Source organism: Diadema antillarum, unplaced genomic scaffold, assembly GCF_040938485.1.
Source record: "Diadema antillarum isolate AM-2024a unplaced genomic scaffold, OU_Dant_1.0 scf00000129, whole genome shotgun sequence".
In the NCBI taxonomy this organism is placed as follows: Eukaryota; Metazoa; Echinodermata; class Echinoidea; order Diadematoida; family Diadematidae; genus Diadema; species Diadema antillarum.
The window spans coordinates 1,617,501-1,679,081 of NW_027271018.1; the positions used below are offsets into that span (position 1 = coordinate 1,617,501).

The 61,581-nt window shown below is 37.9% G+C and overlaps 1 protein-coding gene and 1 pseudogene across 1 annotated transcript in view; both read right to left on the reverse strand.

Moving 5' to 3' along the window:
* Positions 1-2,583, reverse strand: part of LOC139720593 (glutathione S-transferase 1-like) — an 18,441-nt gene extending 15,858 nt beyond the window's left edge. Inside the window, exon 1 of the mRNA XM_071631947.1 lies at positions 2,266-2,583. Coding sequence (XP_071488048.1) covers positions 2,266-2,413 — 148 coding nt within the window. The 5' untranslated portion in view covers positions 2,414-2,583. The remainder of the gene's footprint in view (positions 1-2,265) is intronic.
* Positions 2,584-11,963: 9,380 nt separating this feature from the next.
* On the reverse strand, positions 11,964-40,808 carry LOC139720567 (broad substrate specificity ATP-binding cassette transporter ABCG2-like; annotated as a pseudogene).
* Positions 40,809-61,581: the final 20,773 nt, after the last annotated feature.

The following is a 61,581-nucleotide window of genomic DNA, read 5'->3' on the forward strand; positions in this document are numbered from 1 at the left end:
AATATCTTTTGAATGCCTAATGTAAGTTACATTAAACGTATCCGTTCATCTTTGTTATTTTGGTTCTGTTTGTCTTATTTGTATAATGTAGTAGTATATGTTTCATATTTCATTTTATTTGTGTATGTAATCTGTAGTTGTCATTAAGTACTCTGAATTTCACTCCGAATCTGTATTTGTATATTACATTGCAACTCTGTAAAGGGGATCACGTTATTTTGTTACAATCCCTTGGCTTTCTTTCGTGAACTCCCCGACACATTTAACACTGTATATATTTCTGTTTTTTAATGATTATCAATAAAATGAATAAAAAAAAAAATCAAAAATAGAATGGTATTCCAATCTTTCTCTCTCTCTGTCTGTCTGTCAGCCTGCCTGTCTGTCTGTCTCTCTATTGTTTCATATATCTTTCCTCCTCCCTGATCATAAAAGCATACATGCATACATTATCAGCTATACATATAATTATTATGAAATACAGTATATCTAAAACAAAATATGATCAGACATACGATGTCTGGGGATTATACAAGGAAAACAAAGAGATGGAGTAATATACTCATAGACAAGATATCAAATAGTTGTACAATGAAATACGAGAAATACGAAGCCTAACAGGAAGCAGATGCTATATAATATATATATATATATATATATATATATATATATATATATACATTTTTTGGTAACATACTTTCCGGGTTCTTTTTGTCTTCGCTTTCCTTTTTTTTTTTTAAAATCATACTCATATCTATTCATAGAAATTCTTCAATATTCCGAGATTATGTCCTGCTCAGTTACAGGCTACAAAGCCAGACTGTCATTGTCCATAGTGAGAAGAGAATGAACAGGGCCGTGGAGGGAGGGGTGAGATTTTTTTTAAGGTATGATAGGGAGGAAAATATGAAAAATAGACCTATAAAGCGTCTATATTGATATTAGCAAGTTTGACAATAGTATTGCTGGTAGTCTTAGTTAAGAAAACGTTTCCACGAGATTTGGCTATGGGAAATCACCGTAACCTTGGACTTTGAGCGACAGCTATGCAGTCAAATTGATTTGCATTGGCAGAAAAAAAAAAGATAAAGGCGCAATCGTACGCTATTTTTTGAATCTTGATACGTTCGAGCCATTCTTCACGTCCGGGAGACAATAGTCCAGGATTGAGGGTTCGAGCTCGTACAATTTAGGAATACATACACACGCCCTACACACATACATGCATACAACATACATGTACGTAGGTTCACAACAGTATAGTATAGGCCTAATTAAGGAAACTCCGTGAAAGACGTAAAGTAATTTCGCCCATAGGGCGTTGTCACGTTGACGGCCCTATGGGCAAAATTCATTAAAACAACGTCTGTTTATGGAGTTTCCTTCACTGCTGTAAATGGGGAACCAACATGTTGTGAACCAACGCAGGGCCTACACACCCACATACGGACATACACACACATACATACACTAAACACGCAAGTATTTCATACATGAAGTGATTGTTGATTATCAATCTCTTTGAACAAGATGTAAATACATGCAGCTGTGTGTCTGTGTCGAGGACCTCGTGCAAAGCAAAGAAATATTGGCAAATGGCATTGTGAGCCAATAAAATCAAGGTCTATAATCACTCATTATTCTTCGCGGGAAAGGCATATGCTTCCTCATAATTGATAGGTTGTGCCCCATTTCGATCCGTGCTCTTATCTACCATACACCTGGAGATGGAAGGGGTTATGAGAAAAAGCATAATTAGAAAGAAGGAACAGTTCCAAGCTAACATTGATTAAAAAAAAAAAAAACATAATAGAGTAGTGCCTAATCAAATCTCATTGATAAAAATCCGCCAGGTACAAATGTTGCTGCTGGAACATAGAGTCGACTTATCTTCTCGGCATATTTCATGGCAATATCCTACATGAGCAGTAGTGTTGCTTCTGAAGATCCAGAGAGCTCCCTTTTACCATTCATTTCATGCGTCAAGACTAAAATTGAACTGTTAATCTCCATGAGACCAACTTTCACCTCTCTTTTCAAAGCGTAATTGATAAGGTATCGTGTAAGCAATGATTAGAAGAATTCACTGCGTAGCTTGAAAGTGCTGTTTGGATTTACGTTGAAATATAGTCGGGTAGCGCTCAACGTCTTTATATCACACACACAAAAGCATTTTACTTCACATTATTTCTTATGACCATCACATTATTGATTTCAGAGTGCTACAAATACAATGTTATCACAAGATCGATATAATATGCTCACGCGACTTGTCGTTCTTAATCTTGGGCCATTCCTCGCCTCCATATTTGAAGCGGATATCCTCGTACTTTTGTCCTTTCAGCGCAAAGAGCATTCGTGCAGGCTCTCCACGCGAGCGAGCGTCGAAATAATACAACTTGTAAGTCGCCATTTTCTTCTTGTCCCAGTCGAAGTTCTTATGATATTCTCTTCACCAAGAATGAGAGACCCCAATACAATCTGCCTATAACTGAGCCTGCTAGCAGTCAGCGACTGAACTTTGTAGGCGCTTTCGTGAAAAGCGTGGCCCTTCCAGTTCGAGACTGCCTTTTGAGGGAACAATGGGTCTGCAAATACTAGAAAAAAATATTCACCATTTCGTTTGTTATCTTTTTAGTGGCACCAAACAAACTGCGAGGGCTAGGCCCCACATAGTCTGCGGTCCAGATATGAATTTTCTTTTGATGTTTCCCGTCCTTTTCTGAATAAAATCAAAAACTATGACGTGTCTGAAGGAGAGTTGTTGTAAACTTAAGTCATGTGCTAAAAGTTATGTTCTTGTGGGGGCACATTAATTTCCTACGTAACTCACACGCAATCAAGAACTATCAAGAATCAGAGTTTTTACAAACTATAGAGTCATAATTATGTGCTAAATATTACCGGTATTTAATAAAGTTCACTTCAAAGAATCCGCTATCATTGATTAAGTATACAGTAGTTCAAGACCTAATGTCGACCTAATGGCATTGATATAGGGACTTACGTTGGTGTTTGCACAAACCATGGCAACTCGCAATTTCACGCGAAATTGCCAGTAGATGACCTACACATTTTCGTCTGTCAAAGAAAACACAAATGCGATAACACTTTCTTAAATAATATTCTTTCTTTGAATTTCGTTCTATATCAGGCTCATTTTCACAATGAAATTAATAGGAACAAAATAAGCAGCTGTATGCTTCTCGCTGGTGCTGCTTAATCAACATTCTTTTTTTTTTGTCACATATACAGTAGGACCTACAAGATAGATTTTTCTTTTGCAAGTCACACCCTGTAATACAAAATTGATATAAAATGTTGCATTAATCTCAGATACACACACGCACACACATACACATCCCGCGAACGATACTAGTACAGTGCAGCACGTACAGAGTAGAACTACTCTTCTATCATCGATATATTATAATGAGGGGACTGCGTCATCCTTTTTTTTTTTCTTGTGGAACCAGAAAGAAAAGAAAAGAGTACCCTGCAAGTCCCTCATTGGTGAATAATTTGAGCTGTCGGACCAGTACGTGACGACATACAGAGCATGTTTGCTCTTCCTACGACCTTCAACACTTAAGTCTATGATAGTATCCTCCTTCTGCCCCCTCTTAATCTTGTCGCGAAAAGAATAGTGTATTTAAATAATTCTTATTCCACGATTAAGAAAATATATCTACCAAGAACCCAATCGACCGATGAAAACAAAGGGACAATAACACTCAATATATATATATATATATATATGACTATCAAAGACAGACAGAGAGAGAACGAGTGACAGAGAGAGATAGTCAATAGAAACCAATGCTCTGTCTCATGTTCATAAGTTTAGTTTGTTTAAAGTGTTTGTTGTTTTTCACTTCAATCAGCACAACTTTGACAATAATTTCTGGTTTTATATTGTCAGAAGGAGAAAGCATGGAGTATATAAAAAAAAAAATGAAATCTGAAATCGAACAAAGGGTCGGAGGCTGAACTCATTATAAAGCAACAACCAGATGTTCGCAAGTGCGAAGCAACATGTGTGCGTGATCAATTGGATTATGTTTCTAATTATGTTTAATTCGTACGTTCAGAACAAAAAGCAAACAAAGACAAAAAAAAAAAAAAATAGCGGAACGGGGAGAATCACAGAAGAGCCCGAGTCCGTTATTAATTTATCCAGCAATGATTTATGTCATATAATAATGGTTCATTATGATTAATCATGATTTAGTCTAGTAGAGAGACTAGCAAGGAAGGACATGTTATCGGGTGATTTACCCATTCGTCAATGTCAAGCGATCTTGACCCCGACCTTTCTCGGTGCTTGGTTGGTGACGTCCATTCCTGACTTACCACTGCAAACACGTTTCTCTGTTTGAAGCAGGTTGGTGTGTCTCCATGGTGTGTCGGTATATATAATTTGTGTGTATGTGGGCGTGTGTGGCAAATTCTTGATAAATGCTATTTATTAATGTGTCGTTGGAAAGGCGACTCTTCATACTATATATTCTCACACTGCAGGGGGATGCTAAATACTGATTATTACATGCGTATCTAGGTGACGACGCCCTGACGACGCTCGACTGTGATGAACGCCAGCACTACGTCCTATACTACCCAACAGTAAATGTTATAATAGACAAACGACAGAGTCTATCCGGGATTTGCTACGAAATAACCCTTCCGATTAGGAAATGAAATCATTTTGATTGTCTTTAAGGATTTGCTTATCATCTTTAGACATTGATGATGGACAATGGGTGTTTTAGCCATAATATGTCGCAATAAAGCCTTTTATGATTCCGATTAGGAGGTGAAAATGACACATAAAAGATTTGTTGAATATTTGTTGTTTGTTGAACTTTGAGGGGATGTTCGTTATTCCGAATTATCCGAAAAAGAAAAACGGTTCGGAAATCTCAGGGGCCGCGGAAGGTTTTTCAGTGTGGGGCCGATTGGGTGTTATGATTTTTTTTCCCGACTTTTTTTCCATTTTTTTTAAAAAGACGTGCCAAACGTGTGTGTGTGGGGGGGGGGGGGGGGGGGGGGGGGCGCAGCCCCCAGCCCCCCTCGTTCCGCGGCCCCTGAATATGAACATAAAATAAGATTAAATAGATTTGAAAACACACATCATGCATAGATGTTCGTAAAATGAAATAGGATTTATTCATCCGAACATTTGAGGCGTTATTCGGAAGGTTTGTTGATCCGAAAATGAAACAAGATTACTTTGTCCGAAAATTCGTCAATCCGAAAATGAAATAAGACTCGTTATTCCGAATACAAAAAAGGGGCGTTCTAACGAACTTTCGAAAGAACAAACTGTAAGCGAAGTTTATCGCACTTAATCGGAGTTCCCGATTCCCGATTATCTGGTGAGCACCGTAAGAGGTGCGATTTTCTCTTCATGGTGTCTCGTTTATAGAATACTGTCATCACAAATAATGACATTATTCTTTCTTTGTCTATTTTTCCTCTCTCTGCATATACACACTCAAACACACCAATACCCCTACATACATACATACACACACATAAGATGTATATCTACGTTACCTGTGTGTAGGTCTTCATAGTATGATTTAATGTGAATGAATGAATTCACATTCGTAGCGGAAGTCAATGTCTTTCGCATGTTTCATTGAATCACAGAAATATCAGGTGTTTGTGTTTTCGACTATCCCGACACACACTTCACACATATAACAAGCACTCATGAAAAGTATAGTTCGCAGCCCCTTTCAGTCTCAGTACAACACAACTGCTAATTGTCGAGCATTTTTGTAAAGAGTCAACATAAAAAGAGCATAAATAAATCTGCACATATTCAAATCATATGCAATCAGATTCTTCAGGAGCATACACAACAAAACGTACACACAATCTTGACAAAACTGAATCCAGCATGAATTACAAAATAAACAAAATATGTTAATGCTTTTATTACAGAAAAACCATCAACCTACAAAAGTGGGACTGTAATTGCAGCAGTCATGAAAGTCTGTTTACAAATGATCAACAATCTGATAATCTGAAAAAAAATACAGGTGATAGAGTTTGTACATGAGACTTTCTTGCCAAAAGACAGCAAAAGCAAAACCTTTGGTCCACTTAAATGACAATAAATGATGATAATTGCTAATTCATCATGTACGACTTTTTTTTCTTCAAATAACAACACAAATATACTGAAGCATGCTAGATTTAAAAAGAATAACATAATATAATACACTGACTGCTATTGCAAGCATTTATTCAGCCAAAAGTCATATATATTGCTAATGAAACACATAACAACAACAACAAAACATTTTTGTTTACATCACTCAAGATTTGTGCGGCAAAACCTCTCCCGTTACAGGAAAATACACATGAAAGGTAAAACATAAAGTTAACATAAATTCAAAAGGCACAGCCATGTGGCAGATGACACGAAAAAAAAATTTCACAAACAGTACATTCTCTGAAGCTTTGAGCTGTATGCATGGGGTTAGATATTCATACATTTATGTATAACTTATCCAGATATACATATAACCTAAAATAAACTTTCATGGAATGTACAGTCCTACTACCACTCTTTCCATATATTTTCTTTAGTCAAACACACCAAGGTTTACATAAATGCAGCAAAAAAAGTTGCTTGTCAGCATTGAATACAAGGTTTTAAAAGCACAGCCCACAAATAGTCATTTTGTTTGATATCTATATAGTGAGAACATTATACCAGGACTATCTGAAACACAACAATGCAAAAACACACAAGGCATAGATACCAATGCACCATCAGAGTAGTGGGAGTACCCTACATTCATATGCACATCTTTTCCAAATTCTCCTTATGTGTCCGCTCTGATTCCTGAGCCCTCCGCACTAAAATTCTTTGGTCATTATCAACATGAACCTTCCGTTGTCTACCAGAAATGATATATATATATATATATATATATATATATATAGGGGGGAAAATGGGATAGGAAGCATGTGTAGATGGATCACAATCATTTAGGAGCTGCCTGTAACTGCAGACGGTACATAGCTGGGGAAGCCAGTGCAGGGGCGATTCCCAGTTCTATCTAGCACGTGCAACCCTAGCCTTTAAAGGGATGGTACAGTTTCAGTTGAGATGGGGCTTTAGGTTTCCAACATTTTTTTTTTTTTTTTTGATGATGATTTTTTGAGATACTGGGAAACCTATCATGAAGTGTGAAAAAGTGTACAATTCTAGGAGGAATTCAAAATTTATTTGACGAAAACTAGTTTCGAAATGGCTGATATATCCAAAACAGAGCGATCCTAATAAAAGGTGGGTACAATAGCTTTGTTCCACTTTGTTCTTGGATATCTTAGCCATTTCAAAACAGATTGTCATTGAAGTAACCTTGAATTCCTCTAGTCTTAGAATTGTATGCTCTTAACATTTAAGAAAGTGGTTTCCAAGTATCTCACAAACATTTAAAACTGAATATTCACCTTAACCATTACTATAGTTACACCATCCCTTTTACTAATGCTGTCTGGGCTTTAATATCCCCACACGTGTCTGAATCAAGACTAATCGCAATACAACAAAGATCCACATCGGAAAGTTTCAAGAAGTTCATATTTCTGGTTTTACAGTAATCAAATTAATTTTGTTGGTGCTATTTTGTCATTATCAATGCCAACCCATTGAGGACAAGCTGATTTTAATAATCATAACACACATTTCCCGTAAACACCTGTCCTAGGTAACACAGAACTAATCCTCAAGGGGTTAACCACTCTCACTATTATAACCATTTTAATCATTTCTATTATCATCATAATTTCTATTACTTTTATTTCTATTTTGATTATCACTATTATCATTACTATTCAAATCAATGACATTCATGCATTGAGTTGTTTTCATTGCAGTTGATTTACCAGTTGCCCTTCACTGATGTAAATACACAACAAATTTGTTTTTGTAGTAGCCATGATAAAAAAACAAAAACAAATCATGGGCATACATACTTGGGCTAGATTCGAAGCAACAACCTCCTAACAGACAGCTAGTCTAGTCCCTCTTGAGAGCTAGTGCTGGTTCGTTTTTTTAAATCACCAATCAATGAATTTGTCAATTACTTGCATTATTATTATTATTATCATTACCTCCGCCAAGGAAGGAGGAGGTTAAGTGATCATCGGCGTTGGTTTGTCTGTTTGCAAAATAACTCAAAAAGTTGTGTACAGATTAGAATGAAACTTGCATAAATTGTCGATATTGACACAAGGAACACCTCATTCACTTTTGGTAGTGATCCAGTAATTTTTAGGGATTTTTGAAGGATTTTTCATCTTTTGGCATATAAGGTGAATGAACTTGGGGTTCAAGCTGCGTGTAATGGATGTTTAGATACGCTCACTTAAGAGCGCGCTCTGCTCGGGCAAGGCTCCGTGCAATGACGTAACAGAAGGCTTCTATTTTGGGAAATTGCATGCATGTTAGGGTGGAAATGAGTTGCTGGCTTGCAGAGGTCTGTGCTCTCCAAGTGATTTTCTAGTTATCATTATTATTATCATTATCATTGTTATTATTATTATCATTATTATTATTATCATTATTATTATCATTATCATTATCATTATTACATTGTATCATTATTATCATCATTATCATCGTGTGTATTATCATTTTCAGCTTTATGGGCATTGCACATTCTCTGATACATGTACTCACATGCTACTTGAACAGACATGAACCACATATCACAACTTTCAAATTCAGTCAAGTGACCAGCTATCAAAGACACAGAATACATGAACATACAGTAAGTACCTAATCTAATACACAAGAGTGACGACTGCATAATACACACACACAGACATGCACTGAAACACAAACATCCTCAAATCTACACAGCTAGGAATGAGTTATGATTATATGGCAGACAATTAGGTACTTGATGTCACGGTACTACTCAAGACTGAGTATTGCTTCTAATATCAGTTGCTGAAACTATATCCTGTCAATTATATTATATATATTATATTATCATATAGATATATTTATCGCACAAATTTCATAAGTTGAAAGTGTGCATTGCACAGAGATGTACAGCACTGAGTAGAAATGCAGTTCATGTAGTGACATACATGCATTCTTTTTTTTTCTTCATAGTTTTGCGTCAATTTTGACTATTCGTCACAAACCACAAAAAATTTGGTCACAGCTATGGTCACTTCGAATTTGATTTCCCAAGCTATCATCAGCAACATTCGATCTCATCCTGAGTGAATGTATAGTTTGATGTCTCTACCATACGCGTGCCGTAAAGTGAACTCTAATCAACCGAAGTCATCAGCAGCATTGGTCAATCAATCCTACAGGGCTGCCAAAATTCATCCATCAAAATCACAGACTCCAAAGAGTAATCAAGGCATAGATGTGTGTGACATGCAATCATACATCTCAATTGGCATATTTAGAGTAAGTCTAGACTGATAAATCTGCCTCTTGTTAACTATATGGTCGGTAATACGGTCAGCACCTCATTACAGACAAATATCTTCCATTTACTCTTCTGTGCAGATTAGGAAACGAGGTAAAAATTTCCCCTTTTCCATTCTAAGATACCATATAACTTGGCATATACCTTCATATCATACTCGAACAAGTCAAACTCACCAATTTCATGATGGATTCTTCTTACACACCATTTTGCGTGGTTTATCGGGTAGAACAGCCTTCAAAGTGTGCTTGCTGTAGCCGCGTTCAAACCACTGAAATCAGATGCATGCAAATAGATCGCACTGTCCGCACAGCAGATAGAGCGAATGAAAGCTATCTGTCTGTTGTGAGGGGCCAAACATATTACCGACTGCACGGTTAACAAGAGGCCACCAAACATGAGGCAGATTTATCGTTCAAATATGAGTCCTGAATCAGGGACATTTTTATAATTTGTTACCTGGACATAAAGAGACATCAAAGTTTTAAGGAACCCACTGGTAGAATCAGGGAGTCTTGGTGGTTTTGATTCTATATAAACATGATCAACTAATGCAAGCTACACCAAGGCTCACAGACGGATTCTGGAAGAGGAGATGAACGTCCCCAAGTTAGGCTTATTCATATACCCCTGTGAAGAAGAGACAAGAACTATCTAGTAAGCTCCACATAACAAGAAGTTGGCAACGACTACATCAAAGATAATTTTCTTTGGAAACCAAAATAACGTCATATGATACCTTCAGAAGAATAGGGAGGAGAAAAATAATGTTTAATCATTGCATAGACTGGGTCTGCTGTTAAAGCTGCACTACAGTCCACAGTGCCCAAAGCATGTCTCATAGGAGTTGATGATAAACAGGTAAGAAGATAGCGTACCTTTACAAACATCTTCTGAGTACAGTGCACCCCCGTTACAACGAACACGGTTATAACGAAATTTCGTTATAACGAAGTAAAACTTCTGGTCCCAAAATTATCGCCATTAAAGTCTATGGTACAAAATTTGCTTTATAACGAACACGGTAATAGCGAAATTTTCGTTATAACGAAGTCTTTTCTGAGCACCACTGACAAAGAAAAACAAAAGAAATGTGCTCCGTTATAACGAAATGCAGATCGCTTTCGAAAATACGTAGCGGAACAAGGCATTTACCGCGTCTCTGCATGGGCGAACGCGTCACATCACTGTGTGTTTGCTTGGTGTGTCACGCACAGTTTTCGAGGGGAACTTGCGTTATTGTAATACAGCTGTACAATAATCTGAAATTGATTAACTATTTGTTTTATTGTTCACATAGCTTTCCAGTGTATGAAGAGTATTCAACAAACAGAATATCATATATGCGTGGCTTCCTTGTTTTCGTTATATATTGTATTTGTTTCGGTTACAACGAAATTTCGTTATAACGAAAGAAAACCGCCGGTCCCGAGCATTTTGTTATAACGGGAGTGCACTGTATTTCAATGTGATTAAAAAAAAAAAATAAGTCTGATATTTTCCCAAATATAATGTTCCAAAACTTCAATGCCAAGTGTTTTTAAATGTTGCACAAAAACATAAAACTGAAGTCAGACTTCTGTCTTATATCTAAAGTTAGGAATAAGCATGTACTGTCTGGTTAGAAGATTGACAGAATGATGAAAGTGTTTCACAGCAGCCAGCTGCTATTCAAGGTCACACAGCACTGAAACAGGAAATCCTGTTTTTGTTTTTTGTTTTTTCTGCAAACACAGAGTCATATATCAACTAAACTAATGTCAAGTCATGCATGGCATGGCATGCAAGTCCTTGATGGTGGCAGATATGATAAATTTGTCTGAGACTTTAAACAAGAAAGCTCAGTACATACATCCTTTTTTATTTGCCAACACCAGCTGAGCCTTATCTTGATGTAAAACGGAGCATCTGAATAAATACACCACATTAAATGAAAAACAAGAACAGCATTGTACAAATCAGAAACTGTACAGGAAAGAAATTCTGTCACTTCATCTAATTCAATTTAGACTGCCAACAGACATCACTTGTGAACTTTTGAGGGAACTGTATGCCTTTTTATGTAATCCCAAGAGAAACAAGCCATCGCAATTAGCAGTGAGCAAAATCCATCAACCCACATCCATGAACCCATCTAAGTCTGAGCGCTCTCCTAAAGGGTACCGTACTGTGCCATGCAAAAAGAGGTCCACTTACCGATGTGCTGCAAAAGCGTACCATAGCAGCCGTAGACATGAGAAAAATGTGAGTAATTCGGACTACATCATAATACAAAGAGTTTGTTCGCTTGTCAAGGACATCTCCATGTAAAGCGTAAGTGTGCTACGTGTAACAACCCTGTGTTGCTGTATAGTGTGACCCCAAGTCCAAAATTAGCTCACGAGGTACACTATCTTCACAGAGTGCTTGAACCCTCCTGATCTGGCATAGTATGGTACCATACTGAATAGTTGGTTTGGGTTTGCCTTATGAGCGCTCGAACACGGCCTATGTGTGGCGGGGTACGCGCAGCAGCTGTATGTAGCAGAGAAAGAAGAGCCCAACGATGAAACATGCCATGGCAACGTGATTCTGCCATAAATCCCATTCCGTGTGGCCAATGTCCAAATCTGAGAGATAGTCTTCTCCTGTGATGCTGAAAGATGAAAGAGAAAAAGAATCAAATTCGAGAATCTTATTTTTGTCATCTAGTTTATAGGTTTCCATGGAGTTGTAATAGTAAGTCTGCTTTTTATGTACAATAACATATCAATCATGCAATTTGCATTACTAAATTGTGGGGAATGCACGCTAAAAGCAATGCTTTTTTTTTTTAGCATTCCGCCCCATTTAAATTTTTATATACTCAAAATATTTTGCTGACTTATAAATTGTGTTTACTGTACATTCTAAGGCCATGCACTCAATTGCTGTAAAAATGTATTATGTTTCTGTAGGAAAGAGGATGTATGAATAAATTTAGTGGCTATATTTCGATTGATTCTTAGTATCACTTATACACCATGGTAAAAATTGTTTCAAATGGCATAGTGTACGTGTGTGTGTGTGTATATATATATATATATATATATATATATATATATATATATATATATATATATATATATATATATATAATATATATATGTACACACAATTTCTTCTTCTTTTTTAAAGAGCTGGAGGGCACTTCCAGAGGTTATAATTGAACAAAATATGAACTAATTACAGCATTTTCTGCATCAAAATATTACTCTTAGCATCTGAAAATGACTGGATGGTCCATGGCTATTGATATACTGACATGGCTTCCCAACCCTGCCAAAACAAACAAACAAACAAACAAACAAACACAAACAAAAACAAACAAACAAACAAACAAACAAACAAACAAACAAACAAACAAACAAACAAACAAACAGGAACCCACAAGAAATGAATGCCAAAGATTTGGTTTAATCCTCAGTACCTTCTCCCTTCATAGCCTTTAGCAATACCTCATGAAATCCTGCGCTGAAAAGCAACTCATTTTTACTGTGTGTTGCACTCATCATAAAGTGATATGAATATGTGGAATACCAGCTAGTGGTTAAGAAAAAAAGCTGATGGATATCAGGCAAATATAAAGGGCACAAGGGATAAGGTAAGGATACGGGATGAGTTGAAGACCATGAAAGAATGTGTATTTCCAACCACCTGCAGGTCTCCTTCCACAAATCAGAGTGTGGGGATACACAATCATCTCCTTCCCTACTCATGCATATTTTTGTTGATACAATCAGCTGGCTATATACAGGTGACCTCATCCATCTCATGATCCCCAATTTCTTTTCCTACATAGACCAGGGAGGTGTTACGGAGATGGAGTGGCAACTCTTCGTAATTCATGCAAACACATTTTTGGGTTCAAGGCGTTACAATGGGATGTCTAGCATTCCACTACGCTTTGAAGTCATGCTCGGCACCTCTCTAGTTGCAAGACGAAGTTCGGAGACGAAGAACGCATTTCACCTTTCGTTGAATTACAAGCTTTAATTCACCGTAAAATTTTAAATGAAATACTTGAACTGATTTAGAATAGTTTAGGAAAGAATTCAATATTATCAACATGTATTTCTAGTTTCTTCGTAATGCACAAATTGAAATGAAATGAAAATTAGGCCCTTTTAAAAACCTAATAATTTTCTATAATGCGCACATTTCCACATGTACGTTTTCTATCTCTTAATCTGGGATATTTTGATCTTTCAAATAAAGTACTCTGCTAAAGAGTGTTCCAGCGTGCTTTTAAACTATTTGCTGTTAAAATTATCAGTTTTACACTGCATTTTGATTTGCTGCTCCAATTCAAGGTACACAAATTCATTGTTGTCATCACATTGAAAGAGAGAGCGAATTGCAGCAGGGGCAAGTACTTGTAGATGTGAGAGCGCTAGTCCCGATTATTGATGCTCTCTTTTGTCAAAGCACATGGGTAACTTCTCGGCGGTGCCGCGCATGACTGCAAAGGAGAGCAGTAGTTGTCTCTCCTTCTCTAGCACCTCCCTGCATAGACTGAGGACACTGAAATATATTGTGCATTCTTCATAGCTACAAACTCACCAGAATGTGGAATTTGCTCGGCAGAATGTCAGTCCCCTGAATTCATTAATACTCAGAGCCTGTGAGGGGAAAAAAGAATTGTGGCAAGAATGTTAAGAATCCTAAAATAATGAATAAAAATGAATACACTCTGTGATTGCATATTTGCCAAGAAGACAACAGTTTGTACGTTTTCAATGGGATTATTACTGTCATTCCTGAAGAACGTAATTCGAATATTGTACGACATGACGTAAAAAAAAAGCCACAAAACAGGATTCATTCTGTGAGAGCTACTAGATGTAGACTGATTATACATTTGCATCTGTATCTTTTTTTTTACATGACCTGCCGTTCCGCTTAATTTTTCACCTTAATCATTCAACTTGAACAGTGCAACCAGTCCCGGTATAATCAAACCTTTTACAAGCTACCACATACTTCTTTGGTCTACACTGACAAACACTGGACAGATTTAGTATGTCCGGAATGCTGGTATGCAGTAATGTACCAGAGACTCCAACTCTCCCGTTTTCGACGGGAGATCTCCCGCCGAAAACCCGTTTTTGCAAAATCTCCCGTTCTCCCGTTTGAGATTTAATTTCTCCCGTCCTGGATCAATGTCTCCCGTTTGAGAGGATTTCTTACTTATTGCTATCGTATGTTGCAAAAATAAGCCTTTAGATAGCACCAGAGAGCATATATAACCCTAGGAACTTCGCCCTTCGCACACATAAACTTGGGTCTCCCGTTTGCTAGGGGTTTCAGGCGGGAGAATCTCCAGATCAGAAGGTGCTTGGGGTTGGAGTCTCTGCTGTACAGCGCTGCAGTGGTGAAGCAGACAAAATTTTCCTATATGAGACACACACATTATCTTCCTATAGCTTTCCCCTTCTTATATTTCACAACTACTAATTTTCCATCTGACACACAATGCAACATACTTTTTTATTTTATGGCCCAGACTGTACAAAAGGTCTAAAATACATGATATGTCCATGTCAAAAAGGTGGTAGCGCATATATTTCACATGTGACTTACATTGAAAGCATATCTGATGACACTGAAGTACTTCAGCCACTCAATCCAGTCACCGACGGATGCAGTGTTGACCAATACGCCTCCAAACACCTTGGTGAACAAACACGGGATATGAGTATGGAACATTATATGTTACTAAGTGGAAATTCTTAGCAATGTCAGTCAAATTCTATGTGATTATCCAACACACACATTCATTTATTTTCTTGAAAGGCAGTTCATGGTAGTGTCAGAAAGATCAAAACCCTACTATATGCACACAATTCTGTTTAAAAAACAAAACAAAAAAGAGAAACAACATTTTGCACGAATTTGAATTTTTGTACTGCAATAGCAATTAGGAGTTGACTCACAAACATGATGATGTTGATGGCTGTTACAAAGACGGTGGCGATGCTGATGATTCCGATGGTGATTGCCAACAGGAACACCAGTCCAGTGCCACAAAATGTGGCCATCAGGAGGGTCAGGAGGAAAGTGAAGAAGGCAGCAGCATCGTGACGTAATCCTGTAAAAGGGGCAGAATAGGAGAAAGGTTAAAAAATATCTGCATAGATTCTCCTTTATTAAAATACAGTACAAAAACAAGAGATCAGGGGGTCTCACATTCAACTGAGTATAGTAAGTTCACCTTCCATGCATTCTTGCAGACTCTTAGCTAAGAACATTGGAAACTTGGGATGGGGGCAGCTTTGAGAGCTGGGGGCATGGTGTCCATTTGCATATTCCATCACACCGGTAAAAATATCTGTCAAGTACATTGTACTTTATAGAAGGTTGGACTCTGCAGTTTGGAAAAAAAGACTTAAAGCTCTATCACTTCTGATTCTAGAGAAGAATATCACTGAATATTCCTTAATTTAGGAGGTTTGGGCCCCCTGGGGCCCCAAGGAAAGTATGGTACCCATTCAAACACTTTGAGATCCTACCCCCCCTAGAAATGTTACTTGCCAAGTTTGGTGAACATTCATCAGGGGGTTTCAAGAAGAATATGAACATGTACAATTTAAGTCCCCATACTGACTCATTGTATTCACTCAGCTCAATCACTTCTGGTTCTAGAGGAAATCTTTAAAGATTCCTTACTGGGGGGTGGGGTATGGTGCCCATTTAAAGGAATTGGGATTCTATCCCCCAAGGGATGCTACCTGCTAAGTTTGGTGAAAATTCACACTGGAGTTTTCAAGATGAAGATGAAAATGTACAATTTAGGTCCCATTAGGACCCCTCTCCACCCCAAAGGGGGCACCCCTGATTCCGCCATGAACAAACTTGAAACTACAGTCATCAATGTACTAACTCATAGTATTAACTGAACTCAATCACTTCTGGTTCTAGAGAAGAAGATTTTTTAAGATTCCTTACTTTGGGGGGGGGGGGGGGGGGGGGGGGTTAGGCCCCACTGGGGGCCCCAGGCAGGGCATGGTGCCCATTTGAACAAATTGAGATCCTATTCCCCAAGGGATGCTACCTGCCAAGTTTGGTTAAAAATTGGTTATGGCGATCTCAAAAAGAAGATGAAAATGTCAAAGCTCACCAATCATGAAGTAGTAGATGACAGAGAAGAGAACCGTGGGCACAATTCTCATCGGCACAAGGTCGCATGTCACCTTGGCAATGAAGTATGCGATGGTTCGGTAAAAGCCACTGTTTGTTTCGTGTCTGTGGTAAACGAGTGAATAAATGAGGCACGCTTTAAAAGCAAAAAGACTTGCTATGATTGCAACGTTTAACATTTCATGGGATGAAAATGCTTAAATGTTCTGAGTAACTCAGGCACATGTTGATGTGCCACTTTATAAAAATAATAAGGACTCAAAAAATGATCACACAATGAAAAATGTGTTTTGGAATACCTATAATCAACAAAAACTTAATTATCGTAACATATGTATCTGATCACTGTCACTGGCTAGGCAGCAACATTATGATATCTGAATGCCTCGAATTGTATTGCAACATGCATATCATAGGCCTTTTTATTAACGATGTGACATGTCTTTACTGCTAAAGTCCCATGCGAAGCTCAGAGTGGCCAGTTCTCAAGTATTAGATGATATATGCACTTGTTGGACAAATGGGTTTCAGACGTTTCTGATTGTAACTATGTTACTGTAGCAAGAACAGAATCTCAGAGTTGCCATGACCTGCCATTCAACTACTTCAATAGTATACCTTGCATTTTGGGGAGGGCAAGACCACACTCTGCCCCTGTAAAAAGCAAGTTTTTCTTGTTTTTCTCTCTGCTTCTCATGAGTATGATATTTTGTTAATGTGTACAACTCAAAACTGGCTCTTGTCAGATGATCATGTATTTCAATGAAAATATCAGAGCAATAATCTCGCCCACCAACTGAAAATGAATACTTATATTAGATATTATTGCATGGCAATGGATGAGTACCAAAGAGTATTGCACGAGTTAGGGCTAATATTGCAGGAATCGACCATGAGTGCAATATTCGCCCTAACGAGTGCAATATTCTCTGGTATTCCATGAATTAAAGCCATCCAATGTATTATCATTACCTATAATCATTCGCTGAGTTTGCACACTTAGTACAGTCATTTGTGCACTCAGTACACACTTGCGCAACAGACAAGACAAAATATGGTGCATTATTGCACGTCTACTAACAATGGTAGCCTATGGGAAATTAATACATTGGCCTATGCGTTTTGTTCAATACCCTCTTGCATTGCGTGGAGAAAATCAAGCAGAAAAAAAAAATCAATGCTGAAATACATTGTGAACAGGCAAGTGCCTCTATCTACAGTTTCATAAACTGCCAGGATAAATTGGAAGACTCACATGAATATTCTGCGTTCTTCAATGAACAGCTCCATTGCGGCCATGTTGCTGAAAATCATGAAAATGCAGCTGAAGAACATGGCCCCGGTCCTGAATTCATGTGTAGGGAAGGAGAAGATAGCGGGATAGATTGAAAAGAGCGATGGAAGTGAGAGAAAGAAATGGAGAGGAAGGGAGCAAGACACACAACAAAAAAAGAGATTGAGTGAAAATAAAATAAAGGGCAAAAGATTAGTCCTGGGCCCCGTTTTATCAAAAGATATAATCGATTATAAATTTCATTACCACACAGGCTTACCCTAGAAATTACCTATATAATTAATTCCGGGCCCTGATATTTGTGAGTGAAAGTGTGCGCGACTACAGTAAAAGCTAATATTTTTGCGAGGATTTAATTTTTGCAAATCACGGTTGGACCACAAATCTAACAACCCACTAAAATAGCGTGAACAGATTGGCAAACGTGCACTTGTGATCGCCTCCTCAATAGCGAAAATATCTGTGTGCAAAAAGAACAGCTTTCAAAGTATCTATCAATGGGTATATCAAATGTCAAATATCAGCACTCAATTCACACAGAGTTAATCTATCTATCTAGCTGCTTTGAGTATTAATGGAGTGAACATATACCTCAACAGTATATGTTTTAAAACAATTGCAAATTCTTTCCAGTGATGACTTTGAGGTATGATTAACACTACAGCCTGCCTGCTTCCACCCACCCCCCCCCCCCCCCACCACCACCCCCATGTTAAGTGCAGCCTGTCATCTTGGTCACTGAAGCTTAATTGCTTTACAGAAAAAAAAAATGAATTCGCTGCGGTAAAGGACATGTGCAGTTAAATGGCTCGACACTGGAATGCATTTCTGATCAATATGATATACGCCTAATGTTATCCGGCTACTGAAGTGCACACATAATATATTATTAGACTCTCTTTTTGCTCTCACCCTCTCCTATGCATGTTCTTAGTCCTTGAAGTTTATTTTAATTGTGTGTAGTGAGTCTTGTTTTGTTGTTCAATGTATTTTTCTGATGTAGTCAACCATTGCCAGTTTTCTCATGTGAACTCTAAACTTAAAAAACTACATGAATATATTTCTCCTGCTAGCGATAATGAATATGTCTCTGATCAGTATTACTATTTTACCAAAGATTTCAACAGCGTTTTACATTCCAAATGATTGCAACAGAAAATGAATCTCCCCTTTTCTGTATTCATTTTAATTGTAGAGGCATGTCTCGTAATTTTGATAACTTAAACTCATTTTTAACTTCAACTGATATTGCACCAACTATAATGGGAATTTCTGAAACATGGCTGAATGCTAACTCACCTCTCGAAATGTACAGGCTTGACAACTATTCTTTCTTTGCAAATAGTCATAAATTTAAGAGAGGTGGTGGAGTTGGTTTGTATATTAAAGATGATGTTAAATTTGAACGAAGGACTGATTTGGATGTAAACAATAATTATATTGAAAGTATATTTTCTGAGATTGAAATTAATCATCGAAAAATTTTATTTGGAGTTGTGTAGAAACCACCTAATCAATGTGTTGAAGATTTTATGAAAGCTTTAAGTGAATTATTACAAATTGTGCAAAATGAGAAAAAAGTGTTTCATTTGATGGGTGACTTTAATATTAACCTTTTAAGAATAGACAAAGAGCAATACGTAAATGAGTTTTTTGATATGTTGCTTGTTCATAATATGTTTCCTCTTTTATTACTAAATATCCTACAAGGGTTACTCCAGACTCGGTTTCGTTAATTGACGATATATTTATAGATGATGATTGTATGAATGTATCTTCATCGGGGCTTCTTTTATGTGATATGAGCGATCATTTTCCCATATATTGTATTTGTAATAAGATTGGTTGTGCTGCAAAAATATGTTTAGACAGACTTTTTAAACTACAGAAACATGCAATAAGGGTTATTAACCATTCAACTTATTTAGCTCACACTTCACCAATTTTTAATTCCCAAAAGATTTTAACGTTGTATGATAGATATAAGTATATTTTAGGTAATCTTATGTTTTTATGGCATAGAAAGCTTTTACCCAATTCTCTAATGCATTATTTCATCTTGAATTGCAATATTCATTCATATCATACCAGAAACGCTGAGAAATTTCACATGCCAAAAGTAAGAATATCGTTATTTCAGAAATCTGTGTTTTATCAAGGTCCGCTTATATGGAATTCAATACCAGATGATATTCGTAAAGTTACTTCTTTTAATGTATTCAAACGTAAACTTAAGGAGAATTTTATACAAAATTATCATTCCTAAGTTCTTGACATGCTTGGCTGGCAATACATGTATTCTATCTAATGATTGTAACTCACTTTGTTCGTATTGTCTTTGTAATTGTAAATGTAGTGTTTTGTGTATCATGCTGTATTGCTTTTTCTTTTGTTCTTGCAACTGTATATTTGTTCATGTCGTTTTTCATAAATATGAAATAATTTTCCGATGCATTTTTTACTTGATTATCTGGGTCGGCCAGATTTTAAGGAAATTTTTAATTCCTCGTCGGCTGCTTCCCTTCTGCTTTATGTATTCCAAAGTTTTGTTTTTACTCTGTCTGTCATGATTGTTCATCAATGTCTTTCTCTGTCGTTTTTTATGCTGAACAAATAAAATTCAATTCAATTCAATTCAATATGGACTGGCCTTGAGGAGGATATGACATATATTGCCTGAATCAAATTGCCACAGTCAAAGACTCGGGCAATATATTTCTAGTGAGGGCAATTAATGTTGCATCCCCAAAAAGAAGCTTGTTCATATCATCATCAACAAGGCAAGACATCTAGACTGAATTTGGAAATATCCCACAATTTATGTAATAACATCTTTATATCAACACTATCCTCATTAAACCATCATCAAGAGAAGACACAGAAAGCTGTAAAGAGCAGATACTAGAATTTTGAAGAAGACTCTGCATTAAGTTGTGACTAGCAAGAGTTTGTGCACGTAGTAAGAGTACGCAAGTTATTTCCGAGTGAGTAATTTGCGAAAAACAACTACTCGACTCTACTCTATTGCCCTCTATTCTACACGGAAAATCTCACTGACTTATGTGAGCAGGTGATACATGATTTTTCGGCCTGTAATTTCGTTTAAAGCGGGGCAACAAAATTAATCTAGAAATGTCGCTATGGCGACTGGTATGCCTCCGCCATAATGCATGATTCTCCTAATAGGTCTATAGTACATGTGGACAATGTGTGATTACATTTTCACAAAATTGGCAAAATATTAAAATGACATGTTTGTCACAAATGTATCGAATGTTCACCTTCCTTGACCTATGTTTAATTGGATGAATAGGAGAGCATGTATTTGGGGATTTAAGAACTTTAACTTTGACCCTTTCACAAGTTTACGCACTTGAGTAATTTTCAAGGTATGGAGAAAAAGTGCAATTTCTGTATTGAACAGTAAATTGTTATCATTTTCATCTGGCCTTTGATTCATAAGAGAATCACTGTCAGGCAGAACATACATAAATATGTACTAAGTTTAAAGATAACTTGAGCCACTTCCGAGATATGGAGAAAGAAGTAAGTTCAGCACTTTCGCTTGATCTTTGACCTTTTGACCTTTGACCTTCTTGGCAAAAAAAAAAAATCCCAGAGAATCTCTAGTGGGTTATACATGTATACATCAAGTTTTAAAAAAATAATCCTGCTGGCATTGCATAAATATAAGGAAAATAGAAAAATTTTGAAGTATTGCCCTTGACCTTTGACCCCATGAACCCCAAATTCCCTAGCTAACCACTGCCAATCAGTACATGCATATATACTTTGTTCCATAAAGATAGCTTGAACAATTTCTAAGATGCAGAGAAAAAAGTGAAATTTTAACATTTTACTTGACCTTTTGACCTTTGACCTTTTGACCTCATGACCCCAAACTTTCACCAGAGAATCTTAATTGGGTAATACATGTATACACTAAGTTTCAAGAAAATATCTTCAGGCATTGCATAGATATGGGGGAAATAGTGAAATTTGAAGCATTTGACCTTGACCTTTTGACCTTTGACCTTGGGCATGTGCACCCAAAACTTGATAGGCACAACTTCACCCCCTAATACACATACATGCCAAGTTTCATTAGGATATCTCAAAAGGTTTTGATAGTTACCCTGTCCACAAAATTCATTACGGACGGACGAAAGGACGGACGGACGGACGGACGGACAACCCGAAAACATAATGCCTCCGGCACCACTTCGTGGCAGAGGCATAAAAATTACATTGCTCAGATCTGTTTGCTATGGTTAATAATCTTGATTATTACCTGTTCTGGGTTCCACTGGGGAAGTCGTCACCAACATCTAGATACACGAGACCCATGATGGTTGCAAAGAAGACTGCCATAATGGGCTATGGGAGAAGGGAGTGCAGAGAAGCATACAAGTGCACAGCAAACACTGAGTGATTTGATATAATTTCATGTTTTGTTGAAAAACATTATATTGATTTGGGTGTTTGTTTGTTTGTTTGTTTGTTTGGTTTTTGTCAAAACCATTTCTTACTAACCATACATTTTCTGTTTTGTCTTAACTCTTTTTAAAAGTGATTTGTATATCATATTTGTGTGAATTGATATGCATATTGAAAGGTTTGTATCCTTCAGTGTCACCTGAATGGTATCATCATTTTGACTTGGATCTACCTACAGAGCATTAAGTGCACACACCCCTTACCAACTGCAGGTGGGGAAAATCTATGTATACATGTGTTGATTTACTTCACACAAACAGATGCCAAATGATTGAAACAGTATGATTGGATGGAAAAACAAACAAACCAAGAAGTAAAAAAGACAATACATTCCTCTCAAATAGGCAGTGCTGTCTGAAAAAAAAAGAGGAAATATTTAAAGAAATGTGTATATCTACAGCATTACAACTCAATGAACTTCATGAGCTCAAAACATCCCTACTGATGTATATGGGGTCCAACAGTAATACAGGGAAAGGGAAACTGAAAAAGATGCATACTGTAGTAATTGACATGACACAGTGAATTATCTGTACACCACAAATTGAAACTATCTTTAATAGTTCATACTTTGCAAGGAAACCCTTTACAGGTTCTGTCATAAGTTTCCGTAAAAATAATTAATGTTTTGCTTTGATATCGCATCTGGTCGTAACAATCAGGTAGTAACAGAGTGGTTTAAGTTAAAACTCCTGTTATGCAATGTGAAATAAATTTTAGTTCATTGAGGTTTTTCCCGTCTCAACACTGCCTTCGTGTATAATGGAAAAGCTACTTCTACAGCCCTGGGGATCACACCACTGATCCTCACCTGGACAATAGAAACTTGAATATTCCGTTTGTAGTTCAGAAGAGCTCTTCGAGCAATCACAGCAACCTGAAATATGAGAGAAAAAAAAGGAGAAAGAGTCAAAGTGACATAAGAAAGTGAAGGTAGCAATGTCAATTCTTAAAGAGGCTTTGCCATCTAAAGGTAGCATCGTCTTTTTCCAGGTCCCACAACTTTCCTATACTACCGCAAACTTTTGATAAAATGTCTACCGTTATATTCAGTTGACTCTTTTGGAGACTTTGATTTGATACAATACAGTCTCACATGGGGTCATGCCCCACTGCACTTTTGGAAAGTCAATCGTACAATGATATTGACCTGGGTGAAAAATCCGGTGGGGTATCCTGGGTTCGCCACTGACGTGGAATCTGCATTCTCACTCTCGTGGAGCTTCAGGATGTTGGCGGATTTTTCCTCCAGGTCGCGGTGGAGCTGTGACCGTCTGAACTTGTCGGCGAAGCTGCTCGCAGTCGGCTTGACGTCTGCCATGATGACGCTCTTGCCCTCTTCTGTAAGGTTATTAAAACAGAATTCTGTGAAGCCCGGGATAGGGTTAACCAATGCTGCACAAAGGTTGCACATATGATTCGGCACGCCGTACACCGGGGTACCGTTGTAACCCGGGGTACCGCGTTGTATAGCGCCATCTCATGCCCATTATTTATAATGCGTATCCGAATTCAGATACGCCTATTCCGAATTCGGATACGGCAAAGTCGTCGCAATGAACTAGCACCATAGGTGTTTTTCGAAGTAATTTCTAGCACCATACCGTTTTGTAAACATCATCTACCGTAACTTTTATTTTCAGAAAAAAAAAAAAATCACAGAAAGCCCAGAAAATTCACCCCAAAATCAACTGTATTTCTTCAAAATTTGATCATGGGGGCTGCCATCTTTATAATCGTCTATGCGTGCGTGAATGGTCGATAATAAGAGATGAAATGCGAAAGAAAAAGGTTCAAATTAAATAATTGGAATTTATTTCTTAGATTAATAAAACATTTACGTGGATTTCTAATGTTATCATTAAAAATATTTCATTTAAATGATTTTCTTATTTCATTTTGTATACATTAATTTACGGGGTAGTAGACTGGCAACTTCATCTGCACTTGATTATTACACGTACACTGCGCTACGTAATCATAAGCACGAATGCTAGCATTACGCCAGCGCAACGGCCATAGTCATGGCGTCTGCGTGCAGTGATGGCCGTGCTAGCAGTGGATACAAGGACCTACTCAAATCTCACAAAAAACACAAGAAACTCAATAGAAGAGGTAAACTAGAGAATGCCAGTACTAACAATAATATGTACAATAATATCAAACAGTTAAGATTATAACAGAGCAGAAAATAATTATCAGTTGCATGTATGAATTGTTGCATAATCACAAATAAGAAAACATTTTTGGGCATAATAATACTAAAAAATATTTTGACACATTTTTTGGTAAGCCAGGGTACAGCGCTGAAAAAAAAAAAATTAATTCAACAAAATGGCAAATTTTCATTTGGTACCCCAGGGTACCAAATATTGCAGTGGTCCAGTGGCCTAGGGCCACTAAAAATTGATGTCCGGCCACCAAATGTCCAAAAAGGTTATCTTTTGGTGGTGCAATTTGACAACAAAGATTCAAAATTGATTGTTATGTTACCTTTTACTTCTGGCCAATTCATTTTTATTTTTCAGGCCACCAGGGAAAAAAAGTTAGTGTTGAACCCTGTTTAAAAATACAGAAATTTGTATGAGTACACCTATATCTACAATTGCATATCAATCTATCTATCTATCTATCTATCTGATCTATCTATCTGATCTATCTGATCTATCTATCTATCTATCTAGTTATCTATCTATCTATCTATCTATCTATCTATCTATCTATCATCTAGAGAGAAAGACAGACGGACAGAGAGAGAGAGAGAGAGAGCATGAGATGTATGTATGAGTGTGTAGATACATTATTTCTTTATTTGATACAATGAAGAAACAAACAAAAAAGAAATGTTAGGAAAACTAGGTCAACGAATATGATAAAAATTTGTTTCTGAAAAAAACTGTGCACATTGGCCAAATTTGCAAACCTCTGCTTTACCTGCTTGCAGAGCTCCATCGGAAAGCTCAGCCTGGTCATCAGAAGCATCAGCACTGCCAGCACTGTTGAGCACATCCAGGAAAAAGTCTGGGGGATTGTTGTGGGCCTCACATTCGTATCCTAGGGTGATCAATAAGCAAATGTTTATCAAACAGCATTGCTACAAATTTCCATCCGTCTGTGTCTTTGGCACCGCTATCCAAACCCCCATCCAAAACAAAACAAAAGAAACCAAACCAAACAAAAACAAACCAAAACAATTAAAGTAAAACTGCCTAATGCCCATTGAAGAACAAGTTGATTGAATACTGCAATTTTCATATTGATTACATTTTCCAGATAAAAACATTTTTGTTTCTGTGAAAATTGCTACAAACACACATAGAAATTCAAAAAGCATTAATGTGGTAAATAACTGCCTGTTGCAAAGCTTGTGTAAACAGCATACTCCCTGAGAGTCAACTTTTCTATGATACATATTAAACATGCCTATATCAGGAGAAATTAAATGTAGGCTGTCAATATTTGACCCTGTATCACAGAATGACCCGACAAATTTTTCAATTACCGTCAGATCACAAAATAGACAATTTTCAGTTCTCAAATTACGTGTAACTCATCAATTTGATTGATTCAAAAATATATACAGAATGCATTATAGGAAGGCCATTTCCTATATGCATTCCATAAAAGGGACTTTGCCGTCAAAGGTCTATTCAAGTGCACCGAGTCACTTATTGCAAATGTAAATCATCAAAAGGGGATTTATATCTCCAAGGCAACCACTGTAAAGGATCATCAGTTTGACCCCAAACCTAGTACATTCAGCAACAACCATCTGTTCATTATTATGTCACAATAGCAAGTCTACTGCAAACTGTTTTCGAAAAGACTCTTTAAGCCTTATAAGCATGCATGCCTTCAGATATATCATAGGGGCAAAATGAAAGAAAAGGATTAAATACTTACAGAATAAAAACAAATAGGGGTACAAAAACTGGTTAAAACACTATTTTATACACAATTTTATGTTCTACACAATGAATTGAGACAGACAAATGTGCATTCTAGTAAATAGGACAAAAAGAAAAAAGAAAAAATCTGCATGCCAAATTCAGCTCAATGGAAACTAACTGCACTTTTTTTTGGCTTTCTGGACTATGAACCTGTGCAATTTGATTTGCTTATGTGTGTGCCTTGAAGCAGGGTCTCCTATTACATCCTACACATCTTTGTCAGAGGACTAGGGCAATCTTTAAAGAGACATCTGAGCTATGATGAACTTGCCGATGGATGCGAAGTAATCGAGGGAGTCTTGGGAAGGTCCGTGGTACACCGTCTCCCCCTTGGCAAGCAGGTGCAGAGTGTCAAAGAGTTTGAAGATGGAAAAGCGAGGCTGATGGATGGATAAGATCACTGTCCTACCCTTTTTGGCCAGTCTGAAAATCAAAACATATTGCAGAACCTATATAGCATCTTAATATTTACCATGTTTTTCTGAAACAGAGCTGAATTAACCTGTTGAAGACGAGTCTCGGTGTACTCGGGCAAGGGTCTCTTGTAGCAAAATCAGGTCTTCCTCAAAGGTTTTACATGACAAACATGATAATTTTTGACAGTAATTTAGTGATTTTAAACACATAATGAGAAAGCTGATTGGTGACTGAGAGAGGATAAAAAGGTGGAATTGATCACCACATGGCATTATTTTTCTATTTTCTTCAGTAGATTAAACCAGTTTTCTCTGAAACCTTGCTGGAAATCAGATCAATCTAGGGAAATGTTTATGAAGTACTGCTTTTCTAACATCAGAGGCACTTTTTCAAACATCACTGAAACTTTAAATCCTGCTGAAGTGTCTATATGTTAGGGGCAACCAAACACTGTTCTTGAAAAGCAAACTGTGGAACGAAAAGAACAACAAAATTGTATTCACCAAACTGAGTAAAACCATTTGACGAAAACCTGTACGTGCATTATGAGTGCTGCTTTAATGCCTACATTGAGCCCACACCATGGTCCAGCGCTTCATAATAAGACAGGCATTAATGCTATAGCTAGACAGCAATAGAATGGGCAGTATTTTTGACACCGTCTGTTGCCCGCGTGTGCTGGCACCAGTATATATTTCCCAAGGATTCTCACTAATTCCCTAATCCTTGCTATAAAAGGAGAGAGAGTTTCCAGTCCAGCTCAAATGGGCTATTAGAGAAGAGCATTATCAGCTTCACTATAGACTGACTCATGCAGCTATCTGGTGGGATAATCCATATGCTTGAGGAGACATTGTTGGGGAAAGCAAGAATGCTCAGTGCGATGGCCAAACACCACAATATTTTGGTTGTGGAGTGTGCGTGCCCAATCCAAGGTTATTCCACGAGAGCTCTCAATCATAATGTTACATGCCATGCGGTCAAATTTTTACTGTGTTCTAGTTCATGATACAGGACAACCTTGAGTATCATGAATGGTGTACATAATGAGTGCATGAAAGTTTGTGGCTCTTTCCATTATACACTGATATATAAACATACCAGTCTTTTCTCAGCAATATTTCCTGGTATGAGAGCATGCACATGAATATACACACTGCCTCTCTGCCCTTTAATGAATAGAATATCAAAATCAGGGCTGGTCCTGTGATGCATGACAATTAACTACTACCTGTAGTCTTATCAAGAATATTTTATTAGTCTTATGAATAGAATATCAAAATCAGGGCTGGTCCTGTGATGCATGACAATTAACTACTACCTGTAGTCTTATCAAGAATATTTTATTGTTCTTATGAATAGAATATCAAAATCAGGGTTAGTCCTGTGATAATGATTAAACAACAACGTTTACCACAGAATGCAAGTTGACTTTCCTTCCATAATAGCTCATATCAGAATGGACAGGCCCTCAAAATGGACTAGGATCTTGCTACAATCACACCAAAAGTACATAGCAAATGAAAGAGGAGGGTGAAGTGGGAATTAGGGGAAACTTCAAGGAATACTGGGCTTGTGTGCAATTAAGCGATCACTAATAGAGCCAACAAACCCAGTATTAGAGAGTTTTGATGTTATCATACTGTAGCATCTTTTGGAATAAAAGAAATCAAGACAAGTTACATAGCACTTTTAACTGTAAATACATTTTTGATTTTTAATTTATCTATTCATCTCTTATATCTATTATTATCATTTATTATTATTATTATTATTACTATTATTATTACTATTATTATTATTATTATTATATATATATATATATATATATTATTTTTTTATATATATTTTTTTTTTTTTTTTTTGGGGGGGGGGGGACACTTTTTAGTCAACATTGGCACTGTCTAATCTGATTCCAGCAGCCATTTCTGAGCAGAAAGTTTCAGGTAAAAAAAAATTGGTCAGTTCAGCATAAAAGAAGGATTATTCTACTGTCTCTTCAGGTGAGCGCTAGCTGCTGGAACCTTGTACCTGTGCCACTGGAATTCTTTACAGACAGTTCAATAGGATGCTCCTATAAAGTGAATGGGCAGAAAACTCCTCAGCACAGTGGCGAGTTTGTGACTGAAAACGACAGCTCTCGGTAATAAGAATGTTTATGCATGCCCGAGTGCTCTTAGCTTGTGAATGTGAAAGGGTCTCTGGGAAAGGAGAGTTGGAAGTACTTACGCAGCGAGTCTGCTGACCACTGTGAAGGCCGTATTGGCATCCAGTCCTGTGGTCGGCTCGTCCAGGAACAAGACAGACGGTCTGATTATGAGCTCCATGCCTATGTTTGTGCGCTTGCGTTCACCACCGAGACTCCCCTGAGAAACTCTGTCCCTACCTGCTCACGCACAAGAGGTATTGAAACAAGTTTGCCGCGGAGAATGGTACAAATCACACCAATTAAAAAAAAAAGTTTGGTACCAACTCATGCTGAAAACACAGTTTCAATTATCCATCTGTAGCAGGGACTTATTTGTAGGCCTACACTCTGTACATGTATGTGAGAAGCCTGTATACACATGCCAAGGCATTATGCATCAGGAATTATTTTCAATGTGTAGCATTACAACTATGATGCAAAATACTTCAACAATTTCATAAAGGCATATATGAGAAGTACACAGCATGAATGCAACTCAAATGAAATTAATTAAGATCATGGAAGTCACAATTTTCTCTCGTGAACAAGAAGGTAACTGGAATCAAAGCATCGCTATTACCCTGTCATCTTTGTGCATATACCTTTGTATCTTTGCAGTCATCGAGACCAAGCTCGGTTATAATCTCGTCTACTCTAGCCCGCTTCTCTTCACTGGAGATGTTGCCAGGCAACCGCAGGGCAGCCGAGAAGGCCAGATTCTCCCTCACAGTCAGAGTTCCCATTATGACATCATCCTGAAATACAACAATAAAATAAAATATCAAATACAACACACTGCTTCCTTGCTTGCTAAAACTATCCCTGTATATTTACTGTATATTCAATGCCATATATCTATCAAGTCCATTTTTTTGTTGACTCATGACAATATTGTGAATGGTTTAAATCGCGACTGCTGAGTAAAGTTATGAGAGAGAAATGTGCACGCTCACATCACATTTATGTTAGGATGAGCGTTAATATTTTTCATGTGTTTTTACATTTGCAAACATGCAGCACCTACCTGGCTGGCGATAGTTGCTAAAAATAACAAACCAGTGAATTATATGTAATGGCCTTAAACAGAGTAGATGGTCATCGTATTTCTAGCTAAGAATTTATACATTTCAATCTTGAAGCACACTAAAATACCCACACAGGAGTTCATTACACACAACTTACCCCGTTTTCACAAACATGCATATCATTGTCAATATTTCTGAATTGTATTTGTTTCATATCAAATGGAGGTCTACAAACAGCCATACTGGAAAAACAAACAAACAAACCTTTGTAATCTAGAGTTAGCATTGATTTATAGATTCTATTAAACACAACTTGAGGGAAAAACTTTACAGAGGATAAAATGCAGGGACAATTAGTACTCTTCACCATATCAGCTTCTCCAGGAAGTATTAGGAAGTATGAGTTGTATACATAGTTGATACGTACATTTCCTCTTGAGTCTCAGCACTAGTAGATCAACACTTGAGGGAAAGTACACATACATAGCACATGCTCATCAGTGTTATCATATTTCATCAATATGATCAATTCGTTGTTAAGCTCCTGGTCAGAACCCCACCCCCCCCCCCCCCCCCCACAGCCATCAACAAACTTTTTACTGCCATAATTGCTGTGAGCAACTGATCGATGCACAATTTAGATCCCACTGATTTGCACATCAATCTCACCTGGACAACGTAGCCAGAGCTGAGCTTGAAGTTGCTTGGGAGCTTGTTGCCATTGATGAGGACCTTCCCCCTGATTCCTCTTTTATCTTTCCTTCCTGCAAGGATGTCAAGCAGACTGAGAAAAAACAAACAAACAAACAAACAAGAACCAATTAAAGTAGAAAAGAAATGTATGCCAATGACATCATCCTTCATTAATGAAATCTTGTTCGTTGATTGGTCTACACAGCACATCATGTGACCAAACATACAATGCAGCATTGCTACACTGAAGACAAAATGTTGATTGGGAAATATGTGCCATACGTCATGATGTCATATTCATGGTATATAATTCATAGATAGCATGCCTACGAGAATTGAAACATGTAGTGGCAGGATCTGCAGACCACAGTGTATAATCACATCCACTGTACTGTGCCATACACTGAATGATTGCCTGTGTTCTTAAAATGTGAACAAACAACAAATGTAGAGGAATGCTTATTGTATTACAAATATGTAAGTGACAGTGTTCTGTGATGTAAAAAATAGAAAAATGTGTTCGAGGACGTCAAACAAATATCACACACAATTTCAAGCCTCTGGTAATATTATGGAATCCTCGTTCACAGAAAATGTGGTATTTTCTTCGGGGCTATAACCCTCTAAAAAAAAGAAGAAAGAAAGAAATAGTATAACTATTTCTGTCACCTAGGAATCCACAGTTTCAAACAGCATCTCAGTGCATTAGTACATCTGTTCATAATTCACGACATTTTGAAGTCACACTTTTCTGGTGAATCCAACATGCTGAAGTAATCCTACATTTATGTGAATGTTTTGAAGAGCATGATATATCATTTTAGTTCAGAGTGAGATATTAGGAGGAAAAAAGGAGATTGAATATCATCAGGCCTTGTGAGTTGCCTAGATTCATGTCACTAAATAGATCTACACATATTTTTTCAAAACTGTATAGATCTAGAAAAGGAAATGGAAATCATGTATTAAGGAAAATTTAATATCATGCAGTATGTATTTTATATGTCAATGCAATTTTCTTGAAAGTTTGCCCTATAACAAATCAGTTGATTTTGACTTTTTTTTTTCATAAGCACAACAACATTCTGTAATCATGTGCCCAATATTTTGCAATGGAGACATCAGAATATTATTGTTTGCTTTTCATTCTTTTCTTTTTTTTTCATTAACAGAGATACATGGCTAATGTATCAACACTTTTTGCTAAATGTGTCAAATATTGCTGGTAGTGGATTGAGAGTGAATGAAAGCATATCATATTTCATATCAAGCAATAAATTGTATACTATACTGATTATTCTGACAATCAACTACATGTAGGCAGGGATTATTCTGTCCCTGTTTGTTATTGCTTGTGTATGTGTGTGTGTCTTTTATTGCAACCTACAAATGTACATAGCATACTGTTCACGTAGGGAAGTGTATGGCAGAGCTGAACAATAGAATTCTGCAGTCTAATCACTGCACACACACTAACATGTGAAAACAATGATATTGCATGACTGTCTGTCACAAGCGTACTTGAACCACTTTAGCAGCCGTGCCGTCAAGATATGCCAGAACCCCAGATAACTGTGCTCATGAAATTATGGGTCATTGAACATAATTGATGGACACTGTTCAGTGTCAGAAGACCTTTCGCAGGATACAAACTCTTTGTTAGATGGTGAATAGACTCCTACACAATTGGCTTGTCTATGATGCAAAAACCTTTCATATGGTTCTCACAGGTTTCTTCTCTGAATATGTTGACAATTGGCATCCCACATCAAAGGCCACAGTTATTTGTTGCATCAGGATCTATTGTACATCAGATATTCCCTTATTGCACACAAAGACTGCGAACCAATGACACCGTTGTGCAATCGTGCGTATCACTGTCACGCAGAAAATTGTAGTTATATCACTGGGTTTTTTTTAATTTTTTTTATTCAGCCATAACTTATACAACATACGACACACAAGGCACTGACTCTTAAAGTCACTACCATGCATTCCTGTGTAAATGGAATGGTGATGAAATTGAATAATTACGCACTCATGATCTATTAATCTAACAATTAATGTATCAATATTTGTATACATACATATATATATATATATATACTTAGATAGAGAGAGAGAGAGAGAGAGAGAGAGAGAGATATGTCAAATTGTAGCCTTCCCTCTCGCTTGTGTATATGTGCTGTGCCACTCCCGGCGACTAGATGGAGAAGGGTCAGGATGGTCCAAGCTAGGTTAGGGTCCGTTTGGTTGAAATATACAACCAGGCGTGGGGAATGGCATTAGATACCAATTTGCTGGGTTACTACCAATCTATACCAGTTACTCGCTTACTACCGGAATTATACCAGTTGCAATTCATCTAAGTCCAGATACCAGTACCAGACCAATCTATACCAGTTACTCGCTTACTACCAGAATCATACCAGTTGCAATTCATCTAAATCCAGATACCAGTACCAGTGCAGCTCATCCAACGCAGATACCAGTACCAGTGCAGCTCATCCAACGCAGATACCAGTACCAGTGCAGCTCATCCAACGCAGATACCAATACCAGATACCGCCAGTGCTCACGCATGTATACTATTCAAGCATCACCGTAATTGCATTGCACTACTCACCGATACTTATGCTGTGCTGCAACAGACTCAAAGGAAACGATCCAGGCAGCAGTATCCAATTCAATCAATGCTTTATTAACACTTAACAGCACCGATCATCCACACTTTGGCCCGTGCCTGGGCCCACCCAGCCGAAATGTTACAATTTGGAACCCTATTTACACTCTGGCCGCTATATTTCCAAAACAGTTACACATTTTACTTGCAAACCTTTCCCCAAATACACTTATTTACTCTCAACATCATACAAAAAAGATTAGATAGCGAAGTAAATGATTATATGAGAGATTATTACTGAAAGTAATTGCATTTCCAATCCTTATTACCCCTCTAAAACTTCTAAATTGAAATAATCACGCCATAATCGTTATTTTCCCTCCAAATGATCGATTCATGATAGATTGTTAAAACAATTGATCATACGATCGATTATGCAATCGATCATGCAACTTTCACAATTTGGCTAGTTTTTAACCCGTTTTCTTGCTAATTTATGCCAATAATAATTCCAAAATGTCCTTAAAAGATTCCTCATAATCAACTCTGTCTGAATAATCACTAGAAAGCTTAACTGATATAGTCCTAATTTGGTATGTAATTAGCCCAACTAGATGATCTCAACCGATGACCATTTATCTTCATTGGTTACACGATATAATATGTGACCCTGCACCTCAAAACAAACAAAAAGTCGCCAGACATGAATTTTTAGTTAAGACCATATTCTGAAAGAGCAGACTTTAAGCTTTAAAATGATGTATAACTCAAATCAAGTGGACTCTCCTAACCTATCTAAATATTGGAAAGAAAGCACAAACTCAGGAAAAGTGTGAACTGAGAAAAGAGGCTCTAAAGTACAGTGTCTATTCAAGCGCTTATCTTTACAAAAAACCGTGCTGGCTGTGCAATGAATGGGACAAAAAACAGGAAGTAAACCACCAGAGTAACAACAATGAAGAGATTATCGGATTAAACTGAAATTAAGCATGCGTCATTAACAAATTCTGCCCATAATTAATGCCAACTTTCAAAGCAGTAGCACTATCCTTTCAAAATTTATTAGAGTTGAAAGTGAAGAGTGTGGACAAGGTTTTTCAGAAATGAAAAAGGGATTCTAAAGACACACCTAATCACACTATTCTACCAAAAATGTTAGAGATAAACTGCTAAAAAAACACACTTTCCTTCCCGTTTTATGATACCAAATTTTACCATAACGTAAAAGAAGACCCGCTCTTTCAGAAAATATGAAAAAGTCAAGTTCGGCTAGGTTGACCCATTTCACGTATTTTCAGTCCTCACGCAAAATCAGTGTGTGCGACTTTATGTTCGTTTTGAGGTGCACGGTCACATATATACAATGTATCACCATGTGTGTGTGTGTGTGTGTGTGTGTGTGTGTGTGTGTGTATGTGTGAGTGTGTCTGTGTGCATTTGTATTACAAAAAAATGTGTTTTATATACATGAAGAGATAGAGGGGGATAGCTGGTGTACAAAATGTAGTTTTATCTAGTGACCTTACAACATACACTTCACACTTTCAAAATCATGGGCCTATTTGAGGGCAAACTAAAAGTTTCCAGAATAAATAGTTCAGCTACTTGTACCTGCAAAATGACAAATATTGCATCACCCCCATACACACTACTATTGAACATACCTGTATTGTATACTCCAAGCTTCATGTGAACACCTATTGTCATGCAAACTGTTCCCTGATTTTTTTTTAAATTACTGATATTATTAGCGATCAATCTTCCACAGTATTAATAAAACAATGCACTGAGCACTCAGACATTTTTATGCCTCTGCATGTTAATGCATAGTATCAGTTTCATGCATGAAGAATGGGCTGCTGACGGCTCATCCAGCATGTGTGGCTTTATTGCTTTCTGTCTTGTGAGTTGTGTGTGGATACCCAACTGTGTTTGAATGACTATGTAAGTCATTATTTAACTCCTAACTAAGCTGGCCAGGTCCACAGCTGAGTGACTTGAGCTGGCAATCATTACTATAAAACATGAAACATTCGGAGCATGAGTCTTTCGCGACTTGAAGCAGAAAACCTTTGCATCTGCATGAAACTTGCTGGAATTGCCGTAGGCATTTAATGCATTGTGCGGGCAAACACTTTCGCACGGTTTTCACATTCTCAAATATCGGCTCCTCACAAAATTCTTGAAAGTTTAATGCACACAAAAAGTTCTGTTTTCTATTTACAGTGAGCAAAGGCATACGAAGCAAATGATCCAGCCGCCACCTCACGTGACCTCCGGATGCACTCTAAATTGATGGCGGGTTGAAATGCCGTTGTACTTGTTTTTGTTTTTTTTTATTTTGTTTTAACTGTGAGGAGTCTGCGTTGTGTAAAATAGCACGCATGACTGTTCCTTGCTCCCCTGACAAGGCAAGTGTTCAATGTGAATCAGAGGAGCATGAGCCATGTAGATTTCTTTTTGTGGTTAGCTTCACCATGCCCTTCTATTGGCACAGCAACTCATGCATTGATCAGCATGGTTCATATGCCTTTGAAAAAATACAACTTTAAACCTCTAAATGAATCGAACTCCATTACAAAATTATTTCTATTCTATTGTAAGTAGTCTTTTGTGTATATCTTTGTTCAAGTTGAGATACTTTGATTCATGATTTCTCAAAAGCTGATCATGAGATGTGCCTATATCACAGACTCTTTGGAGCTGTACATCTAAAAAGAGTCTGAGGCATCCCACCACCTGTTTGCCAGTCACTCATACAGTTAGCTCATAAGCTTACACGAGCTTTATACAAGAATCTGACCCACACAAACATTTTGCTGAGTCACTGCACAACAATATATACTGGCAGTGTTGAGACGTTTCAGTTTCACCTTCATAGTGTCGAACTGGGTGATTGTTAACGGTTGTTAATGGATTGACCGACACTGGCCACTCAGGAAGATCGACTTCCTATGTTTGGTTAAACTTGTGTATCAATGGCCATGCATCCCCAAACCAGAAACTATTCGACACAGCAGGCTAGCTGTGTAGTGACCATTTGACCATGCCCTAGCAGAAGAGAGGACATGAACGTCTAGATTTATACCGATACCCCACAAAAATTTTCACTTGCACAGCATGGTGAATCTTGGTAGGCTTTGTCACCTACTAAACTAGTCTTATCTCTTACTGGGCTTGGATTTACAATATATCCAAATGCTACTTTGAGACACTGCACATTGCATCCTTCTCAACATCATGACAATGAATTAACTCATCCAAGCATGCGATAGCAATTTCGACAACACAATAATAGATGTCATATACATGTACATGCACGTGCACACGTACTGGTACAATTCTAATAGCAGCAGGCAAATGTGATGCCCTAGAGCACATATCGGATGGAGGCTTATTTGTGCCAACCACATATATCTCATTTCAAAACCATGTGCTTGCCCTTTTAGAGGAGAGGTCTACGGACACATCTTGTAATACTTACGACGTTTTGCCACTTCCAGTCGGTCCAAGCAGTGCGTTTAGTCCAGGTGCAAATACGCCACTGTACAGGACATGTTCAAAGTGGTTCCAGGGTCAGCCAGTTGCAGAGACAGATCGATGCCAACATACAAGAGTGAAAAATTAAGGCATATTTAGATTTATATCAACTTTCTTTGAAATAAACTTTTTCTTTCTTTTTAACATGTGTGTGTGTGTGCGTGCATGTGTATGTCCTGAATACTTTGAAATGCATCTATTATCAAATTCAAGAAGCATAACGTTGCTCTGGATTTCATTACAGTTATGTTCACATGACATTTGTAACATTCAAAATTGTAAACTTTGATGATTAGCTTGAACTCATGCAGTTCTGAACAACGTACGATGTGCATCCACACAACACTTACATGTTGTAACCTTTACAGATTAAATTTTTGAGCTAGATCAGTCCCACTTGATGGTTAAACTACAGAACAAGAAGAATTACACACACACGAAGCACTCGCCATAAACCTGATACAAACTATATGCGATGATACAGTGTACAACATGCAATGGAGATTGACTTGGAAGCTGAGGCGGAAGAGGGCCATGCCGACTTTCGAGCCTGTTGATTATTGTGTCAGCATGAACCCCCCCCCCCCCCCCCCCCCCAGGCTTGTAGATAGATGTCTTGTGGTTCTAATCATTGACTATGTATCCAGGGCTCGACACTAATGGTGGCCCGGTGGCCCAGGGCCACCAAAAATGAAAGTCAGGCCACCAAATTTCAAAAAAGGGCAAATTTGGTGGCCCGCCTCGGGCCACCAAAATTTTTTGAAAAGTATGTCAATAAATTCGTAACTTTTTGCGCCGGAAATTAGCAGTTAAATTCGTTCAAAGGATGGATGAAAAGGACTGAATGAATGCCCAAGAGTGAGTGTTGCAAGTTTGTTGAAGTTTATTTACGAGTAGATATGTCCAACTTCTAATTCTTACTATCATAAATCTTAAATATTTGACTCATTAAGAAAAAAACGACTTTTAATGTTGTTTATTGTTTTTTTTCGGGACACCAAATTTTTCTCTTGGGCCACCAAAAATTTGAAATTTAGGACTTTGGTGACCCCATCGGGCCACCAAACAAAAAAGTTAGTGTCGAGCCATGATGTATCTATAGATTGCTAATTTTCCAGGGCATTATCACAGGGCTATAGACTACAAGCTAATTATGGAAGATGGAAACTTCAAGCCAACATTGTGTCAACGTAACTATTGTGACAGTTATGGACTCTTCCTGCCCTAATGCCCACATCATGTACTGAAGTCTAATTTAACCCACTGAGGACGATCGTGTCCCGAGTACACTCGGGCAGGGATCAACGGGAAATGCGTGTTGTAGTAAAATTAGCCCATCCTCAATGGGTTAAAAAAGGCTGCTAGACATGAGCAAGATCTTGACAATAGAGAAATGACATGATGTTATACAGAAAGAAAAAAAATGTGGCATATGTCCATTGGGAACAACTTTAGAACATTATTTGTCAGTATTACAATCATCTCATTTGAGGTACAAGCTGTAGTGTCAGAAATAAAATGGTAAGTATACAATTTGCATTGTAAATCTATGTGTGTGCACATACATGTAATTATCTACATATACATGGATACATTATAAAATGTACCACTAAATATCACATATACAATGTATTCCTTCGAGATTGAAATAGGACACTACTTCTGCATCACAATTTAAAGTATTTATGATTTTAAAAAAGGCATTGGACCAGGGACAAAAATCAATAATGGAAGTGGTGTGAACATTTCACATTTTCTGAAGACTAAATGTCATTAGTATACATCCTTTGATCTCATATCTTTGTAGCTCTCGAACTGGGGTAAAAGAAATGGACTCTGCGCTCACGTAATTCCCTTTAGAATTTCTTTCTCTCCCCCTTTCTTGCATCTTCCGCCAGTCTGCACAAAGTAGTGTACGTCATGACAGGAAATGGTTGCAGCGCTGGACAAGGTCTGTCAGAAACAGTGAAAAAAAAAGAAAGGAACATCATTGAGACTTCAATATAATTTCTTGCTTGGTGTGGCCTCACTGGCCATCCAATCCACAATAATGTACTCCTCACTAGTAACACCAACAGCCCTGAAGTTAACTCGTCATTGCTTGTGTGCTACACACAAAATATAGAAATACAGCTGTATAGATTTGAATACTATGATCAATACTCTTGAGTGTTATCTTATTTGTCTAAATAAAGAGTTAAAGGTATTGTTTACCATTGGGAGTAGTGATTCACAAAATTTTTGAATACAAACTGCAGTCACATTTGATGCATACAATGTGACTGTAGGTCAGTTGTATCTCAAAACATCCTACCATATAAAATTTCGCAATTATAAGCCCAAAATATGAGATATCACTATTTTTCTCAATAAACCATAACTGTAGAGGGTTTATTCTAGAAACAATTTTCTTAAGGCACTGAAGCTGGGTTTTTGTTTAATCTGCAAATGGTAAATGCTTTTAAAACCTTTGGCCCGAATTCATGAAGGTGGTACAATCTTTGTCCACAACCATGGACAAATGTATGGGGATCGAACCAAGTGTCACATGGCCTATTTCATTACGAATGATTTCATAACGAAATAGGCCATGCGATACTTGGCGCCCTATACAAAACTAAGGTCTTTGTCCATGGTTTAAACCATGGACAAAGATTGTACCACCTTCGTGAATTCGGCCTTTGTGTCTGGTGCATTATCTATAGTGAATTTTTTTTAAAAAAGATCCAATATAAAATTATACATAATTCATGTACAATGTACAATGCTAATATTAAGAATGTACATGCCAGAAATGTTACCAATAAAGGAAATCATAGGGGGCTTATAAAATCTTCGTGATCGGAGATCTATTCAAACTCATGGAAATAAAAATGCAACAACAACACGAGGGACAAACCCAGACACAGAATCTATCTTTTTTTCTTCTTTTTTTTTTCTGTAGGTGCAAGGTTACATACACTGTACTTCATCAAAACTGAAGTGTTTGTTTGTTTTTTTTTCTCCCCTCGGCTGTGACTGGCAGTGTTTGGCAACTTATAATCTCTATTGCAGTCAGCCAAGAAGGAATAGAATCAGAAACACAACCAGAATCAGAAACGCAACCAGAATTGGCTTATCATATTATTCTACAGAGTACCATGTCCTTGCTACTGTAAAAGTAGCATGTCTTGAGACAGTTCCAGTGGAGCGTGACGGATGGCTGCAAACACTACAAGCTCAAACGAATCTTTCAGTTTCACTTAGTTTTTGCTATAATAGTGTCACCTGCAGTTAGAGAATGGAGCCTAGATGAAGCCATACATTGGGCACAATGTTAAAGACCTGGTAGCATGTAGGGCATTCATGGATGACCCACTCAATTCGCTGACAACAGAGTGCATTAAAAAACCAAGAATAGCACTAGTCAGCAAATACATGCATCGAAGCGTACACTGTATGCTCAATCGGTAACGGTCGACTCCAGCAAGTCAAGATTCTTTGGCTGTGTGTGGTGTACTTACAATTGAAATTACAAATCAGTAATGAAGCTGAATGTATACACTAATCATTGGATGGATTCTCAAATATATCTGCACCAGGCCAGCATGCCTCTCCATAAATCCCCATGCTGTCAAGTCCTTTAAAGAAAATAAAAAAAGATAAAAAACTTGTCCAGACAGATGGATTTTTCTATCTATCACTGACATTACCAGCCCTGAATCAGAGAATTAAACTTCTGAAGGACATCTAGAGATTAACTGACATCAGACTCCATACAAATGTTGTGTCCACAGACTGTGCATTCACCCAACAAACCACAAGGGATAAATACATCTCATGTGTATCTTTTTTTCTTTCTGTTTTTCGTGGAATACAGCCCAGTGGACTCTCGATCAGTTTTGAGTGAATGTGCTTATGGACTAATATTTTCATAAAACATGTCTAATCATTACTTTCTGTTCCATTGTCATGAGATATGTGTGCAGGAATGCAGATGTTCCACCTTTCTCATTGTATGGCTCAAAGACTTTCTATGGAACCAAAATGAGCTTGCATAATGAGAGCATTAGATAACAAAGGAAAACACATCTATCAAGTGTGATTAAAGAGAAATTACCGCATTGGTAAGAGAATTGTGATAAGTCATCTATGAAAATCCATGAATCATTGGGAGAGAATATATACCCATTGAAATTGGTTGAAGAACCAATCTATGTTTTGAATATAGATTTAAACATTAAAATATAATATTACTGACTTACATTTTTAAAATGATTTTCCTTGAGCACACACTAACTGGACACTTTATCACGTAATACCAATTGGATGATGTGTCTAGCCAGATAAAGATAAACTAATGTTTCAGACAAAGACAGCTCATATTTGAGTGATGTGACTTATGGTGAAGAGTAGACACCCTCTAAGTGTGATGATGAACAATTGTTCATTGAAACAAGAGACCCGCGGGTCTAGCGCTCACCTGAGTATCGCAAGTTCACCTTTCACGCAGTCACTAATCTAAATTATTCACAGCTCTACCAAAATTTGACGAGGCATTCTCAAGTGGAAGATGAAAATGTACAATAAGGGCCCAATTTTTTCAAGATTCCTTAATTTGGGGGAATTGGGGCCCCCTGGGGCCCTCTGGGTGGGGCATGGTGCCCAGTTTGATAAATTGAGATCCTGACCACCTAGGGATGCTACCTGCCAAGTTTGACAAAAATTCATCATGAGGTTTTCAGGAAGAAGATGAAAATGTACAATTCAGGCCCCCATTTGGACCCTTCCAACCACCCCCCCCCCCCACCCCCAAGAGGGGCACCCCTGGATCTCCTATGAACAAACTTGAAACTACAGTCATTAATGTACTCACTCATAGTATTATCTCAGCTCTATAACTTCTGATTCTAGAGAAGATTTTTAAAGATTCCTTCATTTGGGGGGTTTGGGCCCCCTGGGGGCCCCCTGGGCGGGGCATGGTGCCCATTTTAACAAATTGAGATCCTAACCCCCTAGGGATGCTACCTGCCACGTTTGGTGAAAATGGGTCATGGGGTTCTCAAGAAGAAGATAAAAATGTACAATTTAGGCCCCATTAGGACCCCTCCTCACCCCCCCCCCCCCTGGGTCCCAAGGGGGGCACCCCTGATTCTGCCATGAACAAACTTGAAACTACAGTCATCAATGTGCTAACTCATAGTATTAACCTAGCTCTATCACTTCTGGTTCTAGAGAAGAAGATTTTTGCGGATTCCTTAATTTTGGGGGGTTTGGGCCCCCTGGGGGCCCCCTGGGTGGGTCATGGTGCCCATTTTAACAAATGGAGTTCCTAACCCCCTAGGGATGCTACCTGCCAAGTTTGGTGAAAATGGGTTATGGAGTTCTCAAGAAGAAGATGAAAATGTACAATTTAGGCCCCATTAGAACCCTTCCCCACCCCCCTCCCCTGGGTCCCAAGGGGGGCACCCCTGATTCTGCCATGAACAAACTTGAAACTACAGTCATCAATGTACTAACTCATAGTATTAACTTACATGTAGCTCTATCACTTCTGGTTCTAGAGAAGAAGCTTTTTACAGATTCCTTAATTTTGGGGGGTTTGGGCCCCCCTGGGGGCCCCCTGGGTGGGGCATGGTGCCCATTTTAACAAATTGAGTTCCTAACCCCCTAGGGATGCTACCTGCCAAGTTTGATGAAAATCGGTCATGGGGTTTTCAGGAAGAAGATGAAAATGTAAAAAGTTTACGCACGACGCACGACGGACGACGGACGACGGACGACGCACGACGGACGCCGGACGAAGGGCGATCGCAATAGCTCACTTGAGCCGTTGGCTCAGGTGAGCTAAAAAATGCCTATGAATAATTGGATAGTTAAAACTTTTCTGGTATGCATGACAACCTGAAATTTGAGCTAGACGAGAGTGCCCCCACCCTCCATTGTGAGAAAATGTGATTGTTCTACCACGCAATTTTGGACTAAATTTCAGCTTGGTGAGAAGTTTTAGGGTTGTAAAATCTACTTTGAATTGCCCCTTTTGATTCGGGCACTACTGTGGACTGAAATCATGGCGTGACACTGGACACTCCAGATAAGTCAAAATCAATCTCGAAAAAGTTGATTGTCGATGCGCCAGTAGAGCTGGATTCCCAGGCCGACAGGCTCGGCGGCGACTCTTCACTTCCACCCGCTTGGTTCGTCAGCTACTTAGAGAGGTTCAACAAACTAGAAGAATGGATTGACTCGCTCATAATAAACGGATTGGGGGAACTAACGCTCAAAACCAAGGACAATGAAAAGAAAATCGATGCGTGTTGTGTTCAGATGGATGAAGTAGTGTCTGAGATGAAGAAGCTCAAGCATGAGAAGGAGGATCTCCTACTCAAGGTAGACAATCTGGAAAACAGAGCCAGGAGAAGCAACTTGGAACTACACGGCATCATTGAGAAGCCCAGGGAGAATTGCCAGGAACTGGTTGGGGATTTTCTCTCCGATTTTGTTGGCATCGAGTCCTCTAAAGAAAGGTGACACCGCACGCCCACCGCCAAGGTGTCGAGAGAGGGAGCTGAGAGGGACAAACCTAGGATCATCCACATCGCCTTTTCCACCTATGTGTCCAAGGAGCTGGTACGTAAAGCCTGTATCGCCAAACTCAAGAAGGAAAGCACATACAAGGGAGGGAATGTGTCTGAAGATTTTTCCAGACGCATTCTTCAGCTCAGGAAAGAGAAGATGGATGAGCTAAAACGTCTCAAGGAAGAGGGCAAGAAGCCCTTTTTTTTTTTTGCCTTCAGGAACAAGGATGGGAAGTTGAACATTGTGGCCTAATAATTATCTCAAGACAAGACTTAAGCATAGTGGACATTACATGACTAACAGTTTCAGGTTATACAATTTTTCTGTATTTTTATTCGGTACCCTGTTTCATTCCTTCATTAGACAAAGCTATTCATTATTATCAAAATTTTTTTATGACAGTGTGACCCTTATTAATAGATATTTGTATTCGAGCAAATTATGGATTAGATTAGTTAAAATCCCATGTATTCAGATGTCCATGGCCGGCCTTTTTTTCTTCTTCTTCTTTCTTGTTTCCTTTACACACATGATAATTGTTTACAGATTAATATACAACGTGTACATGTATAAGCAGGTCATTAGTGTGTAATTCAACCCAACCCAGGTTTCTTTGAATTGCCTGAGAGTACACTGTAAATGGGATCTCTGTTTTGTTGTAACCCATGATGTTCTTCTGATGCAAAAACATTGTTTTCAGATAGCAGGGGCAGGCTGGCGTGTACAGTTTTTGTGGTGTACTGGGCCTGTACTACTTGTTTAAGGTTTATTTTATTTTTTTAATTTGAATGTTAAGGCCCCGTCACACTACAGCATATAAATCAGCGAATGCCTAGCGGATGGGCAAAATTTGGCAAAGTCCAGATACACTCAAATCCGCTCGAATTCGCAAGCAAAATGTGGTGTTCGAACGTTCGCCTAACGATCGAATGATGAGCATATGCTAACCGTGTTACGAGTGGATAAAGTAACGAATGAAAGCGAATGCGTACAGTCCATCCAATGGATGCTGAGCGGACAAAGCGAATGAACAGCGAATGCCCAACATATGCAGAGCGATACTGCGGCAATCACGTGACGGATCTCGGCTGACGTACCCTTCACCAAATCATTTTGAGCAGTGACAGTGTCAAGTAATGTTGTGACTGTGAAAATGGCCCCAAAAAGAAGAAAACAGAAGTCACCACCAAGTAATCCTGATGTCACTACCCTCAACAGTCCTCAAGATTCCCCTATTTTAAAGTGCACCCTCTGATGATCACGTTGATGCATGATGTTGGTAGTCCAACATCCTCCATTGCGTCTGGTGCCTCCAACTAGCGTCGAACTTTCACAATTCCAAATTTCCAAGCAGAGATCCCCATTTACTACCGGTTGACTTTTATAGCAGCGGTTTAGAATACTGTTCTCGATATAAGCACTGCAAATGCGTTTATTATCTACCATTTATTACTTAATGCCAGAATACGAATAATGAAATGTCATGTAGGGGGCTGTGGCATAGTGGATAAGACTCCCAACTCCCGAACCGAGGATCCGGGTTCGAATACTGCTCAGTGCTTAAGACAATAAGACAATATACAAGACATCAAAAATCCCCTCAAGTTTTATCTAGGTTGGATTACATTTTGGTTTCTAGTGAATTTTTCTGTAACTGTGTGAAATCCAAAATTTCACCTGGAATCCAGTCAGACCATTCTGTCGTTTCGGTGCAGTTAAATGATAATCAACCTTCAAGAGGCAAAGGTTATTGGAAACTTAATTGTTCTTAACTTCATCTTGATACAGATTTCGTTTATTTGATCAAGGAAAGGATAAAAGAGTTTAAAGAAATACATAAAGACTCAGACTGTAATCCCAACACCTTATGGGACTCTATGAAATGTTTTATTACTGGAATCAGTATTGAGCATTCAGCCAGAAAGAAAAAGGAAAAGGAAAAAAGAAAAAGATCAGCTCTTGAACGAAATTAATGAAATCAAATCACAGTTAAGTAATAATGTAATTGCAAATGATTCTTTGTTACAAAAGCTTGAACAGTTGGAAGACAAACTGAACAAAATTTATGATTTTGAAACTAAAGGTTTGATAATAAGATCTAGAGTAAGGTGACTTGAAGAAGGAGAAAAAAACTCCAAATATTTTTGTAATCTGGAAAATAGATCCTATCAAAGGAAAACTATCAGTAGACTTCAGGATGATACAGGAGGTCTAACCTCTGACCCAGATAAAATTTTAAAGGAAATTCATCAATTTTATAGCAAACTATATTCTAATCCTGATGATATCCAATACAATTCTAATGGAAATATTGATAAAGAATTGTTTAATAATATTGACATTCCTAATCTAACTGATGATGAAAAGCAAACTATAGAAAGTCCCCTTTAAAAACAGGAAATATTTAATGTTATCAGATCTATGAAAATAAACAAGACCCGTGGATTTGATGGAGTACCCATTGAATTTTATTTAGTTTTTTGGCCAGATATTTGTGATTTGTTAATGAATTCTTTCAACTTTTCCTTACAAAATGGTAAAATATTGGTATCACAGAGAAATGATGCTATTACACTTCTACCAAAAAAAAAGACAAAGACCATTTGTTTATTAAGAACTACCGTCCTATTACATTATTGACTGTAGATTATAAGATCTTGGCAAAGTGTTCAGCTAACCATATAAAAGGTGTTATGGCCTTATCCATTCCGATCAATCTGGATTTTTTAAAAGCTAAAAGTATTGGTAATAATGTACGCCTGATTTTGGATTTGATTGAATACTCCCACACTAATGAAATTCCTGGAGCTATTCTTTTACTGGATATTGAAAAGGCATTTGAGAGTGTAAGTCATAATTTTTTGCTTCATACCCTACAAAAATTTAATTTTGGTGATAAATTCATGGATTGGATAAAAACTCAGCACGTCAGACCTATGTAATGAATAATGGTATTTTAACTGAGCGTATTTCTATCCAAAGGGGCATCTTTCAGGGATGTCCGATTTCACCTTACTTGTTTTTATTGGTTATTGAAGTTATGGCACTGTCAACTAGGCAGAACAAACAGGTGAAGGGGATAGTAATTACAAATCAAGAGCTGAAAATGTCTTTATTTGTGGATGATTCAGTTTGTTTTATAGATGGGTCAATAAATTCCTTCAAACATTTATTTGATATTTTGAACATATTTGGTAAATACTCTGGATGTAAAATTAACTTAACTAAAACAGAAGCAATTTAGATTGGAGCTAAAAGAGGTTGCCAAAGATTTCCTTTTATCAACCAGGGTATTACTTGGAAAAATTCTACATTTAAATGTCTGGGAATCAATTTTTCTCTCAATTTGGGTTTGATATTTGATTTAAATTATAAGGAAAAATTAAAAAGCATTACCCAGACTATCAACTGCTGGAGAATGAGATCCCTCTCTTCAATTGGTAAAATTTGTGTAATTGAGTCTCTTGTTCTCCCACAGTTATTATATCTCTTTTCTGTTTGAAGTATCAAGATACCACAAAAAATTTTCAATGAGTTAAATAAGCTGTTTTTTAGGTTTATTTGGAGTGGTGGCCAAGATAGGGTCAAAAGGACATTTATGTACAATGATTACGCTCAATGTGGTCTCACGATGACCAACCCCTTATGCTTTTGCTCTTGCTCAAAAAATGACCATGTGGATGAAATGTTTACTTGATGATAGCTTCGAATCTGTTTGGAAATCGATTGAATTATCAGCCTTGGAAAAATTTCATATAAACCCTAATATTCTTTGGAAATCATACGCAACTGAAAAAATCTTGAACTCTTTAGGTAATACACAGTTAGCAGATTCCTTGCCTACTTGGTACATATGTACAAGGAGTATGCAACTGTAGAGCAATTTCAATGCAAATTCTCAGAAATTGGTGCATGTCAGTCATTGTGGTTTAATCGATTGATACATTCAAAATCCAAGAAGTATTTTTATTATGAGTTGTGGAATATAAAGAATGTATCTGTAATCTCTGACTTGCTGAATCCTCCCTTTCCTGGCTATAAATTATTTGAAGAATTAGTCCTTGATTTTGATATCCCTTAGTCACACAGAAGAAAGTATAATTTTTTAATAAAGAATATTCCAAATGACTGGCTGGAAAAACCCAATATGCAAGATGATGTACATGAAGCTCTCATAGTTAAGTTGAAGAGTTCAAAGAAAATACCCAGTCTTGCATACAATTTGCTGAACTCCAAACAAGTTCCCAACAAGCGTTATGAATATTGGGATAACAAGGTTTTAGTACCAGTCAATCTGGATTGGGAAAAAGTACATGTTAGAAATTTTACATGCACTATTGATACTAAACTACGTTTGTTTTATTTTAAACTTTTTCATAAAACAATAGCCCTAAACGAATTATTGTATAAGATTAAAAGAAGAGATTCTCCAAACTGTTCTTTTTGTGATAAATTTGAAGAGACAATAATTCATTTATTTTGTGAATGTGAGGTCAGTCCAATTTGGGAACTTATATGAGGTATATTAGTGCAAATGTATGATTCTAATTTCAATTTTACAAATTTTAATAAGTTGTTCGGTGTATTATCTGACAAATTCGTAACATATTTAATCTTAGTGGTAAAATATTTCACATTTATTTGTAAATTCAAAAACAATATTCCAAATATAAATGCATTGAAATCATTTGTTCAAAAACAGAAAGAAATAGAATACCATTTGGCTAAGAAAAGGAATAAGCTCCCATTCATTTCAAAAAATGGAGGTTTGATTTTGATACATGTAGATAAACTCTATTGGTGGTCAGTGTACTTATATGTATCAAGATTCATGCTGCTAGTGACAGTACCTAGATACATACTACCTCTCTATCAGTGCACTCAATGTATTACATCCAGAGTACATTGTATGTCATGTTCATAAATCATATGAGTTTGAATAATCATGTGTCATATTTAGTCACCATGGAAGGAGGTTACCCTGATGTCTCCATACAGTGTAGGTTAAGAGTTGTTATGTGTATGATTATCCCAAATGTTTCTCTTGTCTTTTTTCAAATTGTTGCCAATTGTGTGCAAATAATGTAATTTGGTTTGATTTAATAAAACATATAAATAGAAAAAAAATTGAGCAAGAGCCTGAGAGGTAGATAAAAACCTACAGTTTCCAATCAGACAAAAATCAAAATTTCAATTTTTCATCGGTACCTTGGTACCTCAACTTAAATCTGATTTTTTTCTTGAATGTGGCACCAGCAACTTGTGGCTGCTTTTGATGTGATGGGTCACATACAGCTGTACACAATGTATATCGCGACTTAAATAACAGACATACTGTAAAACGAGAAATGTTCGCGTGCATTTTAATTTCGCGAATTTCGCGAAATTAAAATGCACGCGAAAGTTCTTTTGTACACTATAATGCACTGAATGCCAGTGGCAGTTCGCGAAAATTTCATGCCACAAAAAAGGCTGTCGGCTCCAATTCGCGAAAAATTCATGCCGCGAATATATCATGTTTTACAGTAATACGGCATGACAATGTGCACTAGACAATGAGAATTATAAATCACATCATCTTACCCCTGGAAAATGAGCAGAATCTAGGGAACTACAGTATGTAACGTTAGGCCTTTTTTATTATCATTTTTATTTTTCATATATCATTTATTTTGTTTTTATTCCAGTCGCAAAATATCATCTCAGACTCAGGGGATAAAAGCTTCAGGCTGTTTATACAAATATCATTAGATCTATATCTAGAGTAAATAACCCTGTTTGCAACAGGCCTTTAATATACAGGGTGCTTATTTGCGGCAGGGGCCGTTTCATTCATTGATGAAAAAGGCCAAATCAGGTTTCACTTCCCAGAACACCTGCAAGTACATGTAACTCTTGTTCAGGCTGTTGTGTCCTAAAGTGGACATATCAGGAAACACAAATGGTGTTCATTAGCTGTTAAAAGGGTACAAGTTCACCTTCCTATTCATGTGGCTTGAGTGAATGCAGCAATGTGAAAGTCAGTGAAAGTTTGAGGAAAATTGGACAATCTGTTCAAAAGTTATGAATTCTTAAAGGACAAGTTCACCTTCATAGACATGTGGATTGAGTGAATGCAGCAATATTAGTAGAACACATCAGTGAGAGTTTGAGGAAAATCCGACAATCCGTTCAAAAGATATGAATTTTTAAAGTATTTGCGTAGTCACTGCTGGATGAGAAGACTACTACAGTGTATGATGTCGTATGCGTACAACCATATAAAGAAAATAAAAAGAGAATTTCACAAAATTTTACTTTTTGAATAAAGTGCACATTTCTTCGACTTGATACTGACATATGTTAAAGGTAATATTATTCCCTCTGCCTTCTGAAAAAGAGAAGTCAATTGTTCTTTTGTTATGCGAGAAAAGTGAAAATATGTTGAATTTTCTTTATTCTTTCTTTATATCGTTGTACTCATGTGACATCACAAGCTATAGTAGTCTTCTCATCCAGCCCTGGGTGAGCAGAAACTTCAAAAATTCATAACTTTTGAACGGATTGTCCGATTTTCCTCAAACTCTCACTGATGTGTTCTACTAATATTGCTGCATTCACTCAACCCATATGTCTGTGATGGTGAACTTGTCCTTTAAAGTTTACGTAAGTGCCACCATTGCTGGATGAGAAGGCTACTACAGTTTGTGATGCCACATGTGTAAAAAAAATGTTTGTATGATATAAGGAAAATATTTTGAGAATTCCACAGAGTTTTCTTCTTCTTTTTTTTGAAAAACTACACATTTCCTCTAGAATCTACAACGTGTAGGCCTACAACTCATTACTAGCATTATTATGTTAAGGCCAAGGGTAGTATTATTCCCCCTGCCTTCTGAAAGAAGCAAGTCAGGTACTTGTTTATTATGCCAGAAAATTGAAATTTCTTCACACTATTAAACCTCTAGATCTAGATCCGTTTTTCTTTATATCGTTTTGTGAGACGCATGACATCACAAACTGTAGTACTTGTGTAGTATGTAGATACCGGCCTCTAGTCTTCTAATCCAGAGACTTTGTTACTGAAACTTAAAAATTTCGTACCCCTGTTGAAAGGATTGTTCAATTTTACTCCAACTTTCACAGTTATGTTCTAATATTGCTGCATTCTCTCAATTCTTATGTATTGATATGATGCAATATTTGGTACCCTGGGGTACCAAATGAAAATTCGCCATTTTGTTGAATTAATCATTTTTTTTTCAGCGCTGAACCCTGGCTTACCAAGAAATGTGTCAAAATATTTTTTAGTATTATTATGCACAAAAATGTTTTCTTATTTGTGATTATGCAACAATTAATGCATGCAAGTGTACTTCGAAAAACACCTATGGTGCTAATTCATTGCTACGACTTTGCCGTATCCGAATTCGGAATGGGCGTATCTGAATTCGGATACGCATTGTAAGATAATGGGCATGAGATGGAATGTACAACGCGGTACCCCGGGTTACAACGGTACCCCGGTGTACGGCGTGCCGAATCATATGAAGGTGAACGCATCCTTTGCTTTGATTGATGAATGAAACTGCCCCTGCCACAATACCTAAATTATAGGCACCCTGCTGCAGTCTACACACTGTGTAGCTGTTCCTGAAAGAGGACACACCACGATTAGTATTACCCGTCCGCTTTGAATCTGCTGGGGTATAATTATAAACATGTAAGTACTTCTGAAATACCGTATGTCCCCCCAAAAATGACATAGCATGCCCTCCGCAAAGGTAGCTCTAAAAATAGTGAATCAATCCATGTACAGCATATATGCAATATCAGGGTATGAAACTATAACTCATTGCCCACATCTTACAGAAAACCCCATTCGATTTGCTTCAGTGGTCAAAGAGAAAAGAGGAATTTTGTAGAGCATGTCAGAAGTCTCTTCCCTCCAAGTTCTGTCTATTGTGTTCACACATTAATTTGTTTTTCCAAGAGCATCCAAGTGCTAAACTTGGAAGAATCATTCATGACATGCTTTACAAAAATCCACATTTCTCTGTGACCGCTTCACCAAATTGAATGGGGTCTTCTGCTTATATTCTAAGACTCTGAAGTAGCGTTAGCATTTAGAAAATTTTAGGATCTAACACTGTTAGACGGTTTAGTCACGATATTGGGTGTTATCAGTGCGAAAAGTGGATCGTGATTTTAATTGGACATCCCCTACTGTATACTTAGTAATCGTATAAAATCCGTAGTGCAAGAATCACCCCATTATAAAACACATGCAACAACCATCAAAATCAGCCCCCCCCCCCTCCCATATCACAGACAGCTCTGCTAAGATACAAACCTTGCTCTACTGACGGCATTCCCTACTGACTGTATGGCTCGTCCAGCGATACCCTACCCGTACCCGGGTATCCTAAGCAAAGCACCTGCCCCCGATCGATGTTGCTTTGTCTTCCCATGATGGACTGGTGAGTTTGCAACAGTACAAAATCAGCCCAGCCTGGTACTGCTGTGCCGGTCGGAGGTGGTCTACCGGTATTTTAAGTATCCGGTGTGAAATATCAAGATGAGGTCTACCTTACCTACTGCTGTGCTCAATTAACGTTACAACACCTGCAACTATCTATACTAAATTTACTTGTTGTTAGTGCTAGCTTTATAAACAGAAAAATGTTTAGATAAAAAAGAATGACTTAACGTAAAACGCATGACCATGCATGATGACGGTTACTCACGGAGTTTTCAGCCATATTTATTAGTTTCCTACATGTACTTCAGTCCCGACCGTGCCTTTTTACCACTCAACGATTCACTCGCTCGATGAATGAGAACAGCTTTGATATATCACACACGAGATGAGCTGAGAGCGAGCAAATAGCAAGTGATACGGCACACACAGGTAGGTAGCTGGGTGGATGCGATATGCAGTCTAAATCTTCAGTAGATAATCCTATCCTACGATTGTTACGAGATTTTAGTATGCGGAGCCCCGGAGCCGCGCTCTGAGTGAACACATGTCAGACCGAGCATAATAGACGACGCACGGACTCTATCATCACCTGCGCTGCAATGGCCGTGGAATGTGTGCGACCGATCGACCCTGTGCGACATCGACATTGCACAAGCTCCGGCGCGCCGGAGCTTGTGCAATCCCGCCGCGGCGGGTTGACGATTAAACAGTACTCCGCGCGCGCGCATGAACACCATGGAAATTACGGATACATACATGACATTGTATCAAGGAGGTTCGAGAGATGGAGTTACAACTGACTGACTAGTACTTGAGTATATTAGGCCAAGTAAAAAAAGAAAGTAGTTTCTCGTCCGGGTTTTTTGAGCAAGGCGATGAGGGAGGTCCTTACTATTTGATATCTTACTATTTTTTCGAGGATTGTCAAAATGAAAGTAATATGTGTTTCTCGTCCGGTAATTCTGAGAAAGGTAACGAGAGAGGGCTTTACTATTTTCTATATCCAATTTACGAAATGAAATATCACTCTGGTAGCTGTGTTATGAGAGACCAGGTCCCAAGTGTATGTGTTGCCTGCACTCTGTGCATTTTCAAACAAATAGATATATGTACCATACTTGAAATGAAACTTCATGCATGCAGAAATACATTTGCTTTTTCTTTCCACTACAGATGTCGAATGGAAAATATCTTCCTGGTATTTAGTGTTGTAATGGCATTTCTGATACCAGTGTACTTGCAATTTTGATGTATTGTGCTATTAATTGAAACAGGTATAAAACATGTCTTTCAACAAATGTACGACTGAAATAAATTCCATGATATTCAAAACACTGCTTTATTTATCATTTGTGTTTGTGACTTTTTGTGTCCACACACTCAGCTGGTATGTATCTGCATTTCTTCACAGTACAATTGTAGCACATTCAACTGGAAACTGGCTTGTACAATAATTGTAGATGGATGTCAAAATGATACTGATATGGCATTATAGCATTAAATATTTAAAGATGTTTCTTCATGTTCTAAAAAGACATTTGATAATCACTCATCATTTGGATGATGAATGATTGTATACCAAAACTACATATGTTGTAAAACATGTACCTGTGAAGGTAAGTCACATTCTCCCTTCATTTCTTCCATGGCCATCATTACAGTGCTACCAAGAAGCAGCAGTGATATAAACCACTTATCATTTGAGTGATGCACAATTTAATACCAAATCTGCATATATTGCTGTTTATGCATGACAAGTATACCAATTTAACTACACTGTGACTGTATTCATTCAGTCATATCAAGGGTATGGAAAAAACCCGTTTTTTAAACATAAAATATACACATTTATGCATCACTTGTTGAACCTATGAATCCAACCATTATCTCTGGAAATGCATAGCATTATTTTTGCCTTTCAACACAACACAAACTTACTGAGTTAGATCTTTTCTCATATGAAAACTTATTCGCTCAAGGATTTAGAATGCCGCAGACAGTACTGCCAATTGTCAACCCTGTGAAACAACCACCCGATTTCCTTTTCACTGAAAGGCAGAATACGAACCAGTTGAATATATTCACTATTTAAAGCCGTTCGCTGTGCACACGTGCGCTTGAGATTGGTTCTCTCCATCACTCCACGATTTTTTTTTCCAGCTCCAGAACGATGCTATGCTGGCTGGCTGGTCTCCTCTACTACAGTGAAACCCCGTTATAACGAGTTCGGTTATAACGAGGAACCGTTCATAACGAGGTGATCGCGTCGGTCCCGTTTTCCTTTGCGTGTAATAGCAGAACGAATCGGTTATAACGTGTTCGGTTATAACGAGATTCCGGTTATAACGAGGACGATTTCGGTAAATCATGATGAAGAAAAACATAAGCAATTTGATCGGATACAACGAGGTTCCATTTCTTAACCAAATTGCCGCTTTCAAACAAGCGACAAATGAAACATTGGAAACCGAAATCTCGCTATCCTGGTCTTTTCCCGTTTTGCAGAGAACCGTTCCTTCCATGTTTTCTTCTAAATCACGCGATAAGACATAGGAACACCTTCCGATGTTCCTACTAAATTATTAAACATAATCATTCGATTTTCTTTTTCGCGAGAAACGCGTGCGTGATAATATATGAGGTCAGACCACACCGCAACGAGAAAAAAATAGATAACGCATTCAAAAACTTTTCATGTAGCGACAATAAAATTGTGACCAAAAATGGACAATTGGAATGCGTGTGCAACTCATCATTATATCCTTTCCAATTTTAGTTCCGACTTCCAGTTCTTTTGCTGGTTTTGAGCAAATATGAGTTCGGATGATTAAAGCCGAAATAATAAGATCATCGCCCCGATCCCGCCGGGTGACAGTAGCGTTAAAATAGTTGAGTAACGCATGTTAACCTATACATAATCGGTGTTCAGAAAAAGAAACAAACGCATTTATTAGTTTGAATAGATCTGGATTTGTTCATTATCATCTTACAAATGATAATTTAAATATGAATGTGTATGATCAAAGCAGAAATAATTAGTGAAAATAATCATCGCGATCCTGCCAGCTGACAGTAGAGTAAAAATAGTTGAATAACGCATGTTAACCTACTTTGTTCGGTGCTCGGAAAAAGAAACAAAAGCATGTATTAGTTTGAATAGATCTGGATTTGTTCATTATCATTTAACGAATGATAATTTAAATATGAGTGTGTATGATTAAAGCCGAAATAATTAATGAAATCATCGCGATCTCGCCGGGTGACAGTAGCGTAAAAAATTGTTGAATAACGCATGTTAACCTACTTAATCGGTGCTCGGAAATAGAAACAAACGCATTCAACAGTTCAAGAACGGATGTACAAAACGCGAAGAGGTTTTCGGAAGAAAATAAAGAACGCATTTTTAATCTCTTCGAGCGCAACGATCATATTTTGTATAAAATTACAGCCAAATGATTCATGAAATTATCGAATTCCCGCTGGGCACCAAAAGCTCGTACCTCGCAAGTTAGCGGTAAACAACGCACGTATGTTACTCTGAAATCATCGCGATCTCGCCAGGTGACAGTAGCGTAAAAAAAGTTGAATGACGCATGTTAACCTAAATCAGAAAAAGAAACAAACGCATTTATTACTTTGAATAGATCTGGTACAGATTTGCGTAAACAGGATGACAACCTCCCACATTCAATCCTGTCACATATTTTCAAGAACGGTCGTACAAAACGCGAAGAGATTTTCGGAAGAAAATAAAGAACGCATTTTTAATCCATTTGGGCGCAACGATCATACATTGTACTTGTGTACAAGATTACAGCCGAAATGAATCATGAAATCATCGCATTCCCGCCGGGCACCAACAGCGTGAAAATACCTAGCAAGTTACGGTAAACAAGGCCTGTATGTTACTCTATATATTATATTTGCCCCCATAATTTGCGCTGGTGATTAGAAAAAGCTTAACAAGCAAGAATTACAATAAAGAATTAACTTATCATTTCAGCCTCTATTTCTTCGTCTAATTCACAAATAATCTCCCTTTATTCTCTCAATAATAACGCTCAATAATTGTGTAATAACAACGCAAAGGATACGTTTAAGTTTCATTTATAGGTATATGACGTCATGCTTATGTTTTTCTTTGTTTTTGATGAGTATGGTTATAATGAGGTACCGGTTATAACGAGGTAATATCGCCGGTCCCACGGACCTCATTATAACGGGGTTTGTGGTTACATTGCGCAATCAATCTAGCAGCACATGAAGCGGGCAACAGCACGAGAGAAATGTACAGAAGGTGCTCAACGTCCTGTCTACATCACGACATACCGAGTGCGCTGTACATCACAGCCCAGGCCCGCCCATTCAACTACAGTTCAACTGCTTTGTGGGTCATTCCTTCTTGCCGAGCTCGCAGTGTGAAATGCATGCGTTATTACATACGCACTACAGAAGCTACAGCTGTACTACAGCTAGTTGAGGACGCAAGGCGTGATAGAAATAAGACACTGTCAATTTTTTTTTTTCGGCGGCCGAAAAAATAGTAAATATCAAAAAAGTCGATGCGGCAACTGAAAATCGATGCGGGCGGGGAGCGGGCTGGGACGAGAATGATAATTTCTTGGTATTTTCAGCGCCATTTTGAAAATAGTAAATAGTAAAAAAATCGATGCGGCGGCCAAAATCGATGCGCGCGAGGACGATAAACTGGTTTCTTTTTTTACTTGGCCTTATTCAATCAGCTGTCAGTTTTCTATGGATGGACAAAAGAATTCCACAGGTGCATTTGTGCCTTTGATGTTCGATGCTTGAAGCCGCTATCTTTCTGAGCAATCTGAAGATTCATTTTTAACGCTAAAATAATATCAGGTATATGCTGCTCGTTTATGTATCAAATGCGATGAAATTTCACCTAATGATAAAGCATATAAAACAAAAGTCAATTCCATGGGCGTCACCAGGGGGGGTGCGTTGGGTGCGAACGCACCCCCCTTCAGATCCATTAAAAAAAGATTTAAAGGACAAGTTCACCTTCATAGACATGTGGGTTGAGTGAATGCAGCAATATTAGTAGAACACTTCAGTGAGAGTTTGAGCAAAATCGGACAATCCGTTCAAAAGTTATGAATTTTTGAAGTTTCTGCTCAGTCACGGCTGGATGAAAAGACTACTATAGCTTGTGATGTCACATGAGTACAACGATATAAAGAAAGAATAAAGAAAATTCAACATATTTCCATTTTTCTCCCATAACAAAAGAACACTTGACTTCTCTCTTTCAGAAGGCAGGAGGAATAATATTACCCTTAACATACATCAGTAGCAAGTCGAAGAAATGTGCACTTTATTCAAAAAGTAAAGTTTTGTGAAATTCTCTTTTTATTTTCCTTATGTAGTTGTACGCATGTGACATCATACACTGTAGTAGTCTTCTCTTCCAGCAGTGACTGCGCAGATACTTCAAATATTCATAACTTTTGAACGGATTGTCCAATTTTCCTCAAACTTTCACTGATGTGTTCTACTAATATTGCTGCATGCTCTCAATCCTTATGTATATGAAGGTGGACTTGTCCTTTTAAAAAAAAAATCAGTCTGCGAGCGACCTCAACGCCGGACGCTAAATAATTATTCTTTTCTATTTTTTTTATTTATATTTTGCACCAGGGACACACACACACACACACACACACACACACACACACACACACACACACACAAATCGTCGGCAAAAACAATTCGCACCCCTGGTTCTGGCAGCACTGATTTTATACATATCTATTAGTATTCTACAGTGTTTATTTATCGACCGTACTGTACATCCGTACAATACGGAGCACTTATACACGTTTGCATGTACGTGTGCTATATACTTACAAGTATGTAGGGTCTATGTACGTTACTTCTGACCAATCCATATTGCCAGCCCAAGAGCGAGCCTTAGCCTCATTAAAAAAAGAAAAAAAAATGGAGGGGCACGCATATTTTAGTTTTGTCCCCCCCCCCCATAATTTATAATTCCCGAAATGAGAAGATTTTCTTGCTTTTGAAAGAAAACAAAAATGTTGCCCCAATAAAAATATTGGAAGGCAAGCGCACCATTTGCCCCACCCCACATAATCATAATTCCCGCGATGAAAAGATTTTCTTGCTTTTTTGTTAGAATTCAAGAAATCTGTCCAATTATTTCACCCAAAAGCAGTGGCGTATTACTACGAATTAGAAGGGGGGGGTGCGCCCCCTCCCAATCCGCTGGTTAAAAAAAAAGATTTACCGAAATAGTAGTTCAAGTGTTAGTAAACTGCTTTTGAATGAAAGGGTGATCCAGAAATAAGATATTTTTCTATGATTTCTTTTAACCATAATTAAATAGGTATATAGTGTGAAACATTGTTCAAAAAGCCCGGACCCGACAAAAGATTGTGATTCCTGGTTGGCATTCTGCATATAAGCAGGATGTGCGCAGTGTACTCAGTACATCCGAACGAAGAGTCGCTACAATGTTGCGCAATGTGATGTAGAATGTACACCTTTGTACCTTGCTTCGTTATAGCTAAGCTAGATCATTGATTTTGCAGTGTTGCTTTACATCTAGTCTATATAAAAATGTCTTGCATTGCCAATAAAAAGACTTGACCTGGGCTAATTCCTAACTTTTCCATGTATATAATACATGGGCGTCACCAGGGGGGGTGCGTTGGGTGCGAACGCACCCCCCTTCAGATCCATTAAAAAAAGATTTAAAGGACAAGTTCACCTTCATAGACATGTGGGTTGAGTGAATGCAGCAATATTAGTAGAACACTTCAGTGAGAGTTTGAGCAAAATCGGACAATCCGTTCAAAAGTTATGAATTTTTGAAGTTTCTGCTCAGTCACGGCTGGATGAAAAGACTACTATAGCTTGTGATGTCACATGAGTACAACGATATAAAGAAAGAATAAAGAAAATTCAACATATTTCCATTTTTCTCCCATAACAAAAGAACACTTGACTTCTCTCTTTCAGAAGGCAGGAGGAATAATATTACCCTTAACATACATCAGTAGCAAGTCGAAGAAATGTGCACTTTATTCAAAAAGTAAAGTTTTGTGAAATTCTCTTTTTATATTCCTTATGTAGTTGTACGCATGTGACATCATACACTGTAGTAGTCTTCTCTTCCAGCAGTGACTGCGCAGATACTTCAAATATTCATAACTTTTGAACGGATTGTCCAATTTTCCTCAAACTTTCACTGATGTGTTCTACTAATATTGCTGCATGCTCTCAATCCTTATGTATATGAAGGTGGACTTGTCCTTTTAAAAAAAAAATCAGTCTGCGAGCGACCTCAACGCCGGACGCTAAATAATTATTCTTTTCTATTTTTTTTATTTATATTTTGCACCAGGGACACACACACACACACACACACACACACACACACACACACACACAAATCGTCGGCAAAAACAATTCGCACCCCTGGTTCTGGCAGCACTGATTTTATACATATCTATTAGTATTCTACAGTGTTTATTTATCGACCGTACTGTACATCCGTACAATACGGAGCACTTATACACGTTTGCATGTACGTGTGCTATATACTTACAAGTATGTAGGGTCTATGTACGTTACTTCTGACCAATCCATATTGCCAGCCCAAGAGCGAGCCTTAGCCTCATTAAAAAAAGAAAAAAAAATGGAGGGGCACGCATATTTTAGTTTTGTCCCCCCCCCCCCCCCATAATTTATAATTCCCGAAATGAGAAGATTTTCTTGCTTTTGAAAGAAAACAAAAATGTTGCCCCAATAAAAATATTGGAAGGCAAGCGCACCATTTGCCCCACCCCACATAATCATAATTCCCGCGATGAAAAGATTTTCTTGCTTTTTTGTTAGAATTCAAGAAATCTGTCCAATTATTTCACCCAAAAGCAGTGGCGTATTACTACGAATTAGAAGGGGGGGGGGGTGCGCCCCCTCCCAATCCGCTGGTTAAAAAAAAAGATTTACCGAAATAGTAGTTCAAGTGTTAGTAAACTGCTTTTGAATGAAAGGGTGATCCAGAAATAAGATATTTTTCTATGATTTCTTTTAACCATAATTAAATAGGTATATAGTGTGAAACATTGTTCAAAAAGCCCGGACCCGACAAAAGATTGTGATTCCTGGTTGGCATTCTGCATATAAGCAGGATGTGCGCAGTGTACTCAGTACATCCGAACGAAGAGTCGCTACAATGTTGCGCAATGTGATGTAGAATGTACACCTTTGTACCTTGCTTCGTTATAGCTAAGCTAGATCATTGATTTTGCAGTGTTGCTTTACATCTAGTCTATATAAAAATGTCTTGCATTGCCAATAAAAAGACTTGACCTGGGCTAATTCCTAACTTTTCCATGTATATAATACACAGACACAAACAAACACGCACAATTAGTTTAGGGGATGCTCTAAAGTGCAGATTTTGGACATCCTTTCCCCGCTTGGTCACTTCGACGCCACCTCGCTGGTCATTACCTCCCCCAGTCATGAACCTAAACCCACACCCTTGACTACCGGTGGCAGATCCAGGGGGAGGGGCGCACCGGGCGTCCCCCCCCCTTTAATTTCCAAAGCGAAAAAAAAATAGCTGCAAACGGCAGTTTCTGGACAGTAAACTGTCAAAATTTTCAAGCTCGCTCGCTCCTCTCGCTTGCATTTAGTCGTAATGCCATTCTCCTGAAGTTGCTGCCAGTAATTGCCGGCAGTTGCGCCTGGTGCCACCCCCCCCCTTAATTTCCAAAGCGAAAAAATATGGCTAAGAACGGCAGTTTTTGGACTGTAAAATGTAAAATTTTCAAGCTCGCTCGTTCCGCTCGCTCGAATGTAATCATTATGCTCTCCTGATATTGCTGCCAGTATTGCCAGCAGTTGCGCCCGATGCGCCCCCTTAAATTCTAAAGCGAAGAAATATAGCTACAAACGGCAGTTTGTTTGTTTTTTACTGTGTAATGTCAAAATTTTCAAGCTCGCTCGCTCGCTCGCATTTAGTTGTTACGCAATTCTCCTGATGTTGCTGCCAGTATGTTTATAATTGCCGGCAGTTGCGCCCGGTGCGCCCCCCACCCCCCCCCCCTTTATTTCCAAAGCGAAAAAATATGGCTCCAAATGGCAGTTTTGGGACTGTAAAATGTCAAAATTTTCAAGCTCGCTCGCTCGCATTTAATTGTTATGCAATTCTCCTGATGTTGCTACCAGTAATTGCCGGCAGTTGCGCCCGTTGCGCCCCCACCCCTCCTTTATTTCCAAAGCGAAAAAATATGGCTCCAAATGACAGTTTTTGGACTGTAAAATGTCAAAATTTTCAAGCTCGCTCTCTTCGCTCGCTGGCATTTAATTGCTATGCCATTCACCTGATGTTGCTGCCAGTAATTGCCAGCAGTTGCGCCCGGTGCACCCCCTCTTAATTTCCAAAGCAAATAAATATGGCTACAAACGGCAATTTTTGGACTGTAAAATGTCAAAATTTTCAAGCTCGCTCGCTCGCATTTAATTGTTATGCAATTCTCCTGATGTTGCTACCAGTAATTGCCGGCAGTTGCGCCCGTTGCGCCCCCGCCCCTCCTTTATTTCCAAAGCGAAAAAAATATGGCTCCAAATGGCAGTTTTGGGACTGTAGAATGTCAAAATTTCCAAACTCGCTCTCTTTGCTCGCTCGCATTTAATTATTA